The 65996-nt window shown below is 42.8% G+C and overlaps 1 protein-coding gene across 2 annotated transcripts; it reads right to left on the bottom strand.

Moving 5' to 3' along the window:
* Window positions 1-5292: 5292 nt before the first annotated feature.
* Window positions 5293-56896, bottom strand: PKD2 (polycystin 2, transient receptor potential cation channel). 2 transcript variants are annotated; one of them, XM_028491587.2, is made up of 16 exons: window positions 56130-56730; window positions 48353-48466; window positions 38521-38654; window positions 37093-37343; window positions 32682-32906; window positions 29998-30226; window positions 26079-26246; window positions 22871-23052; window positions 21653-21773; window positions 17988-18086; window positions 15186-15307; window positions 14820-14937; window positions 12830-12993; window positions 7888-8035; window positions 7261-7527; window positions 5293-5446 (listed from the first exon to the last, which is right to left on the bottom strand). In XM_028491587.2, the coding sequence occupies exons 1-15, from the start codon at window positions 56728-56730 to the stop codon at window positions 7291-7293; spliced, it is 2913 nt and encodes a 970-aa protein (XP_028347388.1). In that variant the 3' UTR covers window positions 5293-5446; window positions 7261-7290. The 2 variants fall into 2 exon arrangements, with proteins under 2 accessions (XP_028347388.1, XP_023982331.1); XM_024126563.1 differs by having other exon boundaries at window positions 5293-7527; window positions 56130-56896.
* Window positions 56897-65996: the final 9100 nt, after the last annotated feature.

Below are 65996 nucleotides of genomic sequence, written 5' to 3'. Positions count from 1 at the left end.
GCTCCGCGGCATGTGGGATCCTCCCGGACCGGGGCACGAACCCGCGTCCCCTGCATCGGCAGGCGGACTCTCAACCACTGCGCCACCAGGGAAGCCCGGGAAGTGTTTTTAAACTTCTTTTTTTACTGAAGGGTAACATAGGGAAAAGTACAGTTGTGCACAGGAGCCCCCCTCGAGCTCCTTTTCCAATACTGCTTCCTCTCTTCTCTCTGAGTTATTTTTGAAATGCCACTTGTATACTCCCCTCTGTTGCTATTATCAGAACATCACTGCAGCTCACTTTTGTGTTCCTGTGTGTATAGATACATCCTTAATTAAGCCTCCCTCTCCCGTTAATAAACTATTCATTTTGGAATAATTTTAGATTTATTAGAAAAGTTGCAAAAATTATGCAGAAAGTTCCTGTATACCTTTTGCCCAGCTTCCTTTAATGTTAACATTTAATGTAACCTGATGCATGTCAAAACTGAGAAATTGGGACTTCCTTGGCAGTCCAGTGGTTAAGACTCTGCCCTTCCAATGCAGGGGTGTGGGTTCGATCCCTGGTTGAGGAACTAAGATCCCACATGCCATGGGATGTGGCCTAAAAAAAAAACAAAAGTAGAAACTAAGAAGTAGGGACTTCCCTGGTGGCGCAGTGGTTAAGAATCCGCCTGCCAATGCAGGGCACACGGGTTCGAGCCCTGGTCCGGGAACATCTCACATGCCGCGGAGCAACTAACCCCGTGCATCACAACTACTGAGCCTGCGCTCTAGAGCCCACGTGCCACAACTTCTGAGCTCGTGAGCCACAACTACTGAGCTCATGAGCCACAACTACCGAAGCCCGCGCATCTAGAGCCCGTGCTCCGCAACGAGAAGCCACCGCAATGAGAAGCCTGCGCACCGCAACGAAGAGCAGCCCCCGCTCGCCGCAACTAGAGAAAAGCCTGCACGCAGCAACGAAGACTCAACGCAGCCAAAAATAAATATTTTAGAAAATAGTTTTTTTTTTTTTAAAAAGACCATCTGGCATGCTTATGTAAGGAAGGAATAGAGGAAGGAAAGACTTTTTTTTTTCCCCCCCTGTTGACTTAGAATCTCTGAGGAGTGGAACTGGAAATCCAGGTGATTCTTTGGGAAATACTGACTGAGGGTTGTAATAAGGAGTTAAGACCATTTAACGTACATTTGTTATGATTTTATCTTGATCCAATCACTGTGCAACAGTTGTGTTGAAAGCCATCTATTTTGTATCCACCTGAATATCAGAATCACATTTAGAACTAAGTGAGCTCATTAACATCACCGGATCTCAAACCTTTTTTAACCTGCAGAATCATTCTTACAACCCGGCAGCCCCACAGAACAGCAGAACAGCATTTCAGTCATGACGGTTGAAGGCGGTGTTGCTCAGATCCAAGTGAGGATGTGGCCTCTTAGTTTGGCCCCCTTTCTTTGCCAAGCAGTAAAGCTGAGGCGTTGTCTCAGTGATTAAAAGGCTTGGCTGTGTACTGTTTGGAAAATCTCAAGCTGTTCCGTCTTCATTTTGCAGATGAGGAAACTTGAGTTTCAGAGACTGACTAGCCAAATACTCTTGTGACAGGTTATTTCCTTGCTGAGATTTGGAACGTACTGCAGCAGTTCCAGAGCCCCATCTGTGGGAGTCACTTTTGTAAACGTGCAGAAGCCAGGATGGGGACAGTGGCTTCAATATAAGCTAGAAAGTTGTACCTCAAAGAAGTTCAGGATCCGTGAGGTGAATACACGGTCTGTTTTTCTCTACAGTTACTCAGGCAAAAGTTCCCCCACGTGCCCCTTTGTCATTCTCCATTTCCCAGGTCTGTGGACTTGATTAACTTAGTCTGTATCTTTCTTATCCACAAAATAGGGATTCCTCATAGTATCTGCCTCCATCGAGGTGTGAAGATTAAATAAGGTAATGCATGCCATGCACGGAAAGTGGCTAGAAGCGCCTGACTCCTCGGGTGCGCTCCATGCATCTTAGCAATTACTGCTACAGCCCACAGGACGTCACAATGGTTACTGGCATCGTGCTGGTGCCAGGTCACGCGTGACCCCCTTGGCAGGGCCCGCAGTAGTGCGTCCTCCAGGATTGTTCTGTACGTCAAACCAGGGCTTGGTCAACTACGGCCTGTGGGCCAAATCCAGCGCACTGCCTATTTTTTATAAATAAAACTTTATTGGAACGTAGCTATGCTCATGCATATTTGTATTATCTGTGGCTGCTTTTGCACCATGATGGAAAAGTAGTTGCAACAGAGACCATTATGGCCCATAAAGCCTAAAATACTCACTGTCTGGCCTTTTATGGAAAGTTTGCAGAGCCTCGCATTAAACCAAGAGTGCCTGTTCGCAACAGTTAGAACGCACGGGTCCACGTGCCCAGTGACAGTGGCCTCTCTCCGTATCATTCCCATTAACCCATGTGCAGAATTTATGCTTCCTGTCTCTGTAGCTTTAGGCACTGCTGTGCTGGAGTTCCTGAATCCTCAAGAGTGAGGGTACATTTTCACCTGGGAATACAGCAGGGGGTCCACCAAGCCTGAAACTACCAGTACGTCTGCCACTTAGTCACTGTGAGATGCTCTCACACAGGTGGACCAGCAGGCAAAGCAAGCAGGTACTGCCTTGTCCTCTCTGTCGGGAGGGGCTAGACTTCACAGCTACATAATGGGGCAGGGAGTTCACAGAGGGAACTTGGTGTTCCCATGCTAGGTGGTCACAGTAAACAGGCAGTCCGGAAAAGGACTGGGGAGCCAAGGGCTCTGTGCCCTTAGCGATGAAGGTGTGAATCACTTAACAGGCGAGCAACCTAGTACAGCTGCGGTTCCGGCCGAGAATGAGGAACCTCTAAAAAGGATGATAGAGGAGAGAAGTAAGAAGTCTGGGCTTGTGACCAGCGGCAGCAATGAGGACTAGCTAGCTCCACGGCCCCTCCTGTATTGTGTTTTCTAGAGAGTCTTGCTGACCTCCCTCAAAAAGTCCAGAGCGCACTTAATGTGGGCCTGCGTGGATCCGCACGGTGAACGGGGTAGATGGAATCATAGATGGTGCCGGTGCCGTGTCATATCTCCTCTGCACCTCTGTCGGGTCGCGGCTGCCGTGGACGGCTCCACGTGAGCTCAGATCATGTTGACAGCACCCCTCGTCCAGCCTGCACCACAAATCTCTTCACTTTTCTGCACTAGGGCCTTCTCCGAAGCTGAAGGAAACTGCTCAGCCCGCGTGCAAGTGTAGCCTGAAACTGCAGGGGTGTTAACACCCCAGGAGCACCCCTCGACCAGCAGGGATCAGAGCCAGTTGACAAATGCCCCAGGCTTATGTTCTTCAGACAAGGAATTACAGGAGGCATTCCGCAGTGTTCTCAGAGGTGGAGTTGGGCTTCTGTGCCTACAGAGGCAACTGCAATGACACACCCGTATAAGAGCATTTCCTCCTTTCCTGGCTCACTGTTTCCTACTCGTTTCCTAGTATCACCTGAACTCAAGTCCTTGCCTTGGTTTTCTTTTAGAGGATCACAATCTAAAACATATTCCCATTAAGACCAGAAACAAGACAAGCATGTCTACTATTATTGCTAGTCTCTAACGTGGTACTGTCCGTATTTACAAACGAGCTGGTCTTCTACATAGAAAACCCAAAGAATCAATGCAGAATCTATTAGAGGTAGTATAGGAGTTCAACAAGTATGCTATATGTAAGATTAATTTATTAAAAAAGTAGTAATTTTCCTTTATGTCAGCAATAACGAACTAGAAAATATAATGGAAGACAAGATACTGTTCACAGTAGCAATAAAACCATATTAAAGAATGCATCAAATCTTTAAGAAATTTAAAGAAACACAGGGCATTAAGGAAGTTGTGAATAGATGAAGAGTTATGTTTCTGATTTCGTAAAGACGTTAATTCTCCCCAAACTAATCAATAAATTCAATGCAATTCCAATTAAATTTCAGCAGGACTTTTTGCTCTCTTTCCTCCTCCCCTACCCTCATGCCCCGGGACCCATCAAACTTGTTCTGACGTTTATATGGAAAAATAACAGTACACAAAAATAGCCTAGTCAATAAGAAGAGGGCCAAAGAGGAGAACACATATGAAGACCTTAGCACATATGAAGGAGGACATACTACAAAGTCATAGTAAACATTATTGTGCACGAACATTCAGAGATGGGTGTAAGAGGCTAAAGGATTCAAAAATAAGACACATCTATACATGAACCTGAAATATATCAGTGATGCCATGAACTAGTAAAGAAAATGACTTATTTAATAGTACTGATAAAACTGGCTCAACTATATGGAGAAAAATACCTATGGACCTTATGCAAAGTTACTCTTAAGATGTATTCAAAGTGAAAGTAAATTTAATAAATAAAAGTTTGTGACCTTACAAAGGTCTCTTTAAAACCCCCAAAACAATACAGCAAAAAAAAAAAAAAAAAAAATACTGATGGATATTACTATTAATACATGAACACCAAGGAAACATTGACAAAATTACCAGTCTGATGAGAGATCTTAACAGTCCAAAACTGATAAGGGATTAACACTTAAACCACACAAGGAACTTAATCAAATCAACAAAACAGACTATGACCCAGTGGAAAAATAGACAACAGAAACACACCTGTTTCCCGTTAGATCAAAGTATACTATTTTAAAGATTTGAATAGGCAATTTACAAAAAGGAAACCCAAATGTTGAACAACTATATAAGGCAGTGTTCAACCTTATTAGGAATCAGAGAAATGCAAAATAAAATGACACTTTATTTCAAAACCATTCCATTACAAAGATTAGGTAGCTGGATGGTACCAATGCTGGTGAGGGTATGGGTAGAACTGGTACTTTCATGCATGTAGTGAAATTGTAGACTGCTGCCGTTATTCTGGAGGGCAACCTGCCAGTTCTGGGCGAAATTTAATGTTTATATACCTGGGACTCAGCATTCCACCTCTTGTTACGTACCCACTGAGGAACTCATGAAAAGTCAACGGGGGAATCGTGTATGAAGATTTTGAAACAGCAGAAATATTAGAGCCAACCATTCACTGTAGGAATGCATAAGTACAACGCAGTGGCTGTACACCAGGAAACACTGATATAATCATCAGAATAACCTACTAGAGGTACCTACTGCAGAAGAAGTGATGTGTCGATCGTTGTTTTTGAACATAAAAAGATGCCTTTTTCAAAGTCTAAGCCTTTACAATATATTAGTCTCATGATACAAGACAAATTACCCAACTGCTTCTGCTTAAGAAACAGACAACTCTTACATCTGCTATTCAGTCTTTATTAAGAAGTAACGTGCTCAGCATTACACATTAATGAAATTCTTGATTGTTGAGAGACTTGCATATGTAACAACTTCTTAATGATACCAGTATAGTGGGGAAGGTGATAGGGGACGGATGAGGAGGTAATTCTCCATGACTAAAGAAGAAAAAAAATATGTAACTTAGGAGTAAAGAGGAAGAACGCTGCAAAATTTTACAGGTGAAATGAAAAACAGTATGATAATAAGTATCATAAAAAGACTTTCTAGTGACCATAATTGATATATGGCACATGGTCAATACACATGGATACCACATAATGGCTGCACTTCAAATTGAAGTTTGTTTACATGTGACAACATGGTACACATACATAAATACGTACACTCGATATCCCTGGAGTGCAGACTTTAGTACCTAGTAATAGAGAACTTTGTGTAGCATATTCAAAAGAAAGCAAAGATGGAGATGAGCCAGGGGAAATAACTCAAAGAAACCCAATCTGTATCACTTCTGTAGAAGCCAGCTAAAAAAGGCTGGTTTGCTTATGTTCTCTTTGAAGATTGGACTGACATAGTCTACCAGTTAAATAAACAACTATGTGAGTTTAAACTACAGTATTAGAAACAGGCCTCTCTGCTATTCTCCAAGTGAGAGTTAGTTATTCACCGGCACTGCATTCTCTCTTGCTCTCAAAGGTCAGCTCACTCAGTTTTGAAAAATTTGTTGATTTTCAGTTTTTGTTGAGAAACAGGTTTCTTCCCTATAAATTTAGTGAGGGCCTCTCCCAATGAAAAAAAAGAACAAAACAAAACTGCTGCAAACTCAAACTTCAGCTCATACCTTCTGATAATGGTTGAGCTTTCAATAACCAAAACTCCTTTTCATTAAACTGAGCTCCACTTGGGTTACAAATTATAGTTTTGAAATGCGGGCTCAAGAGTATTTGAGTTCTGTGTTCTTAAAATGGTATAAAACTCAAACCTTCGTTTTATAATATTTTATATGAATTTCAAAATTCCTTAATATTTTGTTTAAAATGAACATATTTGCTCAGTTAAAACGTTGCAGTACATCCTAAAAAATTCAGTAAGTTGATCTTCCTAGATTAGTTACAACATTAAATTCAGTTGCAGATAAGCTGAGCCACATGGGGAAAAGACTATACGGATAAATCTTTATACGGAACGAGTTATTAGAAAAAAATCAAATTCAGTGATTTGGCCCCTTCCAATTCTGCTGTGTGATGGTCAGAGATGACATTTTAACCCACAATTGATCTTTAGTGGTTTCATGCAGCTCATTTCAAATGAGAGTGAAAACAGTGTAAAAATTAAGAGAAATGGTTAGTTCCCCAGGCGTTAGATATGATAAAATAACAAAAAAGCGTAGGGTTCAACATTTATCGTAACCATTCATACAAATTCTAGCATAATGACTACATACCCATTCTGTGGTCTGGGGTTCTTTTCTAGCTCACCTTTTAGAAAAGTGTACCCCAGGAAGGTAGCTGAAATAAAAGGCTCCTTTCTTAAAAGAAAGCTCTGTATTAAGCCCATGAGCGAAGCCTCAGTGGAAAGGAATGCCCCTATTTTCCCTTCACACACTCGGCAAAAATGACAATACTGATTTTTGTGATTGGAAATAAAAAACTCAGAAGCCTTTTCACAGTTCTTTTTTAGCTTTAAAAGGCTACTTCATTGTCAACTGAGGAGACTGTTATGGTACCGAGTGGGCGTACCACTCAATATACTTTACAAAGATTTTCTTTTCTGTACTCAATATTTACACCTGGATTTCTTATATGAGAAAAAGAAAAAAACATCTTCTCTGATCCATGGGCAAAGTTTATCTAAAATAAATTAAAGTGCAGAAGAATTAACGACTGGTCACAAAGACCAGCATCATATGGTGGTCAGGGCATATAAATAGTGTACTTGTCACGGCAACTCAGGACAGTCACCTTCTCACCTATTAAGAACACATAGAGTAGCACGTGTCCTACACGTGGATATTGGAGCTCCCGTTTCCACCTCTACCTTCCATTCCTTCTGCAGATTGGGAGGAAGACGGGCGGGGGCTCCTGGGGCGAGGCTGACCGTTTAGTCCCACAGGTGTGCCTAAGCCGTGACTTATTTGGGAAGCTGCATCATCGGATTCCCAGCGTTCCAACTCCTCCCGCACTAATCGTTCCATCTGTTCCCTGTGGATTTCACTGTCACGACCCAGCCTTTCATCCTAATAAAGGAGAGAGAAACCAAGATGGTGAGGCAGAGGGATGCATCCTCTTGTACTTAGAAATTGCCTTAGGAAATCTGGGGACCCAATCATCTGTACTTAGCTAAGGCTGGGGCAGTCACACCAGCCCTCACAGCAATTCTGAGAATCACTGGAGTAATTTTTTTTGCTTAATTCTATAGTCCAGTGAAGGCAGTAGCATCAGTGTGAGGGGTACTGAGAAAGTAACACCCCTGGGTTATCATTTGATCTGCACTGATCTGCAGGTATGGAGAAAAACATCCTCTCAGATTAAGGGTTACAGACTACGACCCTGATATTTTATAGAATCAGGGTGTTTCTGTTCAGACGACCACTGACCTCAGCCACACCATCCAGCAGCCTTCCCAGCACCTCCCTTCTCTTCAGTTTGGCCCGCTCCATGATCTCCAGCTTCACTATCACAGCATCAATCTTGGACACAATGCTGCCGATGGAGTGCTCCATTCGGTCCACCCGTCTCACTAGGCTGCAGGAAACGCAGTTGAGAGGGGCAAAGCCACCTTGTGTTGTTGGCTTTTCGGCCCAGATGGTTTGTCAAATGGAAATGCTAAGTTTTTTTCTTAAACAACATTATAATCTAAAACACGTTCTAAATAGTCTCAAGCTTTAGAGATAAACTCTTATACACTGCTGGTGGGAACGCTAACTGGCACAACCTTTTCGCAAGTCAACGCTGTATCAGAAGTATGCCTGTCAGAAAAAGGTGGGCCTATTCTTCCTTTCAGATATTCCTTTTTTTTTTTTTTTTTTTTTTTTGCGATACGCGGGCCTCTCACTGCTGCGGCCTCTCCCGTTGCGGAGCACAGGCTCCGGACGCGCAGGCTCAGCGGCCATGGCTCACGGGCCCGGCCGCTCCGCGGCATGTGGGATCCTCCCGGACCGGGGCACGAACCCGTGTCCCCTGCATCGGCAGGCGGATTCTCAACCACTGCGCCACCAGGGAAGCCCCAGATATTCCATTTTTTGAAAAGTTTTAAAGGACATAAGTATATGTGTAATTTTTGGCTACAAGGATATTCCCTAGGGTCTGATTAATAGTGGGTCACTGAAAAATGGTTACTTTAAAAATTACTAGAAGATTGCTTAAATATATTATTCTCCATCTATACAATAGAATTCTAAGAAGACACCAGAAATTATATTGTGACAATATTTAATGCAATAGAATGATGTTCACATTCTAATGATGAAATAGAATGATGTCATCTATAATGTAAATAAAGCAGTTAGAAAATAGTATGCTCACTTATGATCCTATTATTTTGAATAAACAAAATGTTATATAAATACTTTAAAAACATTTAATAGGAGACAAAACTTCTGGAATGCTGGCATGAGAGCCCTGGAGGCCCTCTCCCCATCGAAACAACCATAACATGTGAGAATTATTCTTTTTTTTTAATTTCTGGAAATTTTCTTAAGGGCATACAAGAAATGAAGAAGCTTTAATTTAAGAAAATCCACTAAAGCAGCTGCACAGCACAGGGGATCTGCTCGGTGCTCTGTGACCACCTAGAGGGGTGGGACAGGGAGGGTGGAAGGGAGACGTGAGAGGGAGGGGATATGGGGATATATGTATACATATAGCTGACTCACTTTGTTATACAGCAGAAACTAACACACCATTGTAAAGCAATTATACGCCAATAAATATGTTAAAAAAAAAAAAGAAAATCCACTAAATTTTAGTAAGAAGAATAAGAGTGAGTGATATTTGAGCCACAATCTGCCCTCTTTCTCTCTTGCTCCCTAGATCAGTGTGACAGAGCTCCACTAGGGGTGGGTGCAGCAAAGAACACCCACCCCTATCCCGTAAGCTCCTAGTGGAGGGCTACACTATCTCCCAGGGAGGGGCAGGCTGCCAGTATTTCTCATCCCTATGCCTCCGCCTCCAAATCCACAATGCAGAGGCTCTAATCCAGGCGAGAGTGGATGAGAGGTAGAAGGCTCTTTTCTTCCACTCAACTTCCAATTGGAGGGTGGATTTTCCATGCTGGGAGAGGTGAGCTGAGAACGCCAAAGGCTTCCATCCCAGCCCAGTGCCTTATTCATGAAGCAGGGGTGTCACTGTGAGAGAGATGGGCCAGCCACTAGCTCTGAAGCAGTGGCACAGAAGTTTTGCCTAGGAGGAGAATCAGGCCATAGGACAGAGCTCCAAAGCTTCCCCAAGTGAACTTGCTTTAATTTGGAACAAACTGTGGGTAAATTCAAGCCTAAGAGTGCTCTTGAAAACAATGGAGACTGTGGTGATAAGCAGTTAAGAGGAGGCTGGTCACTTCATGAGATCATCAAGTTAAACTGTTTACCGGCAAGTTTACCAGGGAAAGAGATAGCTAAGAAGACGGCTAAAGACTGGCTTCAAAACCTACCCCTGCAAAGGGACCTGAATTTCACTGGATCACACTGTGAAGAAATTTGTATCCCAAGACATTATTGAAAACAATAGGCCAATCAGCCAACAATTAGCAGAACTGAAGAGGTAGACGTAATATCAACAGAGGCAGAAGGCTTAACAGAGAGAAAAGGAAAAAGGAAAAGACAATGCAAGGGAAAGACAATGCAAGCCCTGCTAAAACCTGTCTTCCCAGGATGCCTGTGTGCATGGTCAGGGTGTGACCTCTAAGAAGTGACATCAGCAGCTTCACAATGTGGGGGAAATAGACGTCACTAAAAAACAAACACACAAATGACAACAAAAACAAGCTCCGGGGGGAAGGGGAATTTATACATATATACAATATTATTGAACATCTCCACGTTTCAAAACAAACAAACAAAATTACGAGTCACAAAGAAAAAGGAAAATGTGACCCATACACAGGAAAAAAAAGCAGGCAAAAGAAACTGCCTTTGAGAAGGCCCAGATACAGACAGGCTCAGTAGACAAAGAAGTCAAAGTAGCTATTCTAAATATATTCAAAGAACTAAATGAAATCATGCATAAAGAAAAATAAAGGACAGTATGATGGTGTTGCCTCATCAGATAGAGAATATCAATAAAGGGAGAGAGATTGTTAAAAAGAACCCAATAGAAATTCTGGAGTTGAAAACAATAAGAAATGAAATGAAAAATTCACTAGAGGGTCTCAAGACTACATATGAGGCAGCAGAAGAAAAACCAGCAAACTTGAAGACAGATGGGCAGAAACTATGCAATCTAAAGAACAGAGAGAAAAAAGAATGAAGAAAAATGAACAGAGCCTAAGAGAAACATGGGATATCATTAAGACCCCAACTACACATAATGGGAGTCCCAGAAGAAAAGGAGAGAGAGAAAGGAGCAGAAAAACATTTGAAGACATAATGGTTGAAAACTTCCTATATTTGATGAACATATTATGCATCCAAGAAGTTTAATAAACTCCAAGTAGGATAACTGCAAAGAGATCCACACTCAGATATATAGTAAAAATACTGAAATCTTGAAAACAGCAAGAGAAAAATGACTCGTCACATACGAGGGAACCTCAGTAAGACTAAAATCTGTCTTCTCGTTAGAAACAATGGGGGCCAGAAGGTAATGAAGGTGAAATAAAAATATTCCCAGATAAAGAAAAACTGAGAGAATTCATGCTAGCAGGCCTGCCTTAGAAAAGATACTAAAGGAAGTTCTTCGGGCTAAAAGCAAGTGATTCCAGATAGTAATTAGAATCCACATAAAAAAACAAAGAGCACTGGTAACGGTAATTATTTAACTATAAAGGGCAGTATAAATGCATGTTTCTTCTTTTTTCTCTTAACTCATTTAAAAAGCAATTGTAGAAGACAATATGTACATACTTATATTATTGGGTCTATAATATATAAAAATGTAATAGTATATTTGATAATAACAGGACAAATGAGGTAGGTAAGAGCAAAGTTGCATTGGAATACAGAAATGATATCAGATAGTAACTTGAATCCACAGGAACGAATGAAGAGAACCAGGAATGGTAAGTAAGAAGGTTAATACAACAAACTTTATATACTTATCTCTTGTTTCTTGTCTCAGCTCCTTTAAGAGACATAAAATTATATAAAGTGATAATTATAAGAATGTAATGTTGGGTTTGTAATACACATGGGTAAATGTGTATAATAATGGCACAAAAAGGGAGAGGAGTTGATAGTTACATAGAAATGATATTCCTATATCTCATTGGATTAATTAACTTAGTATAAATATGAAGTAGATTCTGATAAGTTGATTTGTATATGTTAAGTCCTAGAGGAGCCACTAAGAAAATAACTAAAAAATATTGTGAAAAAAATCATTAAAGGAATCAAAATGTTACACCAGAAAATATTCACTTTATGTAAAAGAAAGCAGCAAAGAAGGAAAAGAGGAAAAAGACCTATAGAAAACAAAAAATATAATGGCAAAACTAAATCCAACTATAGCAATGATAACATTAAATATAAATGGAGTAAACATCTAATTAAAAGGCAGAGATTGTCAGACTGGATTAAAAAGACCAGATCCAACTATATGCTGTGTAAAGGAGACACACTTTAGATTCAAAGATACAAACAGGTTGAAAGTAAAAGGATGGAAAAAGATATATCAGGCAAAGAGCAACCATAAGAAAGTTGGAGTTGCTACAGTAATGTCAGACAAAAAAGACTTTAAAACAAAAAAATTTACTAGAGATAAAGTAGGACATTTTAAAATGAAAACAGGGTCAATCAATTAGGAAGATACACCAATTATAAACACATACGCACCTAACAACAGAATTCAAAATATACAAAGTAAAACCTCACAGAAATGAAGTCGACAATTTAATAATAACAGTTGGGGAATTTAATACCCCACTTTCAAAAAGTGGATAAAACTAGGCAGAACAACAAGGAAATAAAAGAACTGAGTAACATGAAAACCAAGTAGACCTAAAAAACATCTATAGAATATTCCACTCAACAACAACAGAACATACCTCAAATGCACATGGAACATTCTCCAGGATATACCATATGCTAGGCCATAAAAACATAATAAAATAAACACATGCAAATGGAGACACAAACACCAAAATGTTAACTGACATTTTTGGTTGCTGGGAATATGAGAGATTTTAATATTTTCTTTTGTTTTTCTTTATTTGCTAATTTTCCTATACTGAACATATTACTTTATAAAAAGAAAAACACCAATAAAAGTTATAAAAAAGAACTGATGATTAGTAATGGAAAAGACAAATTGAGAGAGGTGGGAGGAACTACTTAGTGTCATTTTGATTCTTGTCAACTCAAATCCTGCCAATTCCTTTATACTTACACTTGAAACTCTTCGTAAGAAACCCCACTGGAGATGCTCCCCCTCCTTCTGGAGCTATGCCCACTGTCTTCATCATCATCCTCCTCAGAGTCATCCAGGCTTCGAGGGAAACTTCGGCTGCTCATGGGGCGTGGTAAAGAGCTGTGATCCAAGTCCAGGTCCTCCTGAGGGCAAATGGGAAATGGGTGTGTGCCATTTACCCAGGATTTCTGTGAGGTTAACACCAGACTGTGATTCTCATACTTTTCCATTTTAGATTGGCAAATTTTCAAAACAGATTTTAATGACCAGCAGGAAGTTGCTAACTTTTTGTTTGGACAAGAAAGAACAGGAAAAATAGAGCAAAGCAAAGAAAAAATTAAATGAAGAAATACATTATCATCTTTTCATAAAAGTTAACACATGTAATAGCCACAAAGTAAGGAAGGATACGATCTTAGAATAAGAATTTTATTAAATACAGCCATGTGAAAATATTACTCATTGTCTTCTTGTTCATATTCACTGTGACTGAAGTTTTTCACCTACTGGCACTGTTTGGTGGAGCAGCATTTAGAAGTCACTGTTCTGTACTGGCTCCTCATAGGAAACTAACTTTTTTGTGTGACATTAATTTGTATTCTTTGTACCTCAATTACCATGGTTTTTTTTTTTTTTTTTTTTGGTTTGTTTAACCATTTATTTATTTATTTAATAAATGTATTTATTTTTATTTATTTATTTTTGGTGCATTGGGTCTTTGTTGCTATGCACGGGGCTTTCTCTAGCTGCAGCGAGCGGGGGTACTCTCTGTTGCGGTGCACGGGCTTCTCATTGCAGTGGCTTCTCTTGTTGTGGAGCACAGGCTCTAGGTGCGCAGGCTTCAGTAGTTGTGGTACGCGGGCTCAGCAGTTGTGGCTCATGGGCTCTAGAGCGCAGGCTCAGTAGTTGTGGCACACGGGCTTAGTTGCTCCGCGGCATGTGGGATCTTCCCGGACCAGGGCTTGAACCCGAGTCCCCTGCATTGGCAGGCGGATTCTTAACCACTACACCACCAGGGAAGCCCTTAACCATTTATTTTTAAAGTTAAAGCTTTAAATTATTTTTTCTGATTATAAAAGCTCATGTAAGTTTATTTTAACAGTTTTATATTAAGTATTCAAATGGAAGGCAGCTGTTAGTTTTATTATAAATGATAATTTAAAGAACAACTAATTAATTTTCTCTCTCCTGAGAAATCTTTTTTTCCCATTCTCATGGACATTGTGAAGTATATAACTACTCAGGTTTCCCCTCAAGGGGCTTACTAGAAAGCTTAGAGCTGAATTTGTTGCTCAGTCTTATTACGCATATGTATTTCTGTGGAATGCATTTTTTTTAAGTTTCATTCACATTCAGTTTTATATCTCAGTTTTGTTTTGCTTCACTCTTCTTTTTTTTTACACTTATGCTAACATTGCATTTTTTTTTTTTTTTTTTTTTTTTTTTTTTTTTTTTTTGCAGTTCGCAGGCCTCTCACTGTTGTGGCCCCTCCCGTCGCGGAGCACAGGCTCCGGACGCGCAGGCTCAGCGGCCACGGCTCACGGGCCCAGCCGCCCCGCGGCACGTGGGATCCTCCCGGACCGGGGCACGAACCCGCGTCCCCTGCATCGGCAGGCGGACTCTCAACCACTGCGCCACCAGGGAAGCCCTAACATTGCATTTTAATATATATATTTTTAAACTTTTTATTTTCTATTGGAGTCGAGCCAATTAACAATGTTGTGACAGTTTCAGGTGCACAGCAAAGCAACTCAGCCATACATATACATGTATCCATTCTCCCCCAAACTCCCATCCTTTTTGGAGTAAGCCGGGTACTACTACATCAATTGAGAGAGAGAGAGAGAGAGAGAGAGAGAAGGAAAGAGAGAAGACACACACACACATGCTCTCAGTAACCCACTGCTTAGTAAGGAGTTTGAAACATGGTAGGTACTGAATCAACCATGTTCTCCTAGACTAGACCCACCCGCTCTTTTTCCAGGTCGTCTCTCATCTGCTGGTGCTCAAGTTCAGTCAGTTCTTGGTCTCCATCCTGGTCATACTTTGTGAATATTGCCTCAATCTCTGCATCAGTATGGCCCTTCCTGCAATTAGTGAGAGGTTACAGATAAACTCATTCACGTACATGGTCCAGCCCAAACACAGAGACATCCACATGCAGGAGGAAAGGAGAAACTGCTGAGTCAGGGCCAGTCCTCCTCTTACAATACATTCCAGAAAGACACCCACCTCTGAAAAAGAAGTGTCTTCATGAGCACTTGGGTCAGCTTATCACCAAGAATTTATCTTTACATAAGGACTTTCCCAGGGCCACAGAAACTGTGATTCTTACCCTTTGAGATCTTGTCGAAGTTCATCAAAGTTTAACTTGCCTCCCCCTTGCCGCAGACTCTCTGAAATGTCATCCACGGTATTTTTCCTCAGTTTTAGTTTGACCAAGGCTTTATGGTAGCCCTGTTGGAAAGAAAAGACTTGATTTAGTTTATCCTCCTTTTGCATTTGCTCTGCCTTCCAATTACAGTGGTAACTACTGTAAACCCAGTGACCAGAACAGTGCCTGATGGAAGCGGGCCACAAAACAAGTATGTGTTGGATGAATGACGGATGCATCCCGAGTTGTCCGCGAAGCTCTTGTGGGAGAGTTATATGGGAAGGGTCAGGGTCTTTCCATAAATCAAGAACTAGGGGCCTTTTGGTTTGTATTCACGTTTAGGTTATAGGAATGAAAACCACTATGTTCCACAGCTGTCTGTCTCAGAATATGCAGGAATGTGCAACAGTTCTTAAGAAAACTAAGAAACCTGAGTCACGGACTAATTATTTTCTATATTATCTCACAGTTGGTAATTTCCTTACATATGTCACGTGTGTAAAAAAATTTCGGTGACATGGAGATGAGGATCTTTCACTAATACACTGCAGGCAGACCCTGCTATGCATGGCAGCGCGGGGCTGTGCAAACCACCGTGCAACTGTGTGAAGCGATGCAAATGATCAATAGGAAAGACTATGATTGTTCTGTGACCTTTAAAACTTCTGTCAAAACGTTAAAAACTCCCTTGGTGTTGGTTATAAATTTTACGGAAATTTAAAAAATACTGAAATGAATATTTTAGTATGTTGACATTTTAAACAGTAGAAACATCGAAAATTAAAGTTTTACTTCTTCGTTAAAAAACTTATCCAGAGCAGTCTGAACGGTGCTTGCATTCTTCTTGTTGTTGTGTAACTTACAATATACAGTGAGCATCTTTTCTACGTCTTGATGAGTTATCATAATCCTTTCTTAACCTGTATCAGCTTCCAACATTTTATCCCTTGCGCTCTCAAAGTTGTGAAATACCTCCAAGAGTTCCTTTAATGTGAAATGTGTTGCCAGTGTGATTTCCTCTGAGACATCTGCATCCTACTCATCACAGTCAAATTCCCTCATCTATTTATGTTGGGGAATTTGCCTTCGCCGAGTCCTTCTGGCTGCCGTCTAGCTCTCGAACGGTGGCGGTGTCAACACTCCCATGGCCAGCTACGTATGTCTTCTGTGAACCCATTACGTTTGTTTTTAATTTCACTTCCAGTGTTATCATTCCTTGTTTCTTTCCTATACTTTCTTCTTTGCTGGCCTATTCTCTATTTTAATTATGCATATTTGTAAAATGTCACATGGTTTTATCACTGGGAGATAAGGACACAACACAACTACAAGTTTTGTATGTAAACTGAATAGCAGATGCTCAGTGACCACCCTCGACTTTGAAAGCAGTGACATTCATTGTTAGTCACTGATTAGGATATGCACATCTGTTATTTACGTAATGATCCGTAGAGCTAGTAGTGAGGTTTGTCCTTCGTGTCCTCACTCACAGTTAATATACTGTAATGACTGAGATGTACTGTGATCATTGAAAGTGAAGTTTGTCACAGACCTACTAGAGCATGGACTTGAGGACATGGGGAGGGGGAAGGGTCAGCTGGGACGAAGTGAGAGAGTGGCAGGGACATCTATGCACTACCACATGTAAAATAGATAGCTAGCATTGTAAAACAGTTATACTCCAATAAAGATGTTAAAAAAAAAAAAAAAAGAAAGTGAAGTTTGTACTCTATGCTATTACTTACAGTCAGTATACTGTAATAACTGAAATTTGAACTATGTTGAGAGGCTCGGATTACTTAATTGAAATCACTGATATTGTGCACACCAGAACCAAAGTACGAAGTGAGGACTGCTTGTATTACCCCAGGGATTTGCTAGAATGTAACCAACTATTGTGCAAAATTCAGGGTAACACAAATGTTAGGTCCTGTCCAAGGAACTTTGTTTTACAAAGCGGAAGTTCTCTGTTTCAACATGATTCACGGACAACACTGTCCTGTGGTTTGAACCAAACGAAAAAATATTATGGTTAAGGAGCCACTGTACGTTAGCTGAATGATGACAGGGAACAAGCTGTGTGTTTCAGATGTAGTTATTTGTTGTTGCTTAAGTCTTACATTTCAAATCAAGCATAGAAGTCACATCAGGAAGAACAAAGCTGCCCAGCTTTCCTGTCCTGCCCTTCCATTTAACAATTGAACACTTCCTGAGAAGGTGCGTAAGTGAAAGTTCTCAGGCCCTTAGGTCGTGGCCTTGCTCCAAGGACTTTTTCCTTTGACTATTTTAAAACTTCCCTGGAAGGTCAGGGTAAAGAGCGAACAACAAAATATCTGCCTCTAAAACTTCTTTCCTTTTTTTTTTTTTTAAATCGTAATTAAGATAAACGAAGGAAAAATGTCTTTATCTAATCTTCCCTTCCCATTTATTCTGAACTCTGGATCTGAAAGTGAGAGCCGACTAGAGGGGATATCAAAATAAATAAAGGGGATGAACCCAGCAGCTCAGCTCTTAAGAGGCAAAAGAGATTATTGAGAATTTAATTCTAGGGCACTAAAGGATTCCCAGAATTTAAGTTCAAGCCAGCATTATATCCATCTCTATCTCCAATGTAAGAACATTTAAATTATTCCTGGAACATAGCAATCTACACTTTTATTTTAAGTGGTGTCAATGGATCAATGTCGATTTGGCAATCTGGCTGAAACAATGTTCATTTTATATAGAAAATAAAACGATTCTGAGAATTAGGGCTTGTCATACCTTTCTGACAAGATCTGAGAGTTCCATTTCAGCTTTCTGCTGGGCCAAATCAGATTTAACTTCAGAGTAAGTATCATTGATGATGGCCAAAAACATATTCTGTTTGTAAATGAAAGGAAGGTAGAGATTAAAGAAGAAACCTAAATATATTAACATCAATCTAAAATTTGACATGTCTTTTTTTTTTTAAACAATTTGAGTATTTTATGAAGTCATCAATTAATAGCTTTGCTACCAAATTCTTTGGGAAAATTAGTTTTTCCATCGTCATGGCAAGGGAAAATGCAATATAAGGGCTTCCCTGGTGGCGCAGTGGCTGGGAGTCTGCCTGCCGATGCAGGGGATATGGGTTCGTGCCCCGGTCCGGGAGGATCCCACGTGCCATGGAGCGGCTAGGCCCGTGAGCCATGGCCACTGAGCCTGCGCGTCCGGAGCCTGTGCTCCGCAACGGGAGAGGCCACAACAGTGACAGGCCTGCGTACCACAAAAAAAAAAAAAAGAAAATGCAATATATATTCTTACTTTATTCTTACTTACAAAACCATACACTGATATATTTTGCAAAAAGAGACAATAATGAAATAGAACAAAACATTAATGTATTTACCTATGAATGGTGGGATTATTTTATTATTTTTGCTTATCTATGTTCTCTATATTTTTTCATCTGACATAAATTATTAGAGACGCAGAACTCTAAATAGCTCCTCAAATTTCAACAGTCAACACAGACAAGTGGAATTCTATGCTTATTCCAAATATTGTTATAATAGTTGAGATTCCAGAACATATTTTAAGGAGATAAAAAGACCTCTGCAAACAGAAACATGGTAGGCCTAGTAGAAAGAGAGTCAAGAAAAGCTTAGTGGGACTTCCCTGGCGGTCCAGTGGTTAAGACTTTGCCTTCCAATACAGGGGGTGCGGGTTCGACCCCTGGTTGGGGAGCTAAGATCCCACATGCCTTGTGGCCGAAAAACCGAAACAGAAGCAATATTGTAACAAATTCAATAAAGACTTTAAAAAAAAAGAAAAGCTTAGTGCTAAAGACAGAGACTTTGGAGTCAAGCAAACTTGAGTTTCTGTCTTGGCACTGCAAGACTATACTGTGTAACTCTTCTACTCCTAATTTGAAAATTTGTTTGTTTTTACATTTAAAATGGGAGAAATAGTACCTCCCCTACAGATGTGTTGTAAGGATTAATGAGTTCATCTATGTACAGTGCTTAGGACAGGGCCTAACGGATGGCAAGTGCTACATAGTTTATAGCTATTATTATTATTCAGCGGTGGTTCGTTTGTTTTCCTGACTTGTCCCTTCCCCACTATGATGGGTTGTATTTCTAACAGCTATTTCCAACGGGTTTTCTCAAAGCACCACACCCACTGATCAGGCCCCTCTTTAACATGCTCTTCCATTGTTTTTCCTTTTTAGCATGTAGCTATGGTTTGTGACTGTACAGTTGTGTACTACGTCTGTTCTCCCCACAAGTCTGCGGAATCTCCGTGAGGGGAGGGCTGGTATCTATTTTCCTTACCACTTGCATCTCCAGTACCCAGCACGTTGCCTGGAATACAGTGGCTCAGTAAGTATTTATTGAATGACTGATGAACGAACAAATGAGAGCGCTGTTATTTTAATGAGCTACTAAATCTCTATGAATTAAGGAGGAATACCATTTAAGATTCTGTAGCAGAAACGAGAACAGAATATAAAATACACGTAAGTTCCTGGCTTAATGCTTGATTCTAAGGGCAGACAGTTGCGGTCAGTGGACCATCTCCCACCTTCGCCCATCCAACACAGGCATCTAATGTTTTATTTCTGTTTCCAAATTATGGTTAGCTAATGCCTGCAAGTGTCTTGGTTGAAATGGATTAAAGTGTGTGTCCTCTGAAGAGATTTCAAAAAATGGAAAGTGACTGAGAATGGCTCTCGAAGGTGTGGGGAGAGGAAGTTCACCTCCTCTCCATCCTGTCTCACAAGCTTCACTTAACTGTGGGGTGGACTTTGGTCCTTCCCTGTTGATGGCAGGGCTTTTGCTTCCTGACTCAGCCGAGCCTCCGCACGCCACTGTGGCTTTTTAAGTGGCGGCAAATACATTTAACACCCAGCAGTCATTTCAGAACAGTGGCCAGCCCTGCACTTGGCTTGCCATTAAAAAAAAAAAAAAAAAAAAAAAAATCTGTATTGACAGTAGCCTCCCCTCTCTCTGGAGGGTACAGGGAGAACAGTTCCTTTTTTGTGCAGTGGTACAAATAAATATTTCAGTATAAAGACAAAAACTAAGAGCTTTTCCTGTTCTAGTGATTGATCTGATAAAATGACTGAATAATGTAGGTGCACTGCCTACTAGAGGACGACATCCAAACAAGCCCACATTTGAGCATTTCCAATTGCCACCATCACGTCCCTCACTTGGCAGACTGACGTACAAAGAACACTTAGGTGGCCTGAAATTTTTATTCTCTTAGTAGAGATTCAGGGATTCAGCTGCTCCAGAATTCAAAGTACTACCAATGTTAGAGAGTAACAAAGGCTTACTCTTCCCTCTATTTTTTTCTTTACTATATAACAGGAAAGAGAAACTTTTAAGGCTTAAGTTTAAAACTAATAATGATACATGCATACAGCAAGATATACATGGATTTGCATGCTATTCCTGACTCTTTCAGTACCATTAAAGTACATCTAATTCTCAATCAGTAAATACATATACTTAAGCACTAAATACCTGGACCAACTCTGGAGCTCTTACAACTGAATTAATGAACTTTATACAAAGGATCTTTAGAAAATCGATTAAAGATGGAAACAAAGTTTTTTTTCTCAAAATGGTTAAGATTTTATTTTCTTAAGGAAAATCTCAAGTGTTAGTGTTTAAATGAAAAATACCCATGCCTAGGTTAAGCTAACTTAATTTAATACTTTCTTAGTGGAGTGGACAAATAAATGTCTAAATGTTAACATGAAGAAAAAAATGCCTTTTAAAAAATCTTAATTAATTTAAGACCAAAATGTTAAAAATGTGCATCTGTACCAAATCAAAAGAATAAAAGAATTATTTTTGAAAATAATACTTAAAGCCATTTCCATTCATTGTGAGATTTAGTTTTAAATTAAAATTTGAATATTTTTTGTAGGCAGTCTCTAGATATATTAAATATGAGTAAGTTAAAACCACCTATCTTGATCTTGAGAAGCAATAATTCACTCAAATGTTACTCCTGACACCCTGCCTCTGGCTTGCTTTGTCAGTTTCTATTTTTTAAAAAGAAAAGAAGAAGAGAAATGAAAAGTCACTCAAGCAAGTGACCACGAAAGTGCTGACATTCGTGTTAAAAAAAAAGCATGTAAGCATATTCTACTTCTTAAAGGGCAAAGCACTATTTTAGGTAACTATAAATTTGCACTTGATCTCCTTCTTTTTTTGCATTGAGCACATATATAAATGAAAGATCATGGAAAAAATATTTGGCGAAGACGTAAAACTGTGAATGAATGAGAAGTAAAATAAAATATGTTTCCTAATATCTACGTTTTTTCTACTTCCTGAGTCTTTAAAAAATTGATAGGGAATAAAGTGTGAGAGAAAAGAAGAGACGATGATTTATGATGGTGCTATAGGAAGTTTAAACCACCTCAGTATAAACAAAAGTGTACATACCAAAAGAATGAAGAACATAAAGAACACAAATGTAGTGAAATAAATTGGTCCCAAAACTCGATTAGCTTCCTCAATCTCTGCGAAGTTGACATCACCCAAAATGATACGGAATTGAGTGAAGCTATGAAAACAAAACAAAGCACAACACCACAATACGAAAACAAAGAATGTCCAGCATTCTTTTGACATAACATTTCTTAAAAGATGATTTCATACTTTTGGACCTTTTGTTTTTAATCAGTGTGGAAAGCTGCCAAATAGCAGAAAACTGTCAACCCCTTTGGAAAACTCTTGTTACTTATATGAGCAACTAAAGCCTTCTAGAATCAAAATAATACGCTTTCATGCTAAATATGTTATTTCCATTTGGTAAAACGACTTAATAAAGCAACAGGCTCTAAGAAATTAAAACATAATCTGGGTAAAATACGATAACTCTAAACCTTCACAATGGTCACCCTGAGTCTAAATTTAAAATCTCGTAAGAGAAAAAGATTTTTGAAGGATAGTCAAAATTGTACATGTATGAAGATGCACTACTTCAATGCACTTAAAGTGGGGTTGAGAATTGCTGCATGTTGCCCGATGCTGGGTCTTAATCAGTACCGTTGTTTCCATTCCTGACTTTCATCAAACAGCAACATTAATTAGGGGTCCGCGTGCAGAAAGCCCCATTAACTTCCATTATCATGATCATCTTTTTTCCTAACTAACTCCTTTCTAAGTGACACGGAAGTCTGAAACGGTTTTTCATATCCTATTTGAGAACTTTGGAAAAAGGCTGAAAATTCCTGTATTGGTTTGAGCTTCTCCTAGAATATCAGAAATACCCTTTTTTTCCTAGAAAATAGGCTGAAGTTTGAAGTTTATGGCAACATTATTTAATAGGAATAAAAGTATAGGCAAAGGTCTCTTAAATGCTACCATCTGCATTTGGTGCTAAGAAGCCCTCAGTCTTTGGAACAGAGTTGGCTTACTGTAGCTGTTCTTCTGTATCTACTATATTCTACTTTCGGGCTCTGTCTTAAACACTAGCATTTCAGAAGGTATCGTCATCTTTGCATTGATGGGTCAATGTTTCTGGGAAAGAGAATTAATTCATACTTTAAACAACGACTTTTAAGTACTTGGTAGCTACGTAGCCGCCATGAAGAGTTCTTCACCCTTGGGAAGGCGGTCCTATGGTTAAATTTTCTTCTTAATTTCATATATACTCACATACACTCTTGGAAAGTACTGAAGTCGTCAACCTGAGTGCCGAAGACGAGGTGTGCCAGCTGAGCGTATGCTAAGAAAATAACGAAGAACATCACTGCAAAGCCAGAGAGGTCTTTGGCGCACCGAGACATGGTTGTGGAGAGCTGACTCATGGTCCTGTTAAAGTTGATGAATTTGAAGAGCTGCAAAAGAGAGGGGAGATGATATACGAAGATGAATGAGTAAACAAACTGGGCTATATACCTATGATGGATCATTTGTTTGTTTGTTTGTTTTTGCGGTGCGCGGGCCTCTCACTGCCGTGGCCCCTCCCGTCGCGGAGCGCAGGGTCCGGACGCGCAGGCCCAGCGGCCGTGGCTCACGGGCCCAGCCGCTCCGCGGCACGTGGGATCCTCCCGGACCGGGGCGCGAACCCGCGTCCCCTGCGTCGGCGGGCGGGCTCTCAACCACTGCGCCCCCAGGGACGCCCCACATGATGGATCAGTATTCAGCCCTATAAAGGAAGGAAACTTTGATTCATGCTACAACACGAATGAAACTTGAAAGCACTGTGCTAAGTGAAATAAGCCAGACACGAAAAGACAAATATTGCATGATTCCACTTATGTGAGGCACCTAGAGTAGGGAGATTCACAGAGACAGAAGGAGAATAGAAGTTACCAGGAGCTGCAGGGAGGGGGAAATGGAGAGTTAGTGCTGAATGTTTAAAAAAGTTGCAGCTGAGATGATGAAAAAGTTCTAGAAATGCACAGTGGTGGTGGTTGCACAACACTGTGAGAAGGTACTTAATGCCACTGAGTTGTACACTTAAAAGTAGTTAAAATGGAAAATTTTGTTATGTATATTTTACAACAAAAAGAAAGAGAGGACAAAAATGACTTGCTTTTTTTCAAATCCAGCCACTTATATCTTCTCATTTACAGTGAAAACAAGTTTAATTATAATTAAAATGACCATTGATATTTTTCCCCTAGAAAGATTAAAACGAAGGAGAAAAGACCCCACAAATGAAAACTAGCTAGATAAATGACAAGGACCTACTGTGTAGCACAGGGAACTATACTCAACATCTTGTAATAACCTATAATGGAAAAGGATCTGAAAAAGAATATATGTATGTACATATGGATGTAACTGAATCACTTTACTGTACACCTGAAACTAACACAACATTGCAAATTAACTGTACTTCAATAAAAACAAAAAGAGTTAACATAAAAAAAAACACTAGTTAAGGGACTTCCCTGGCGGTCCAGTGGTTAAGACTTCACCTTCCAACAGAGGGGGTGTGGGTTCGATCCCTGGTCGGGGAGCTAAGATCCCACATGCCTGGTGGCCAAAAAAACCAAAACATAAAACAGAAGCGGGGCTTCCCTGGTGGCGCAGCGGTTGAGAGTCCGCCCACCGATGCGGGGGACGCGGGTTCGTGCCCCGGTCCGGGAGGATCCCACGTGCCGCGGAGCGGCTGGGCCCGTGAGCCATGGCCGCTGAGCCTGCGCTCCGCAACGGGAGGGGCCACGGCAGTGAGAGGGCTGCGTACCTCAAAAAAAAAAAACAAAACAAAACAGAAGCAATATTGTAACAAATTCAACAAAGACTTTAAAATTGGTCCATATCAAAAAAAAAAAATCTTGAAAAAGAAAACACTAGTTAAAAAAACCTCCAGAAAATACTTATTGTATATTAACAGTCATTTATTGTGCCTCAGCTACGTGCCAGGCACTGGCCAGGGCCTGGAGTGAGGGTTTGCACCGGGCTCTATCCGACCGCACAGCCACATGGCGCAGTTGTGTAGACAAGGCACGGAGGATGCTGCCCAGGGTCGGCAGCTCGAGCCCAGAGGCAGGACAAACCGCACGGCTCTAGCTAGGAGTCTCGGTGGAAGGAAGTGGGGAGATCCGTTAGCAGTTGAGTTCCAATCTCTGCCTTAACGAGCTGAATGGTTCACAAGGTCTTGGGGGCGAGATATTTACAGGCGAAGCACTAAATAAGACGAACACCCTGAGGCACACACTGAAAGGAAATCTCTAGAATTTTACTTAAAGACCTCTTATAAAGCGCTTCTGCTCACAACAAAATGTTTCTGACAGTTGTTGTAATCACATTACTTGACACAATTCCTAGTAGTATTTCTATGAGATCTTGATTATCGTTCTGGTTTGTGATAAAGGTGTGGTACGTTAGTGATGGTCTCTCTTGAACGAACATGTAACTGAATAAATAGCACGAGAGATACAGGACGAGGTCTAAGCCCTCTGATAAATCTCAGGCCTTCCAGATGTGAAAAACGATTCAGGAAAATAAGTAACTGTTGGAAAGTACCTTCTAGAACGGTGCTCTTCAATAGAATTTTCTCTGATGATGGAAATGCTCTGTATTTCCACTCTCTAATACAGTAGCCACTAGCCACATACAGACACTGAACACTTAAAACGTGGCCAGAGTGACTGAGGAACTGAATGTTTAACGGCATGTCATTTTAATGAATTTAATGTAAAATCTCAATAGTTACTCGTGGCTAATTGCTACATCTGGATGGCACAGTCACAGGACTTAAGTGGCGACAGGCTGGCAGTTGCCCTCAAAAACAATGCAATTTCCTGGATCTGCAGAACTGAGGCTCATCGTATACGAAGTGAGCTGAGCTTTCACGCACAAGGAAATGCACAAGATGCCTTGGGAGAGGAAGGAAATGAGTCGCGAAGGTACTACTCGGAGGGGCTGTCTGTCCCAATCTCAATTCCAGGTAAAGCTTCTCTGGCTCCCCCCGGAAAGGAGGTGACCCTTCCAGAGAACATTTCCAGTGAAGGACCTCTCCCTTTCCTTTCCCCACCCTTCCCCTCCTTTCTCTTAGCTCCTTTTCCTTCACCTGGTCACCCCACTTACGGTGAAACTTGAACCTGTCTCTGGGTTAGCAGAGCCAGGGGCTGTGACAGGCCCAGGTGACACACGAAGGTCTCTCAATGCATTTGTTAAATGAAACCTCCAAAGACAGGTCTGCCAAGAGTGCAGGTAGCAGGCAAACAGTGAGATGAACGGTCACATGAGTCCTGCTGGCTGACTTTACTTGTAAACATGGAGCAGCTTTGGCTGGCTGCTTAAACTTGGCCACAGAAACGAATTCAAGTCCTTCAACATTTCGTGTGACTCACGTTAATAAAAAGACGAAAACAATATTAAAAATCTGAACCTGAAATTTATAAATTACCTTAATCCAGACAAAAAATACTATGACAGCAGCTATGTTGTTGAACTGTATTTGCCAGTATGCCAGATTCTCGAAGTTGGGGAAAGCATTTTGATCTTCTAGAAGCTGTAGGAGCACCTCCACATTTGATGTTCTGTGTATGTTAATTCCTGCAGCTACCACGGACAGCTGGAAGACAAAAGATTTATGTACTATTGCAGTGTTCTAGAAATATATAACTTACCTTTAAATGTCTAGTTTATTCTCCTTCACAAATGTATTGATTCTGGGGCTCACCATTCTACTCACCCCACAGCACCCATAAATTAAGTCACTCACACGGAGGGCAGGTGTCGAGCACTGCCGTAGAAAAGTAAAACGATGTATTGCTCGCACCTCCTTAGTTAGGGATAGAAATCCAGTGAAGGCGCGCGCGCACGCGCCCGAGAGACGTCACTTTAGTCCAAAAGGAAACTCGGTTTTTTTCTGCCACCTTCATTTAAATCACTTTCCACCCTTCTGCTTTCTCAGGCCTCATCTCGCTCTGTTTTGATTTGTGGGGCTTCTTTTTTTTTTTTTCATTTTCTAGCCATCTATTCTTTCCTTTATTCAACAAACACATGGTGGATATCTGTGTACACAGCACCGTGCGAAGGCTCAAGAGGAACAAATACAAGTAAAAAGTACAAACCTTGTCCTTGAGAAACTTATACTCTGGTTCAAGAGCATCTAAACACCCAAAGACAAATAGTACAAAAACCTTCCAGGAAGCTGGCATCACACAACATAGGGGAAGGGTGAAACAAGACACGCTCAAGGGAGCGCTCGTGACAGGAAAGAACGAGCTTGGTCTTAGATGGCATGCACGGAGGGCACAGAGGGCTCGAGAATGCTCGCCGTGGGAATATGTGAGCCAAGGGTTCCTCCGCTCGTTTGCTGCTGTCCTTTAACTCATGACCGTACAACTCTTCACGTCTGCTTTGGTTCTGGCCTATAAAAATCCGAGGGGAAGGCTGGGCCCGCCTTGCACGCGTCACCACCGGATGCGTGCAAAGTGCTGGCGGTGAGCCATAACCACCGGGCCCCCACGTGGACCCCAAATCCACGGCAGGCGGGCTGTGGCAGGTGCCGCGACCTCTGCTGTCCATCTCGCTCTTCTCACGGATGACGGCCAAGGACCACCCCATCAGCCCTTCTTGAGATGGCTGTCCGGTGATTATCAGAGTCAGGACCTGCCTGTCTGCCAGCCACAGCTGAAAAAGCCAACCTCACCACCTTCCTTGTCTTCCCTGTGAAGGGTTCCCAGACTTAGTCTAGTATTTTTGCACTGGTGGTAGGAATACTTCCTTTGAGCTCTCTGGAGTACCCTGATAAGCGTTTTTCTGCATGGACTTCACTGAGAAAAAAGGGCTGACTGACTGAATCTAAAAATAACCCTTTACCAACTCTCACTAGGTACCCTTGGTTTTTGCTCTGCCCAGGGCAGATGTTTATAAAAATACGGAATATGTGGTCATTTCTACAATGCCACAGAAATACACTCAATTTCCTGAGCCTCTTCCTTCAAAACAGAGAATGAGAGAGAAGAAGAGAGGAGAGAGGTTTGGTGGGCATTTGGGTCGTTACGTGGCTCTGAGTTTGCTTTGAGAGTCTCATCTCTTATCTACAAAAGAACTTTCTTTCTTTGGCAGAAGCTTCACGGAAAGCGTGCCCTATTTCTAAAGGGTCAGAGGAGGTTTCGGAGGAGAAAGAGGATTCCGTAGCCGTTCCTTTGCTCTCGCGGAAGCACGCTGCCTGAACTTCCGTCTTGTCAGCACTAAGAGTGAACAAGAATAACAGCACAGGGAAGCACGTTTTCAAAGAAACGCTTGCAAAATTCTGCAGCTGCTGAGCCAAGAAACTGGCCTCAATTTCCATGATGTCATCAGCTATTTTTCCAGTGGTCTCCAAGGTGGGTACGAGGTAATTCACTGCGGTGTGAGATGAAAACGTTAACACTTCTAGGCAGGTGATAAGAAAGTGTTAGAATCCTATTTGTATTTATTTTTATCCAAATATTTCAAATTCTGTGCTGCGTATGTTTTTACAAACGTACTTATGACACCACCACACACACCCACTTTATAAATAAAAATACGCTAGGGTGTGTCGTCAAAGTTTTCACTGATATGTGTACATAATCAAAAAGTTGAACGCTGCTGACTAGTCCTTTGCTCACCTTGAAGGTATTTGGTTAAAAAAAATAAAAAAAAAAAAAGAAAACATTAATTAGCATAATATCACACCCACTTTTTTTTTTACCATTATTCTCCATGACAGAAACATAAATGTATCCATGTAAACTAAAAAAGCAGAGTTTGCATCCTTAGGGCTCCAAATAGTAATTGTTTTCTGGAATGATTTTCAGTGTATATGAACTACCCTCTGCCATCATGCAGTTCAGAAATATTCTGAAAAATTATTTCCCGTATCACCGCCTTTCCTGCCTCCTTAAGTACGGAAATCCTTTTGTAATTCTGTTCATTATTAATATGTTGGGAGTCTGGGAAACAAGAGTTTAGCTACAGGAATTCTGGGATGTTCCACAGCCATCGTGAAAGAAGGGGTGCACTTCTAACTGCATCAGGACCAGATGGGTTCCATGCTGGATTCTATAGGAATGTGTATTTTATGTACAAGTTATTTCTGAAGTACACACGTATGTGGCGTGAGGGCGGTGGCAGCGTGGCTGAGAGGGTTACTGTGAGGACTAAATGAACTGCCGTGGAGGAAAAGCACGTGGAACCGTGCCTATAGCACAGACAGCTTCTGAAGTGTTGGCAATTATTGCTATTACTGCGCCTGTTAATACCATTATTGCCACGCAACACACACATATAGCTTGTTTGTGTCTTAAGTATCCTTTTACTTACATCTGAATAACATTTTTTCTATATTTAATAGCATATTAAAGTACATTAAGTAGCATACTTTCTATATTTTACCAATTAACTCTAGTGATGATTTGATGATGACTTGATGTAAATGCTTCACAAAGCCAAATGACGTTCTGGTTGGGGAGGGGCAATATTGGCTAAGAAGTAGGGTAACAGAAGAGAGGATGCTAACGCATCACTTACTGAGATTTCAGAGGGGCAGCTCTGTCATTGCACAGTGGAAAGGACGGACTTTTAGGCATATTAACCGTTAGGCGTGTTGTTATATGCGCTCTAACGGGTAACAGACTAGCAGAAGATCATGTGATACTGCTGAAGGGAGAAACGCTTGCAAAAATACCTCTTACACTAAGGCCTCTGGAAGGAAGTGATTAAGATGATGCTGAAGAGAAACCGTCTCGAACAAGTGTGGGAATTTGTAACAGAGTCACGGGCCGGCAAGGGCTCCACAAGGGGTCACGGTCTTAACTCAGTCATAACTCTGCCTTATGGTTTCTTGCACCTCCTACAGAAAACGCCGAAGGCCGTCATTTACATTTTGTACACCGTGGACTATTTGCAGGACGTTTGAAACTGCAGGGAGGTTTCCTCTGCCACCTCCACGATTTCCTGGATGTTTCTTTATGCCGTAACTTTACACATGTGCAGAAAGATATAAACTGATTTTTGTTGTAGGTGAGGGAAAGTATCATTACCAAAGCAGAATAAGCAGAATTGTTTTCTCCCCACACCTCATACGGCATACGCCAAAGCCAAATACGAATTACCAACCCGTTCTTGTTATTGGCGCGGCCGAGTGAGAGCTACTGTAAACGCCTCTCCACTTCCATATGCAGAAGGCTCACTCGTGCAAAACGAGAAAGTTAGTGGCAGTGAGGTTGATATTACAGAGGAGAACCTTTAGATTCTCCTTCAGGAGATCAAGACCCACAACCCCGAGGGGAGCAAAGACTCTGCCACATTTCTGTAACGGAGCAGGGGACTTGGTGCTGTCTCAAACCTACCACAATGATCACAACATCCAGACAATTCCAGAAACTCCCGAAATAGTGCAGCTTGTGAATGCGGATCTCCAGTATCTCTTCCACCACATAGTAAAGGATAAAGAAACAAAAGATAATCTCACAGGCTGCCAGGAAGAAATCGAAGGTTGTGGCATATCGGATCAGCTTTACAGGCTGAAACCGCCAAGACGGGATCGCACCGCCTGTCGCTGGGAATTCGACCAATAACCTGCGTTGCAACAAGAACAGTTAAAACAATTAACAACATCCGCAATAACAACAACACACGGGCGCAGCCAGGGACAAACATCATCTTGTTCTGTCCCTGCTCCAGAGGTAATAAAACGGAGCCCACAGGTCACTCCAGACGAGCGGCAAAATGTTTTTTTATCACAGCCAGTAACTCCATCCTTGTAGAATTTTGTGTCACAAAAAGAGCAAGACTTCCCAAGGCCCCCCAGACCGAAGAGGTTATTCCTCCTCCGTCTCCCATTTACTCTTCTGGTATTTAGACCACTCAAAATGCTATACACTTATTTTTAAATGTAGAAGTTAATCAACAAACAAGACTTTATAGGACTCTGATTAAATGCAAGCCCTTCAACTGGGTAATGAAGAACATAAGAAATATATGTCATCAATCAAAACACGCATGGCCTGGCTAAGAAGCAGGATGTCTCTTTCATATACATTTAAAGATAGGGAGTGAGTTTCCCATTCATGCATTGGGTGACACCTAACCAGCATCAAATAATTTGCCTACGGGGACCATTTTGCTATCGGGACTTCTCAGAGCCGTACAGTGAGTTGGAGCTCAGTAAATGTCTGGCTGTCTGCAACACTGACACACGCTTTTACATTCACAGGGACGGCACTGATCTTTCGTGCTTTATAATAACTGAAGTGAAGATGCTTCTTGCCAAATTGCCCTTTGCAGGTGTCACACTGAGAAGGTTAAACGATTCACTTAATGGTACAATTTCCCTTCCCGCTAGAAACAGACTCTCTAGATCCTTAACTTTAAGACTTTTAAAAGATCTCCAGTCAGCGATTAGGTGCAACCAGCTCTCCCGTTACAGGATGGACAGGACAGGTGGCCACTCCTGGAACCTAAGTATCTAGGGCTCAAACATGCGCAATGATCAAGTATAGGCAGGGACGATAGCAAATTAGAATTGGTCAAAGAAGTGTGGAACATTCTCCTTCCCCGGCACTATCAACCTCCCGTTTTCTTCCTATGCAATATGCTGGAGCGTAGGGGTGAGAACCAGACTCGGGAGAGCAATATACTGAAACAAAGAGCCTTGTGGCAGCCGCAGTGTGAGCTCTCAAGGGCAGGAAGTGGCCTCTGTGTGCTGACTCCTCTCTCTCTGCCTGCCCTGGTCCTGCGTCGTCAACCACTCCAGAAACTGAGACAACAATGTAGAGAAATGAAGCAACTGCCTTGGCAATATTCACTCGTAAAGTATGGGGAGGAAGTGGAAGACACACTCACTTACACCTTCTATAAATAGCTATTTCCTTAAATGTCAGTCATGAGTTGCCTGCCTGCGTCCTCTTTCTGTGCTCACTGCATTCATTAGCAGAAGTTCGACAATAATTGCAGTAGATTTTCATTCATTTTTAGTAATAACTATTACTTGATTTAACGTGATATTGTTTTCTGCAAAAGTTATTACATGTAAAGACTGGGAAAGTCCAATTGGCTATGTAAAGCACAGTTGAGTTTAGCCTCCGAAATAATCACAAAATAAGGCCCTTATGAGAAGTTAGCCTTCTCATTTGGTGGGTAAAAATATACGTGCAAGTAATTCATGTCGGTGACGTCTGGAAGTCGCTGCCATATTCACCAGGAGGATTAAAGCAGGTGAATTCTGGATCCCCCTTGCCTTGTTCTACATTTTTTACAGCACATATTACCTTCTAACATGCTATTTAAGTAATCTGTTTCCTTTGCTTATTGTTTATCATCGAATATCTCCTCTTGGTTGAATGTGAGCTCTACGAGGGCAGAGATCTTTACTCTGTTCACTGATGCATCCCGAGAGCCTTGAGCAGTGCCTGGCACACATTAAGTGTCCAATAAACGTCTGCTGAATGAATGAATGAACAAGAGGTCCCAGACAAGCCAGTGGGGTCTTTGTCAGTTTCCTCACTGTCACCAGAATGGTCATGATGACAACATCACAGGATCTGCAGAAGGAACTCTGGGTGCCTCTGGTAATTCCTGAGTGCGAGCAGGTACCGGGGCACCCTACCGAACACAGGCATAGCCCGACTTCCGTGCTTGTGTTCTAACCGCACGCGCGTCGTCTGAGAATGGGAAACTCAGGGGACTGAGTCAAGACGCGACGCCTGGGGGCCTTGGCAGCAGAGCATGGAGCACGGATCATCCTCGTGATGGGAAAGGATAGATGTTAGCAAAACACAGTGCTTTATCTGGGAAGGTTCCAGCCGTGGGACGAACTTGGACCAGACTTAAGGTTCTTCCTAACTCATAATATCCCCGGATATTATATCCCCTACCCCAGTAAGCTTTTGGTTTTCACCCCTCCTTGCGGTCAGCTCTGATCCCTGAAACTCTCATTTAGCCAACGGCAGGCAATGATTTTCTGGGCTGACCGCAGGCTCGGACGCGCATGTAAATACACAGACGTGGGAGCGTGAGTGCTCTCTGTACACACCTGATCACACAGAACAGGTTGACGTTGGCATTGTACACGGAAAAGTCAATAAAAGTTGCCCGGCTTCCTCGGTCCAGCCAGACATTTTTCTTGAGGTTAGCAACCTGAGCCGCGGTTTCCTCTCTCGTTCTTGACAAATCCAGGTAATAGCCAGCTCCACTATAAGTTGCAATCATTCCCCAGTGGCTACTCCCATTCAAGTCTTTTTCACTTGTGTAGATCCAACTAATTCAAAGACAAAACAAACAGGTAAAATCAGCGGAACACGCGGGGCAATTACAAAGACAACTGGCTCCTGGTAAGACGTAACAAATGACTGAAGTCTCACCAAGCTGGGTGGTATGCACGCCACGGTGCTCTGCGTTCTCTTACATCATTCTCATGTGGCTGTTATGCCCATTTTAGGAACAAGGGCCCTGAGGCTTAGAGAGGTCAACTCAGTCTCAAAGCTTTTGAAGGCAGAGTCAGGAACCCACCCCAGGACAGCCTGCCTTCAGAGGCCTGTGCTAGTAGCCCTCAGTTTATATGGCTGCCTTTCAGGGTGACTTACTTAGGAACTGGCTGACTCGAGGCCCCCCAAGAACTGCAGCCAAAAGAGGTACAAGTTCATCAAGTGCCACCGTCAGCAACTCAACTAGATAAGCCTCCACACAGCATGTGGGAGTTTAATCCACAAACATTTACAGGGCTCTCAGGAACCAGATGCTTCTTTGGTATTAATGAGGATAGAAAGATGAACTAAGATCCTTTCTGTCCCAAATTTATAACAAGTGGGGAGAGAAAAGTTGCAATTAAACACCGAAAATACAAGGTAGGTGATGAGAAGAACCAAAACGGAATCATAGGAAAATTGCCCGGGCCAGTCAGAGGGAAGCTAGCCTTCGCCGGAGGGTCAGCGATGATGGCAAAGGTGGACCAGAGGAGGCTTTGGAAGAAGCCGCGCTGAACCCAGGCTGTGAAAGGAAAGCAGGATTCAGACCTAGGCAGGAGGACGGGGAGGGTGTTTTTAAGCCTGAGCCAGGCGGGGCCACAGAAGCACAAGGCATCCACCCGTAGTTCGGTTTGGCTCCCATATGATGGAGGAGAGAAGGCGGGAAGGTAGACTCTGGTCAGACGGTGAGGGGCGGGCACGGAGGGGTCACCGAAGGGAAGGTTTCTGGGAGGCGCAGAACGGGGTTACTCTGCTGGCTGCGGGGAAGCCTGGACTGGTGAGGAACAGAGAGAGGGCGCGCGTGTGGGAAAGAGTTAACACCGCGGGTCTGAGACCGCCTTCCCTTAAAGAGGCCAGGTTGGACTCGGCTGGCGCCTGGAATTTCAGTGATAAACGGCTCCCCACACTGATATAAAACTTCCTCTGACCAGAAAGAGTGGTTCACCGTGCCCAGGCTTCTGTACAAACAGCGTGGCTTATGCCCACGCCTGCTTCCCTTCTGGGAGTCTGGGATTTGGGGATGTGCTGGGCAGCGCCTGCCGATGTAACCAGCACCCAGTAACACACGGGGGGCACCGAGTCTCTGCTGAGCTTCTCGGACAGACAATGCTCGCTACGTGTTGTCACAACTCGTGACTGGAGGAAGACGCACGTCCTGTGTGGCTCCCCTGGGAGAGGCCCTTTACAACCTGGCACCTGGTTCCCTCCGGACTTTGCCCCGTGAGCCTGTCCCTTTCGCTGCTTTTGCGTATTTCCTTTCACTGTAGTAAAGCTCAGCCATGAATATATGCTGAACCCTGGGAGCCCTGCCAGAGAATCGCTGAACTCAGTGAGGCTGGTCCCAGGGACCCCGACACAGCTGAGTCAGCTGCCCTTGCAAGAACCAAGAGGTGATGAGGCCTGAACTAGAGCAGTGAGGTGGGAAGGACAAGGGAGGGCCGAGTCAGGGCCACGGAGGTGACTGTCAACAGAGCCCGGCACTGATTTGGAAGTCGGGGCAAGGGAGAGGGGACTTCTGAAAAAAGACTCGAGTCTCTTTTTGGGTAATGCAAAGATGGTGGTGCCGTGAACAGGAGGAAGAACAGATCCGACAAGAAAGTGATGAGTTCCGGGACTTCCCTGCTGGTCCCGGGGCTAAGACTCTGCGCTCCCAATGCAGGGGGCCCGGGTTCGATCCCTGGTCAGGGAACTAGATCCCACATGCCTCAACTAAGGGTTCGCATGCCGCAACTAAAGATCCCACACGTGGCAACGAAGATCACGCGTGCTGCAACTAAGACCCGTTGCAGCAAAAAAAAAAAAAAGACTCCGCGCTCCCAATGCAGGGGGCACGGGTTCGATCCCTGGTTGGGGAACTAAGATCCCGCATGCCGCACGGCGTGGCCAAAAATAAGTAAATAAATAAATGATAAAAAGTGATGAGTTCAGTTTGGGGCATACTGAATTATCGGAGCTGGTGGGACATACGGGTAGCATACACACTCATCTTCTATCACTAGAATGTAAGCTCTGCCAGGACAGGGGATTTACTTCTGTTTTGTTTACTGCTGCTTTGTCACTCCAACCAGCACCAAGAGCATTTCCAGAAAGGGGAGACCTCACTGGGAACATGCCTGGCACATGATAACGCACAGTGTATCTGTTGAAGACACGATGACTCATCAAATAGAGATGACAGTGGGAGCCACCTGAATGTCAAGGGAAAGAGCATAAAGAAAGAAAACATAGAGGCCTGAATGTAGAACCTGGCAATAAGAGATAAGAAGGGGGTTGCAGAATTAAGAGAATCCAATTTCAGTGTGACTCACCAAAGCCAAAAGAACAAGCCTGCAACACGGCCGAATCCTGCAGAGGGGCTGATGGATGAAGGCAGGAAATCGATCAGTGAATCAGCAAACTGAACAAACCCACGGGGAGCTTCCAAGAGAGATGTCAAAAGCAAGGGCTTAAGCTTTAAGGGGTGAATCACTGGTAAGGAAAAGGAGGCGGCAAGTGAAAACTATTCTTTCAAGAAGTTTGGAGTTGAACGGAAGGAGAAATGGGAGTAACTCAGCCTCTGGCAGGACCAGGGATGGTTTCAATACACACAAGAAGGAACCCTTCAGTAGCCCACCCTGCAGTGAAAATCACTTATAAGCGTCTTGGATGTTCCAGGCACTGTTCAAAGCTTTGGAAATACAGCAGTGAACAAAACAGAGTCGCTGCCCTCAAGAAGCTTGAATTCTGCTGGGGAGCTGAGAGCGGCAAGCAGCCACTCCAGCAACGTAATTAATATGGAAGAAGCAACGCGGCGTCACAAAAGAAACATGGGTTTTGGAGTCAGGCTGGTTCCATTTACTAGCGGTGATGTTTTTTCATCTATAAAATGGAGCTGATACCTATTTCAGAGTTGTTCTGTGAAAAGTAGATGAGATAATGCATGAATTCACTTCTTAGACAGCATCTAGCATGGAATAGAGGCTGCATGAATCTCTCTTACCAATGGCATGAGATAAAATATTAGACAAGGTACCATAGTTTAAGTGCAAGCTTATGCTTTGCAGGAACTGGAAAAAGGAGCATCAGTGAGCAAAATCGTTATCACAACCTGGAAAAAATGTCTTTTGAGATTCAGCCTCTTTACTCTAAATCTTCGGATGTTTAGTAAGTTTGTTCCTTATGGGTCCAGGTACTAAAGAGGGTGTGAACTGGACGACAGACAAAGAATCTGGTTATGGAAAAGGTGTTCGTCCTCACTGTGTATTAACTCATCTGGATTCTGGTGTCTCAGTTCTCAAGAAAGGGATCTAGATGAACTGAAAGAATTAGCTTAGTGAAACTTGGAAGACAATTCTACCCACAGTGACTCACCCGGGGCCCGTGCCCCAAGATGTCCACCCTGGGACAACCTGAGAACTCTTCTCACTTTTTATAATAATTCTAGAAAGAAGGACTGTCCTCCCTTAATACACAGGATGTTTTAAGTACGGTTAACAAAGAGTACCCAAAATCCCTGCAAACACGCCCAAGGCAGACACGTACTCAAAATCAAAAACACACACTTGAGAAGGACAGGCTTTAAACCAGACAGAATAACTGCCTCACGAGCTTATGATACACTTTAAGTAATTGTAGTGTGAACACAAATTTATATCTAAGAGCTAATAAAAAAGAATTTCTGTACCAAAAAACTTCCTAGTAACAACCTAGTGAACCACGTTACTGGATTTATAAAAATAGGATCCAGGCACCTTAAAAGAAACCTCTGAAGGTGAGAAGGTAGCTTCTTTCCTGCGGGTATATGGTCAGCAGTTTAGCCTTCTGGAAAATAAGTATGCAGAAGCTGAAAGGGGGTTAAAAAGTAAAGAAAACTTGAGAAACCAAAGTTTGGCCACGGCCTTAAATACAAGCATTGACGGCATCTTCTCCTTGGTGAAGGGGTTAGAGAACGAATGAATGAATGTCCGTGACAGCCCAGGGCCCTGAGCCACAGACACTTACGCGGTTCCATTTCTCGGACCGAATGGAGCCCTGTCTTCACTGCTGACAGAGTAGACATCATAGCACTCTTTAATCTCATCCCTCAAGTCCAGGGGGATGGAACAGGATCCATTTCTGACTCTGAGCTGCCGTAGACGTGGTACCCCTAAGAGCAGGTTCTCGTAGTAGATGAAGCTTCGGTCGTCACCTTCAGTTCTGTTGCTGGGTTGCATCTTCCAGTAGAGCCCATCCAACAAAGCGCCTTCTGCAAACTGAAAGCAAAGGCAACGTTTTTGAAAAACTCTAAGCTCAGAGGCTGCCTTGCTCCTTCCTGGAATGTTTGTGTGACCAACAGTTTGGCAACTCTGTGAACAGGGTAGAGTGACAAGGGTGGGTTCTGTTGTCAGAGAGACTGGATCTTGCTCCAGTCTTGCTCCGTCACTTCCTTGCTAGCTGTGAGGCCTCGAGCATCTGTAATATCTATCGTTTGTATGGTGGCTACACCTGGCACAGAATGGGCACTTCATACATGGCGACTCTTGATTTTTCCTCTAGGACTAAAGGCTGGGGAGAGGGTGCAGTTTGCAGTGAATCCATAACCATGATCAATCCCACTTTCCCTTATTAAAGCAGCATCCCACATCATCATGGTTCACAATCATTGGAGAGGAAAAGATGATAGTTTTGAAAACCAGTCTGCTCTCTGTTGGATCTTTTAATTGTCTGGATTATTTTGTCAGAGGGTGAAGGAACTCTCTGACTTCTCACCCCCCTCCTCCCCCCCATTTTTAGAGTATGGCATTCATTATCACCGAACTGTGTATATGTGAGAAGTCTCTCATTAGTTTGCCTATAGGAAAGACAGACCCAGCCATTTCTCAGTGTCTTATCCTTATCAGACAATCAATAGAGATGGAGTGATTTGCCCCCTTGAGGTGGAAAAGATTCATATTATACAAGTGTGGGTTTGGATGTCAAGTATTTTTAGGCATTACTTGGTATATTTAGGTTCTTGTGATCCAGTTCCTCTATCTTTAAAATCAATAGCTCTGACCCCAGGGTTTACTAAGAATTTTAGAAAGTATTTCCCCAGAAGGAAGGAATCATTTCCTTTCCAATTTCCCTCCCCATTTTCTTAGATTCTGAACACATCTTCCAGATCAGTTTAATATTTTTCCTACGGTATCCCTCAATGCTTATCCTCTAGCACTAATGTTGGAATTTGTGACAATTTGGGGAGGGCTGGGTTGAATTTTACATTAGAGATCTTTGAAAGAACGTGCCTGCCTCGTATCAGACACTGTTCTGGGGTGCATTCCAACACCAGCAAAGAGACAAAAACAAAAAACGAAGCAAGACAACACAATCCAATTCTGCCCTCGTGGGCCTGAACTGAATTTATGAAGCCAAACGAACAATTTTCAATAACAAGAGGTCATTTGCAAATACCTTCCAGAAGTCTTCCATTGAAGAAAGAGTTTTAAAGTTAGTTTTCTCCGTTTTGGACACCGGGGTGTCCAGGAAGAGCTGGGACATGATCCGGGTATAGTAGTACACGCTGGAGCTCATCATCCCGTAGGTCACTGGAAGACAGAAAGAGCCAAATGAACTCTGCCAGGGACCCTGCACACGCGCTCGCCCGATCCCGGCGGACGGGCAGATAGCCCTCCCGCCTCCCTCCCGGCATCGCTGTTCCAGGATCCCTCCCCAGCTCTCTGGCTTACACAAGAAATGAATTAACATTGGCTTCCACTGGCTTACCGCTGAGCACCGGATGAAGACCAGGCGCCCCCTCCTTGACACTGGGGACCCCCAAGACGCCCCTGGCCCCCACCTCTCACCACCTCCCGGAGCAGCCTCGGCAGACGCCTCGCCGGGCTCCACATCCTCCGGCTGTGCGCCTGCTGCCGTCTCTCCCGACGACGGCGTGCGCAGCCCCCTCTCGTTTTGTCCCCACATCAACTCGCCATTCTCGTCTGCCCTGCTCTGTACCCTGAGGCTGACCCCTGCAGACCGACTGGACGCCCCTGCCTTCCGGGTTCCGGGGCATTCAGCCAACAGGAGGCCAAACAGGGGATCTGGGGCCCGAGGTGAGAGAGAGAGCTGGGTTTGTTCTCGCCCCCCACTCCCTCACTGCCTGGGTGCAGTCTGCTGGAGACCCTCTAACGGCGGCCACCGCTGCTGCGGGCATCTCTTCTCCCCCAGCCACACCGGGTTCACACCACGCCATTCCCTGCCCTTGTCCCTGCAGGCCCGGAGGTGGGAACCTTCCCCAAGAGCCTCGTGTCCCCGCGTTGGCTCCTATAACCCTGCGCCACGCCTCTGTAACGGTCCTTTCGTTGAACCCCCATAATTGCCGCTGTGAGCCTCCCGTCTCTTCCCTTCTGGGATGCTGGCTAACAGACGCATCTGCCTCCCCGCCGCCTATCAGCGCTTGCGGGGCACTCTCAAGACGCAAGCCATACCCCTGACGTGAAGACGAGCTGATCTCACCAGCCCATTCTGAATGGTCCTGGAGAAAGGTGGGGAGATCATGTACAGGCTCAGCAGGTCACAGGAGGTCAGGCTTTGAGTCTGGGTCATGCCTCTTACTTGCTGTATGAGCTGTACAAGTTGCTCAGACTTTCTAAGCTTTAGTTGCCTCTTCTGTAAGGAATAATTAGCTATCTCATGGGAGTTTTTGGTGCTTACAAAAAAAAATAACTAAATGGGACGTCCCTGGTGGTTCCAGTGGTTAAGAATCCGCCTTCCAACGCAGGGGATGCAGGTTCGAACCCCGGCCGGGGAACTAAGATCCCACATGCCGCGGGGCAACGAAGCCCGCACGCTGCGACTACTGAGCCCGCGTGCTCCGGAACCTGTGCGCCACAACTAGAGAGCCCGCGTGCCGCAGAGTAGAGCCCACACACCGCAACAAAGACCCAGCACAGCCAAAATTTAAAAATAAATAAATAAATAAGGGAAAGAAGAGGCAGAAGAGCATTTCTTAAAAAAAAACAAATTCAAAATTATCCAATACAGTGGTTGACACTTAAATGTCCAAAAATGGCGGTTCTTCCTCCTTAACCAGATGGCTACAACGTATCTATTAAAAATTTCAGCACTTTAACGAGTGCTGTCTTATGCTGAACTCTGATGATTGCGGTATCATACGCGTTGATACCTACAATTAGATGACAAAACACTTCAAGAGGAAGGAAATACGTCCTTTTATGCTTCTTTTGACCACAGAGGTTTTATAGGTCTTTTGACCACGGTTCTCACACCCAGCAAGCAATGAATACTTAGCTGATTCTGTAATAATCTTCAGGCAGCATAAAATGCATTTTAAAACCTCATATTAAGTGATTTGGGGATTACATCTTTTCTTCACCTAGTCCCCTTCCCTTCCCAAGCATCACAGAGAATTAAGATTAAAAGAGGGGAGTGGATAACAGCGATCCAGACACAAGTGCGTCTGCCGAGTCCATCTCGAGCAGCCAGTCAGCGAAGCAATACACACACACGACCACACGGCTCGTGTGCTGCATCTCGAGGGGAAGGGCCCTCTTTCAGTCCTCACAGTTAGGTTCCATCACCTGCCATCCTATGACCCACTAATTAGGACAAGAACGCTCCTCTTCCAGTGCTACGTGACCTGGCACCTCTTCAAACTGCATTGGACTGGAGTTCAGGGTTTGGACTTTTAATCCATTGATGGGACAAGGTGTTGGACATGGAGATGAGCAAGATGTGACCTCTGTCCTCAAGAAGAGGAGCCCATGGTGTTCCCCAGGGGAAGCACTGCCTACCAGCTCCCACAGAGGGGTGGACAAGGTACGATGTGTTCTGCAAAGGCCTTCTTCAGATCCAAAGCTGATACCATGCTAAAGAGGAGTCGTGAAGGCTCCCCAAAGCCGACTAAATGATTATTATATTGATTTTTGGAATTAATTTGAAATTAGAATTTTCTTTGGATTGGCTGGTTAACGTAGATCACTCTTAAATTTTTTTACCTGTGGGGTTTTTTTGGTTGTTGAAAAAGAATTATGACAAATTATTTAAATTTTTTGATTTATAAATATGCAATATGTATGTATGTTAGCCACTGATTTTAAAATGCATCTCCTTTATTGTCCTGTACTTTTAATACTGATTGCTTTTGAAATTCTCAGGACCTGTATGGAATTTAATAGCTTCACTGAAAAGGGAAGGGATACATCCTCTTGGCTATGCAGTGCCACCTGCTGGACATCCAGAGAAACACCGCCACCTAGTGGGGAAGGGGATGATGATTCTAACACCTTCAATCAGCTAACGTTAACTCCGTCCCTCCCTCGAGCCCGGCAGCGGGCTGGTCCAAGGGATATCTTCAAGTGACGGCTCCACACACGCCAGGGGTCAGCGGCATCATGAGTCCAGCTAGGCTGTAGCTAAAGGACCCCCCGGGATTTGAAATCAGAACGATTTGGGTTTGAGTTTAAGATTTCCTTCACCCTTAAGTCCGACGCCTCTGTGTTCATAATTGTGGCTCTCAGTATCTTGGGATCTTGGACAAGTATTTAATTTTTCTGAGCTTGAGTTTCATTATCTAGAAAATGGGAATAATAACATCTAAGGCTTTTGCGCAGTTCACTGGGAGAAATGTATGTGAACACAGATTTTGCATACTGTTAAATGCAATAGAAATGTTAAGACTGTTGTATCTTTTCTCCTTCCAGTTCCTGATGGGCAAAGCCCACTTGGAAGGTAACATACACTCTTTAAATGAACTGAATTGTAAAGAAAAAAGTTACATCATGAAATAACCATAAACGAGGATCAGAAAGGAGAGGAAAATATTTTAAAAATATAAGGTAAAAGGCACATATATCCTATGTGCATACATCTTTTTCGGCTATTTAGTCCTTGTCTTAACTCTCAGATTCGATTTTCTATGAAATAAACCAGAATAAAAAAACATTATCACAGCATCACCAACTAATCAGCATGTAAACTAACTAAAGCTGTCTTAAAACATGGTCTCATTTAAAAATAGGCTATAGACACCATTTTATTCTTAATATGGATGAAAACATATAGGCTTAAATACTAAAAACTATATAAAGGGGACTGCACTGTATAAACTCCAGATCAGTGGAATAAAAAACAAAGAAAGGGCTTCCCTGGTGGCGCAGTGGTTGCGCGTCCGCCTGCCGATGCAGGGGAACCGGGTTCGCGCCCCGGTCCGGGAGGATCCCACGTGCCGCGGAGCGGCTGGGCCCGTGAGCCGTGGCCGCTGAGCCTGCGCGTCCGGAGCCTGTGCTCCGCAACGGGAGAGGCCACAACAGAGGGAGGCCCGCATACCGCAAAAAAAAAAAAAAAAAAAAAAAAACAAAGAAAAATTTCCAATGTAACAAAAAGAAAAAGAGATGAAAAATAACAAGAAAGTGTAAAAGAGAGGAAAAAATAAGATGGCAGAAATTTGACAAAAGCATGAAATGTACAGAGCTTAAACTTACTAGATGACAAAGTCTTAAATATTGGTTAAAAAATTTAAAAATGTACCTTTAGAATTTTTATGAGACCCATTCAAAATGAAGTTAAAAATAAAGGAATGAGAAGATACATATTAGATATACAAAAGGTGTTAAGTGGTACTGCAATAATCTGACAAAGGAGATTATAAGGTGAGTACTGAGTTAAAGAAAAAGATTATCTTTTATTGATAAATGATACTTTACACAATGATATAACTATAATGAACTTTTATGTATTGAATAACAATATCAAGATATATAGAGCAACGTCTTCTAGTAACAGAAGGAGAATTACCAAAACCACAATAGCAGTTAGAAACAAATTTATACCTCTCAATCTTTGACAGAGAAAGAAGATAAAAATGACCTCGGGATAGTAGGGGTTTTATAATAGAATATACGACTTAATGTATTATATATATATCAAACTTTATACTGTATCAAAAGAGATCACCCACATTCTTTTTCAAATATCCATGGAAGATGTAAGAACATTAATCATATTCTGGGCCGCAAAGACAACACCAGTAAATCCCTAAAATTAAAAATCAACCAGGCAGGTGTCCTTATAAGGAGATGGCCATGTGAAGAAAGAGGGACACAGGGAGAACGCCCAGTGAAGATGCAGGATTGGAATGATACCGCTACAGGCCAAGGATACCAAAGATTGCAGGTAAACTACCACAAGTGAGGAAGAGGCAAGGAAGGACGCCCTACCCATCTCAGAGGGAGCACGGCCCTGCAGGCACCTTGATTTCAGACTTCTATCCTCCAGAACTGTGAGAGAAGAAATTTTTGCTGTTTAAAGCCAAAAAAACAAAACAAACAAAAACCTCCAAAACAAACAACCCCCTCCCAAAAAGGGCCCCGAAACTAACCATAGTTTTTCAACCACAAATGCAGAAAATTATTTTAAAAGGATGAACAAAGATAGATAAAACTGAACCATTTAGAAATTAAATTTTTTTTTTCTGTTAGTAACTCTTGGGCCAGCCAAAGAGGAAATCAAAACTGCAGCACAAATAGAAATATACCAGATGTAAAGACAGTAGGACCAAGGTGCCTTGGTCCCAGTATTCTAGGTCATCTGTCACAGGGTGACGCCATCACGTTGAACAGGAACCCTGACTGCTCTGCGAGCTCTGTGTTGCACGGTATCCTCACGGGGACACGGTGGAGATAAAAGAGGAACAGATATCTGAAGGGATTCTACGAACTAAAAGGTGCTATATCAAGGCACAGTGCTCTTCAGAAAGCAAAGAAAGTTGAGGCTTGCATTGTTTCGGTTGTCATATTAGGCAAAGTTCTGTTTGTGAACGAAAAGAAGTACAAGTGAACACGAGAGAAAGTGAAAATGGGCCGAGTCGCCGACATTTGGGGAGAACATCTATGTGCCGCCTCTGAGACGTGCCTACCAGCAACCCTCGCTGCCCCCCTCCCCTGCCCCTGCACTGAGGGAGACGAGCGCGTGAACGCGTCGGACGATCCAGCGTGAGGGGCACACACTATGGGAGGGGGCTGGTTGGTAAAGGCCTCTCCGTAGATCTGGCTCTTGAGCTGACCTTGAAGGATGAGGAGGAACGAGACAGACTGACAGGAAAGGGACAGCATAGTCCAAGGCCTTTTTGAGTCTCGTAGGTAGTTTGATGCGGTTGAAGTACCAGATATTCACAGGTCGGAAGAAGTAAGCAAAGATCATACAGTGAAAGACTCTAGTCTATCATGTAAAGACTTCAAACTTTATCTCGAAGGTGAGGTGATGATAGCATGTTCGATGAAAAGAGTGACCTGATTTAATCCGGTTTCAGAGACAGCAGTCCGGAGCCAGTGCCTGGGAGTCCTAAAGTCCAGACATTGGGTCCCATCCAGTCTGTGCTCCAATGGCACCCAGAGCAGTCATCTTAAAATTTAAATAAACCTTACCACCCCCTACTTAATACACTGGCTTCCCCCTACCAAAGCCTACCGGACCTGTAGGGTCTGACCCCTGACCTTATCTGATAGCACTCCCTCCAATCACTATCTTCACTCAGCTTCTGGAATGTTCTGAGCTCTTTCCTGCCCCAGAACATTCACTCACACAGTCCCCTCTTCAACTGACTGGCTCCCACTCTTGCTTCAGGCCTCAGAGAGGCCTTCTCTGTCGGGGAATCCTCTTCCCCAGCTGTCTTCTTTCTCATCACTTACCACAGCTAAGGCCAGGGCTATATATGTTCTTCATTAAATTACTAAACAGTCCATTGCATCAATAAATGAACAATCCAGGAGAGAGACAATAAAGGTTAAAAAGAGGGACAACAGCAATCTACGAAAGAAGACAGATCTGAGAGGCACTACAGAAGAAGAAGTACGTGGAATGACCCCACGAGAAGAGTGAGAGAAAGCATCTAGGATGATGCCCAGGTTTGGGGAGAGGCATTCATGGGGGTGATGTTAATAGTGACCCAGGTAGAGAACGTGAGCAAAGCATGTTTGGATGGACAGGATGAGTCCAGGCTGAGGAACGTGAAGGAAGCCCCTGAGATGCACTGGTGGAGAGGTCCAGTAAAAGCTGGCACAAGATCTGTGGTCCGTGAGAGGTCCAGAGGAACCTGGCAGCGCCAGCGTACAGGACCAGCTGAGGCTGCAGGAAGGATCCCTTGAAGAGAAAGCCGAACACCCAGTCACAGAGAATCCTCTGTCTAAACACATTTCAGAAAGAAAAAAATGAAGAAAGTGAATAGAGGAAAGGAGGAATACGGGAAGAGAGGGAGTCACAGAGCCAAAGAGGGAAGTCTGTAGAATGCCAAATGCCTCATTTGGGACCAAAGGAGAGAGAAAGGCTAAAAGGAGCCCATAAAATTTGGCCAATTAAGATGTCCCTGGTGACCTGGGTGAGGGCCTTTCAGGAGGCTGAGTGAGGCTGCAGAATAAACCAGAAAGGTGAATTAAAGTTATTAACACTCCCAAACATTGTAATGCAGTTTTGGTTAAAATTCAAAGGTAAGTAACAGGTTGTGATGGGAATCTTTGAGGGACAGAGGTTGTCGACACAAGTGCTTTTGTGAATGCCTCTGCCTGTATCAAGTAGCGTCATTTTTTTAAAAAACAAGAGAGAAGAGCATGTAATATTTACAGAGAAGTTACCACGAAGAAATAAAGAGAAAGCACGTGGAGTAAAGGCCATGCTTAAAGTAGTATTTATATATGAATATACATTTCTTGTTATTGTAGTTTTTTGTCCAGTACTGAAAAGGACAGAGAGCTTTCCAGCCATAGTTGGTCTTTAGCAGTTACTTCCCACGGACTGTAGCCTGTGAACTTAAGACTGCACATGTCTGTGTGGGAAGCTCTGTGGGGAGATGAATGTTTGTCACCAGAAAAGGAATTCGCTCCCCCAGTGTGATTAACCCACTGCCTTTGACTTCACTGACCTGGTTATCAACAATTAACCTGCATGGATTCCCTTGCAAATTAAGAAAACTATCTCTATGCTATCATCCTTGCAAGATTTTTACAGGTAAAATAAAATATTAATTTCTTTTTTATTGACATATGATTGACATACAACATGGTGTCAGTTTAAGGTGTACAAAGTGTGGATTTGATACTACTCATTTCTCTTTTTAGAATACAAGGCAACGTCTCCTTCCGGAGATAAAGAAATGGAGATTCATAGGTTTCTTCTTAAAAGAGCTCTTCCTGTCCTAGGACATACCATGCTGCATTATGATTATGTTGTTGCTTTCTCCATTTTCATAACTTCTTTGGATACTAGTGAGTTTAAGGTTAAAGACTTTCCCACACTAATCGACTGTATTTTCTACTCTGTGAAATGTGTTATACTTTCTATTCTGTAAAATATTTCCTGAAGTCTTAGTGTTTTTCTCAGTGATTTGTGGGTTCCAAATGTGTTAAAATATTAATTTTTTGTCGTATTTCTTGTAAGTATGCTTTACAATTGTTTCCTGCCTTTTAATTTTGTCTGTTTCTTTGACACATAGAAATATTACATTTCTATGAAGTTGACTGAACTTTTTGTGTGTGATTTCTATTATTATGTGTAGGCATAGAAGATCTGAGCAATTTTATAGAATGAGTAGAGAGAGCAGAAAAAAAAGAAGTGGCAACTATATTTTTATCATAGATTCACCGAAGACTTTCCTTTGTCTTTCACAAAGATCTACTATAATACGATTTATTCCTTTCTTTAACTTCAGCATCTAACTCACACAAAGAAATACCATTACTATTTATAGCAGTAACCCATATATAAGTAAGTACTTTAAAGATAAATTCATAGCAACCTTAGGTTTTAAGTAGGAATAAATTCTAAATTGCAGGGAAAGTGGGATTACTTAGTTTCCACGGTATTCCTGTCCTCTTGGTTAAGCAGACTGATTTTAAGGCCACAGGGACTAGAACCAACACTGATAAGATGGAAAATACGCTTTTTTAAGAAAAATTATTTACTTTTACTTTTGGCCGCGTTGGGTCTTCGTTGCTGCGCGCGGGCTTTCTCTAGTTGTGGCGAGCGGGGGCCACTCTTCGTTGTGCTGTGCGGGCGTCTCATTATCCAAGTTCCCACTTGGATAGTCAAATTCTCAGAAAATGTGAGAAGAAGTCATGCCCTGTTTGAGGCTCATTAAGAGCTGACTAGTATTAGTAAAAACCAGTATGGGGATATTAAATACATCAATATTCAATTTCTTGCCATTACAAATATCAAAAGTTTAAACGTTTCCTTAATCTTTTATGTTCAACTTACACATCTTCTTATAAATCTAGTAAACGAAGAACATTTTTAAAGGAAGCTTTTAGCACTTAGTCAATTAAATTCAAGGTGGTCAGTTTTCATGTAATAAGAATGGCATTATTAAAGTATTGATTAAATCATGACTCTCTCCATGTACAAAGAAGGGAACTCTTTCCAAGGTTGGTGTTGGTTTTTAAGCATTTCTACGTGTACACTGTCCGAACAAACTCCTTTCCCTGAGGAATATGCTAAGAGGTCCTGGTGGTCATAAATCTGCTTCCTGTCTGTTCTCATAAAGGGTTTTAGAGAGGACACGACAGAACTCCATCAACCAATAATATCCTTTGATTCAGAGGATAAGTCCATTGCCCGGGACCTTCTGGACTTTGAGGCAAACGGTTTCTAAGACTTGTTTCTGGCTAAGGCATCCCTTCCCTCCCAGACAATGCGGGAATGTATTGAAAGAAGACAGGAAAAAGAAAACAGAAAGAGATGAGTCTGCGGTAAGTTTCCTAAAGAGTAAAACTCTACGATTATTGAAGATTCGGAAGAAATGATTAGTTAGAATGAAGGCATCCACACAACACATCCGAATCCAAAAAAAGGGGACTTTTAAATACAAATAGACATAAAAGCAATATTAGGTGGCATTATTTGTATTTTCTGAAAGTTAAACTTGGAAAATAATTCCTGTGTACACTTTACATTAATTGATGTAATAATAGTGATGCTGTAATTATTGTTAAGAATCTAATACAAAAATCCTTTTACTTGGTTACTTGGTGTCTGGCAGGTCGCCCTGTGCATCTCGTAGTGAAAACGGTCACAACTGACAGCAAAGTGGCCAATCAAATAATGCCGAATTCTGATCAATGTTTACCGGATGAGAGAGGAGAGCTTTACCACATTGTAAATCGGAATTGATAACAGAGAAGAGAACTTCTGAATTAACCGTTACTGGTGCATCTACAATTCCTCTTAATCAGGATTTTGACAGGTCAAATACTTTCAACACATTTCCTCTAGTGGAAGAAAATGTTCTACTTACAGATGCACAAAACTATGAGAAAAAGGAGATATGTGGCCAGTTCCCGTAAAACACTTTTAAGGTATTTCTCTCGGTCCGTGCTGCTTTCCGCCATGAGTCTTGTTCCCCAGAGACCTTTAAAATAGTAATAAAAGATGTCATTTTATTTTAAACAAATCTCATGAATGGCAAAAGGAAAAACACATAAAAAACAGTATACCTTTAAGGGAGATTCGCCCGGATTTTTTTTTAGCATGCTCTAAAGGCAACCGAGAAATGGTTTTAGCAGGAGTACCTTTCATTTAGGAATACATCAGCCTCTACCATTCCCCCCAGATGTGCAAAACACAAGGCAATGATCTGATCATTGTCTATAAACTCCCAACCTCATTAGAAAATATCTTAGTAAAAATTCAGAAAGAGAAGAGGAAATTTAGGTTTAATAATTATGCACGCACAACAGTCCTTCGTATATGCGGGAGGAATTACCGTGTTAACTAAGCTAATTATCCGCGTTAGTACATGATGTGACACTGCAAACGATACTTTTTAGGTCACCCCTGATGAAAAGAGGTCCTGGTTGGAGCACCATTTCCTTATGGAAACATCTATCAAGCTTCTAACACACTGGTGTAAAATCTCTGCTCTGTACCCATTTTTGCCTTTTAAGAAATTCAGTGCTGACCGATTACACTAAACATGCTTAGCCGAACGGTTTTAAAAAATGCCAATGAACGTATGATTTTTAAATGAAAAGCGACAAACTCATCCGCCTTCTCTCTCTCTTTGGAGAAAGGGTAAAAAAGGAGCAACCGTGCTCCATATTTTAGCAGATGGAAAAAGCGTTGGGCCGGCTGAGCGAAGATGACCTAAGCCGTGGTGAGCTGCCTGGAGAGAGATCCCACAGTTGTGGACGCAGCCAGCAGACAGACAGGGTGGCCGTCCAAACCCCCGCCAGTGAGCAGTGTGGTCAAGTCACACTGCTGGTTACTTGGAAGAGCCTTCGTGTTTTCCAAAAAAGACAAACCTCTCAATTCTTTCTGTTAGATTAGGTCAGCTGTTAATGGCAAATGGCCTCACACTTCTATCCCACAGACTTTAACCCCTTCCATCACAGAAACGCACAGAGCCACTGATGCCACAATCCAGCCACACAGAGAACAAGGGGAAAATGGTATATGGTCTTGCACTTGGAAGAAATGACTTCATTGCTAGTGTTTATGTACTTTTTAAGTCTTACAAACATACATTAGTTCTACTCCTAAATTGGGGTATTTCATTTCCTTTTCTTCTTTTCTCTCAAATTTATTTTAGGAAAAACCAGCATCTGCCCTCAAAGACACTGGGTTACGCGTCCTAGGTTTCACCGCGCCGGAAGGGGAGCAGCACTTATGACCAGGTTTGCTTCTACCCACACCTGGTGGCTGTCAGGGGATTACTCTCTGAAGAAATGCACCAAGCAGAAGGTCTGCTCGCTGAAACTCCATCATCGTAAAGAATTATTACGAACTTCAGATGACATGGAAAATTACAGCTCAGAATAACACAGAGGCAGCCAAATATTAGGCTCAGTAGCCCTGGACAAAACCACACCATTTCTCTGGGCGTATCTCTTTTGGAGGCCAGGCCTAAAATATACACATAAGTGGAAACTGCTAGTCCCTTGACCATCCGGGAGAGACTGCTGCCTCGTCTCACTGGGTCAGTGATTTCACTCTTTCCCATGGTTTATAAACAATTATGCAATAAGGAAAAATCATGGTTCTTAATATTTGCAAATGGTTTTGCTTGACCTATAAACAGAAAACACCAAACTCCTATCGAATTTTCTTCAGGCTAAATTTGCAATGGTCTATGGCAATTTAATTCTAGCCCTTGAATGAAACATTTCAAATGAAAAGAAACCAGCCCTTTTATTTATATTTTATGTGAGTATATTTCCATGCATTTACTCTTTTCTAAATTTCTCTAGCTACCTCCTCAAATACTTATTGCTTGACAAATGTCATCCAGTTTCCCCACTGGGTGTGTGTGGAGTAGGGTCAGTCTTAGGATACAGGGATCCCTTCACATCCTGAAGGGTAAGAAATGCTGCATCCACAAATGGAAGAAACAGCTGTCCTGTAGCCCACTACTTCCCACGTGTAGTTACCATCAGGGATGATAGAATAAGAATGGTGAAGGGTAGCGTTCAGGTCCAGAATGGGAGCATTCTTCAAAAACAACTGTTGTCTTTCCCGGCCACCATCCCAGCTGCGGAGGGAGGACCTCCAGGCACTCACGTTCAGTAGGTAACGTGCCTCCATAGGTTAGCAGAACACGATAGGAGGGGACACGGGACAATATGCAATTTCCTTCCTGTGTAAGAAGGTGCTTAGTCAATGCCAGAGCCCAGAGTCAGAGCACATCACCTCAACGATAAGTGTTACTTATTAATATGCATATGGGAGAACTCTGAGATGGGTAATCCAAAACACCAAAAAGGTCTCCAACGTAAATAAGTGACTTTGGAAAAAATGCCATTTTGCAACTCTTTTATCCAAATGCTTCCAAACCCTTTTTACTTTGCAATATATAAAAAAAAAAAAATCACAAAGAGAGAACGATATAACGAACTCCCGTGTATCCCTCACCCAGCTTCAACAGTTATCAACTCAACACCAACCTTGATTCATGGAAACCCTCACCCACTCGTCAATTATTTTGAAGCTAATTCCAGCGACTGTATCATTTCACCTGTTAATATCTCAGTTCCATGGTAAAAACAATTCAGTGTGGCTCTTTTGCCTCCCATTAACCCTGTCCCATCTGAAACACATTAACCCACTAGGACTCACTGATCGTGACAAGGTGCAGCGTGGAGGTCTGGAATCCAAGCTGTGTTCAAGTGAAGGGTCAGCCACTTAGGAGCTGTGAGACCTTACCTAACGCCATGAGCCTCCACTTCCTCATTGGGAAATGAGGTGAGAGTATCTCTCTGTGGGATTGTTCTGGGAATTAGAAATATTACGGTTACAGCAATAGAGTGGCGGGAAGAGGCCCTTTTATGGCTTCAGAAACAGGTCCAAATCTGAAATGTCCTACTTCTGACGCCTAGCTGGTCCAGATTTGAGAATGGCGTGGAGACCCGAATCCATATGGACTTTGAAGTCATTGTGAATAGCCTGACCAAATTCTCATTGCACTCACATCATAAAAGAATCCTGTTTTTGTGCTTAGACACATGTGGGCCTTGCTTAGCAAGATAAATACAATCCTTCTTCATAGTGATTTGAATTGCAGGGACACCGTCAGAAAGGGAAGTGACTTTTTACTATTGGTCCGTTTTCTACAGAATAGTCAGTTGCTACCTTATGATACTGACGCTTGAATCTCAAATTTCTTAGGCAGCCCCCTCCTGAGATGCAGACAGGTATGTGCCACAGCTAATGGCCAGATCTACCTGCATATTCCACAGATAACTCACACTCACATGCCCCAAACTGAGATTTCTCTTTTTTTCCTTTCTCTAGAAACCTATTTGCCCTGTGTGGGTTAATGGTACCAACCCAGAAGCATGGGTTTCATCCTAGAATAGGCCCTTTCATAACCCTCACATGGAGTTGGTCCACAATCTTGATGGTTTCTCTCTTTCAGCTAGCGTTCTTCCATCCCAGCTCACGATCACTGAGGATTGTCAGGGCAACTGACACTTTATCACCTTTGTCACTTTATCCTGACCTATTCTCCCAGCATTTGGCGCTATGCACCTCACCCCATTCTCTACATTCTTGCTAGAAGCATCTTCAGATTGGCAGGATATCATAGCAGCCTCCTGCTTGAAGCCCTCACTGACTCTGCCTACAGGAAAAAGAACCAATGAGCTACAAGCCTGCTTGGTCTTACTTCTCTATTTTTCCCTCCTCCAGTTGCCCCCTGAATCCTTCAAAACATAACTCTAGATTCACTTCTTCTAACCTCCCCAGGTAGAGGTGGTCCCCTCTTCTTTGGGTCCCTCCCACAACTGGGACCTGGCGCGGCAATGATTTACTTACACTTCTCACCCCCCTACTGAACTCTAAACTCCTTGGGAGTTTGGATCTTGTATTATTCATCTCTGTATGTATCCCTAGTACCTACCACAAGGGAGATGCTCAATAAATGTTTGTTGACTGCACAACTTCGGTTACTAGCATAGCCTTATCACACCCCACAGAGTAGCAACCCTCCCTCAGAAAAAATCCCCATGCAATGAAGATACAAAATCTCATTTGTTCACAATTATAGTGCAAATAAAAAGGGAAAAGGAAGCAATTACGGAGGGTTGGATTAAAAATAAAGGGAAAGTCATAATAGCCAAAAGGTAGAAACAACCCCAGTGTTCATCAACGGATGAACGGATAAACAAAATGTGGTATATACATACAAGGGAATACTATGCAGTCATCAAAAATGAATGAAGTTCAGATACATGCTACAACACGGATAAACCTCGAAAACGTTACACGAAGTGAAATAAGCTGCCAGATATGAAAGGACAAATACTGAGTGATCCCACTAAGATGAGGTACCCAGTATAGGAAAATTCATAGTCAGAAAGCGGAAGAGAGGCAGGGGGTGCGGGGAAGAGGAGGGGAACTGCGAGTTATTGTTTAATGGGCAGACCTTCTATTTGGGATGATAAAAAAGCTCTGGATATGGACAGTGATGATACAATATAGTGAATGGAAGAGGAGGTATCTATTTGTTACAGCAGCTTAGCCCACCCTGACCAATATAGCTAGTTCTTGATGCTTTCTCCAGGGAAACAAACAAAAAACCAACCAAGCATATATGTCTGAAACAACAAACAGAAAGTGACTTTAGTAAACGGATACATCCATAAAACACATTCAACTTTGGAAATTCAGAAGATATGATAACTCATGTAGAGTCTCAAATTTTATCTCTGAATTAATAAGCGTTTGCTAAGAAAAATGTAAACAAGATCGTCGGGTTGGGGACACCTCTTAGTTTGGAGCAGTCTTTCAATCTTCCAGCCATCCTTTGCTGCTTTGGGTGCAGGCCTTCATCACCCCTTCGCGGGCTGCCTCCTGCTTCCCTGTCCCCTTCTGCAAGCTCTCCTGCCCAGCACACTGCTTGACTCATTTTCCCTTTCAACGTGCTCTGCTCCTGTTCAAAATTTGTCAACTGCTTCCTAATATTTAGGGGTAAATTCTTAATTCCTTAATTTCTCAGACACAATGCTTCCCATAATCAGGCCTCAAACATTTCTTCATTGCTATCTTACTCCTGCTAAGAGGATAGATCTATTTCGTGTCCAAGGAGAGAAATGACCATTTGCTGTCCAGCTCAGATTCATGTCATTTAACCACAACACAGGGCACGCTGAGGCTAGAAGGGGCCTTGAAGAGTAGGTTCAACTCTCCCATTTTATAAACGAGGAACAGAGGCCAGGAAGTCTGAGTGGGTTACACAGAGTCACAAAGGTTGGAGACCTCCAAGGAAGCTCCTGACCACTCCATATTTGAGTAATTGCTCCTACCTTCAGAAATTCCAAGTCACTCTCTCTTCTGACCCTGGGTACTACTTATACAATGTATATAAGATTTTTGTCATCAGTATCCCAAGAGGGGAAGAAAAAAAAAAAAAAGCACAACTCATTCATGGTTATTCATTTCACTTTTCTGGGTTTCTGTCCATAGGAAAATGGTGATGTGCTATTTTAGGTTTTGTTTTGTTTTTTTTCTTTTTTTGGTAGCACCTAGTATAGTCACTAATTATTTAACAAATGTCACTTAATCAGTGACAAGAATATCAATTATATTTCTTCATAAAAGAAATAAGATACAATTTATTCGAAATTTTTCTGTAAAAAAGATTTTCATGATTCTATTCTCCTACTAATTAGACCATCGATAAGGTTTGAGTAGAAGTTTTACTGTTACCTTAGTCACTGTAAATTTTCTGAAACTTTTCTTTAAAAGAGATAAACTTATACATACACTCATATATTTCATTTCATTATATTCCATTATTGAGTTTATTCAAAGAACATTAAGTGTTATCAAATACTTAAGCTGAATTAACAGGATCATAACTTTCCATTATTTATTAACTTAAAAGAAACTCCTCTCATTTCAGTGAATACTTTAAAAAGCACAATTAAAACAATTTAACCTGGGGCTTCCCTGGTGGCGCAGTGGTTGCGCGTCCGCCTGCCGATGCAGGGGAACCGGGTTCGCGCCCCGGTCTGGGAGGATCCCACATGCCGCGGAGCGGCTGGGCCTGCGCGTCCGGAGCCTGTGCCCCGCAACGGGAGAGGCCGCAGTAGAGGGAAGCCCGCATACCACACACACAAAAAAAAACAATTTAACCACCTTAAAAAAGTATGAGAGTTTTTTGCTAATCTACTCACACAGGTTATTCAAAAAGGATCTTTCGGTCGCCTCCATGCTCTGAATCAAATTAACTAGCATCATCACTGTGTAAGAGTACCAAAAGGTACACTTTTAGAATCTATGATTTAATTTCTATTTATGAAGCACTCACAACATGGCAGAGACTTGCTACACGTTTTACCTTTCATCTCATTTAATCCTCCCAAGTCAAGACCTAAGTATTATGATTATCTCTTTAAAAAAAAAATCAAAAACTGGGGATCAGAGAGGTCAGGCAATTTGCTCGAGGTCATGTAGCCAATATGTGGTAGAACTGGGGTTCGGGTATAGGCCTGACTGGGTGTTAATCACGTTGCTGTAAAAACACCTGGAGAGCTTTTTGTGCAAGATTTTCAAAACTGACAGGAAGAGAAGGGAAGGGAAATTTTCAAAAGAACTGAGAATAGAAAACTCTTAAAAGTAGAGGTTAAAGTCACTTGGATAGCAAGAGCCAATGCAACTCTTTTCCAAAGACGCCTCTGACAAAACTTTGCAAAAACAGGATCCCATTTGCTCTTGGAAAATTTGTGTCCTCTTAATAGGCACTGGCAATTTTGAAAATTCCTTTCCTGCCTTTTGGAGAGCTGGGTGCACCGAACTCTGACACATTTCCACACAGCTGGTATCTGATGACCTCACTGTCTCGTTGGAATTTCAAAGAACATTAACTTAGTTATTTAAAAACATACTTTCAAGTTTTTTAAACAACATTAGCATTTACTTTGCAACCGTTTTAGAAAAATACCTAGACTTAGAAATGGTCGAATAACTGTTTTCCTAGACATTTTATTCTATTCGTGGTGTTCTTAACAGCTCCCTCTCCCCCAAACAACCAGACACCGCCAAAACAACATCAATGACTATCCAATGACACTCCTTCCACAACTAGGACACTGTACTGCGTACCCATTCCGGAAAGGGATAAGGGGCAATAGGGCATCCAGGACAGTGAAAGACCATGGGTACTAGCACAGAAGTTTCGTTTTCATTTAGTGAAATTCGCAAATATGCAGTTGCAACCACCATTAGTTGCCTTAGAATATTTTTTTTCCCTACAAGGAAAAAAAAAAAAATCTCCAGATGTACCCCTTCGCTCTAATACGGCTTTCACTTATTTCCAAAGGTAAACATAAGCTGACACATCTTTTAGAAGAAGGAGGTAGCCAATAAATTTGCACCAACAAGGGCGCGGTGGAATTCCGTGCTGGGTACCGGAAATAGAACGGAATTAGCAAAGGTGCGGAAGACGCTTCCTAGGGAGGCGGGGACGCAAAGGGAACGCGAGCGGGAGCCCCGGAGAGCTGCCCTCTGCGGGCGATGGCTCCGGCGGCGCCCGCACTTCTGGTTTGTGCATCAGTTGCCGAGGGTCGCGCTCTTACCTCGCAGCCCGCGAACCAGCCTCTCGGCCCAGGCCACTCGGGGCAGCTGCCCGTCCAGGGGGAGGTGGCGATGAAGCGGGTCCCCGCCGCCGGCCGGGCTGGGGCTCGGCGGGCCCTGGTCCTCTCGCTGGCGCCGCCTCCCGTTCGGAGGGCCCGCGCCGTGGTAGCCCCCCAGCCCCCGGCCCCGGGCGCCCACAGAGCTCACGGCCGAGGAGGCGACCGACCTCCGGCTGCCCGGGCGCCACTCTACGTCCATCTCCACCACCATTCCCCCTTCTTCTCCCTCCACCTCCTCTTCCTCCTCCTCCTCCTCGGCCTCGAAGCCCGGGTTGTCGCGGCTCCACGCCTGCCGCGAGCACGACGAGAGCGGAGGAGATGGGGAGGCCGAGGCTCCGGCCGGGGGGTCCCGCGCGGCCGCCTGCCGGATGCGCTCCATCTCGATCTCCAGGCCCCTCTGCTCGCGGAGGCCGCCCGGGCCGGCGAGGCCGGCGCCCGCGGCCCGCCCGCCCGCCATCAGCCGGCCCGGGCCCGCCGCTCGGGGCGCCGGCGTCCGCTTCGCGTCCCCGGGCTGCTGCGGCTGCACGCGGCTCGAGTTCACCATCGCGGTCACTGGCGCCCGGCGCGCCGTCGCCCCGTGCCGCGCTCGGCGCTGTCCGCCGCAGGAGCCATGTTCCTTTCTTCCCGGGGCCCGCCGCCTCCTGCTCTCCGCCCCCGAGCTCCCCAGAGTCCCGCGTCCCTCGCCCGCCCCCTCGGCCCGCCTCCCCCCGCCTCGCCTCGCCTCGCCCAGCGGCCGCCGCGGCGCGCTGCAGGGGGAGGCGCGAGGCAGCCGCCCCCGCGGCCGGCGCGCCGGGCGAGCGGCGCCTGGGCCCGTGTCCCGAGCGCAGCCGGAGCCCGGGCGCCCCCATTCCGTTCGGGTGGAAGGGCTTCCGGAGCTGGCACTGCCTGCGCCACCCTGAGAGGGTGCTTGGGTCCCTGCTAGCCGCCAGCCACTTTTGCCTCGGTTGACCGCGGTGCAGGGAGAGAGGGAAACCCCTTTATGCGACGGCGTGAACAAGCGAGATCCAGCCCGAGCCGGTCTGCAGCAGGGGCAAACATCCTTCCTCCGTTTGAAAACTACCAGCAAACTCCTCACAGAGTCCTAGCGCTGACTTCCTTGGCCTTTGGCGCGCTCACCCCCCGCCCCAATCCTGCTGCTTTTTGGAGGGTTTCCTGACTCTCTGGTTGGCTCCTCTGTCCACGCGTTGCGGGGACCCCGAGGATTCGGCCGCGGGGCTCTTGGATCGCTGATGCTCCGCAGAGCTCGAGCGCCCCCTTCCCACCCCCTCCCCGTCTGTGAGTCAGGGAATCCCGCCTCAGGCTCCAGGTCCTGAGCTTTATTCCCGCTCGCTCTGCGGAGCACGTCCAGCTCGACGCTCTGCAGTTGTCTCAAACTTCGCCCAGCCCGAGGGAAGTTTGTTATCTTTTCCCTTCTTCTTTTAAGCCTGCTTCACCTCCTGTATCCCCAGGTGAGATCTGAGGCATGCTCCGTCCCCAAAGTACACTTCTTCATGATAACCTCATCCGTCTGCTCTTCGCCTCCAGCACCTCATTTCCCCCAAGTTGTGTTACTTTTGCCCCACAAAGGTCTCTCTGATTAGGACCTCTGTTATTCACTCCCCTTGTCAATGATTTAGTCCAGGGCCCTTACGGCTTGTTTTATTCTGCATTGGAACAGTGGATCTGTCAACTCCACCATCCTTCTTCACTTCTGGGTACCCGCTGTTTCCAAATTGTGTTCGGAACCAAACCTGCTTATGTCACATTGATGCTTAGACACCGTGGAGGCTTCGGACAGCTTAAAGGGTAAAATTTAATTTCTGTAGTTTGGCTTGGTAAATTTTCATAATCTGCTCCTACATTTTTTTTGCTAGGGCTGTCGTAACAAAGTACCACAGACTGGGTGTCTCAAACGACAGACGTTTATTTTCTCACAGTTCTAGAGGCTGGAAGTCTAAGGTCAAGGTGTTGGCAGGGTTGGTTTCTTCTGAGGTCTCCCTCCTTGGCTTGTAGGTGGCCGTCTTCTCCCTGTGTCTTCACGTGGTCGTCCTTCTGTATGTGTCTATGCCTCAATTTCTCCTTCTTCTGAGGACACCAGTCAGATTGGATTAGGGCCCACTCTGATGATGGCATTTTAACTTAATTACCTTTTAAAAGACCCAGTCTCCAAATACAGTCACATTCTGAGGTACTCTGATTGGAGGGGTTAGGGTTAGACTTCAACATGTGAATCTCTGAGGGGGACACAGTTCAGCCCATTACAGCTCCCAGTCTGCTTTTCCAGCATGGTTTCCCACCTGTGCAGCACCCTTTGCTGTTTCCCTGTGCCCTCATTAGCATGCTGCTCGTATTTAGGTAATCACGCCACCTATCACCTAATCCTGTAGTTTATCTGTTCAGGGATCTGTGTCCTTCACTTAACTGTGAGCTTCTTAAGGGCAGGGCTGATGCAGTCCATCAAGTCTCCTTCCGAAGACATTTCCTGCACACTGAATTAGGAGCTGGCATGTAGAGCACAGTATGACACAGCCCCTGCCTTCAAGAGCAGACAGACAAATAAACTGGAAATAACTGTCCTGGGTAAGGGCTGTGATGCCTGTCGTCTGAGGAGCCTGTACAGATGCCGGTGCCCCCAACAGAGCACTGCCAGATTGCATCTTCCAAGGATTCCCAGCAGACACCTGGCCAGAGGCAAGCCAGGCCTGAGAAAAAAAGAGCAGAATCTCAGCCAAAGTGTTCTGCTGGAGAATAGGTCTAGTTTAGTTTTGGTTTTTTTTGTGGTGCGCGGGCCTCTCACTGCTGTGGCCTCTCCCGTTGCGGAGCGCAGGCTCCGGACGCGCAGGCTCAGAGGCCACGGCTCACGGGCCCAGCCGTTCCGCGGCACGTGGGATCTTCCCGGACCGGGGCACGAACCCGCGTCCCCCGCATCGGCAGGCGGACTCTCAACCACTGCGCCACCAGGGAAGCCCTAGTTTAGTATTTTAAAAACATGATTCTCAACATCAGTGTGGCACTTGTTAAAAATACACATTCCACGTCCCCACTGCAACCTTATGGATTCAGAAACTGCAGGATTTCAGGCCTGAAATTCTGAATCTTCTCTGAGGATTCTGGAGCATCCTAAGTTTGAGAAGCACCAGTATGTTCCAAATGGATGTGGCTTCCTGAAACATTTCCCTCGTATTCCTGGTGCTTCATTGTCACCAGTGGTGCCATCTCCTGCAATCCCAGGCCTAGAGGAAACTTCAGTGGTCTTTGAGTCAGACTAACTCGTAGTCTTGTGCCTACACTGTGCTACTTCTGAACCCTGGTTCAGTTCCTGCTCTGCCACTTTCTGGCTGTGTGACCTTGGGCAAGTGGCTTTACCTCGTGCCGGAAGATGGAAATAATAATAGCGTTCACCTCACAGGGTTCTTGTGACGATTAGGTGAGTTAATACATGTAAGGCATGGGAACACTGCCTGGCACATGGTAACTGCTCAAGTGTTAGCATTATGAGCTCTTATAGCTTACTTAGGATAAGTATTTTCATCTATTATAATTGCATATTTGGAAGTCTTTGTCCTAACCAGACTATGAGCTTCTTGAGGATGGACACTCCATGACCAAGACAGAGGATTCCATAACAAATACTTATTGAGCACCTAGTAGGAGCCAGGCGCAACGCCAGGACAGAGGGCAAGCAGTGACACTAGTGAAAAGCCCCGCCATTAAAGAGCTTGCTTTCCCCGCGGATTGCTTGGGGAAATGAATGAATCTAGTCAAGTACAGTCATTCTAAGGCACACAGCTAGACCTCTGGCTATGACAGGGGTTCCTAATTCTTCACGTAGAGGTCTTTTTAACTTTTGCATACCACCACTTCTCCTCCGGGCTCCAAGGGCCCTTGGAATAGCTTATGCCCTCTTGAAGCTATCATGTTCCCTGCTCAGAATGCTGTTTTTAGTTTTGCGATATCTGTCTCCCAAGGATATTTTGATTTTTCAGAGTTCGAGGTTTAGAAGACAATAGATTTCTGCTTATTCATTTCTTGTTTGTTCTTCCTGTTTTCTGCTAGCAGGCCTAGAGTCCAGAGACATAAGGAGGAGACTGAATGGAAAAACAATAATATCAAGGAATAATAAACAAATTAATTCAAGTGCTATCTATGTATTCAGTTCAAATTCTGTGCATTTACTATACATGGTAAATAACATTATTATTTTAGTCAGAATATACAAAACAAAATACTATTTGGACACATCCTTCAGGGAGTTATAATCTCAAGGGAGAGATACACACACTGAGTCTAAATAACAATAGATGGGAGAATATAATTTAGTGTCAAGTCAGTAGTGAAGGTTTTCAGCATGGGAGGGGTTGAGAGGAGAGACGGCCCATGCTCAGGCTGGCGTGGGAAGTGCAGGCAGGCAGGCCAGATCATGGAAGGCCTCAGATGCACCGTTAGTACAGACTTTATTCTGTAATTAATGATAATAACATGCCCCCTTTCTGTAGTGTCAATTATTTAAAACAAAATCTGAAATAGTCTTTCTAAGACTATACCCCGTCCCTCAAAGAATGCAGATTGATTGAAAATGTGTCTGCACATACATAGTTCAGATTTAGATGTGTGCTTGCCTGAAACTCAAATCACAAATCATTGAAAGAAATATGCTTTTTAAAAATGCGCAGCAATATTTGCGTAATATGACTTGGATAGTATTTGATCCACAGCGTCTTAAAATCCTACATTGCAGGAGTTTCTCTACTAATTTCAGTCTTTTTCTTCATAAACCCTTCCCCAGCTGTCCGATATATTTCCTGCTCAAATATTTATTCATTCTTTCTGGCTTACCAATATTCTCTTTCCTGCTTTTACCTTGACTTTTTTTTGCCCCTTCAGAGCTCCTAGCTTTTGCTCAAGCAGGCCCTGAGGTTGTAAATTTCTCTCCCTTCCCACAGAATTCTTTCCTTTAGTACCCATCGTAAAACTCTACTTCTCATAGGAAGTTATCCCTCATTAAATAAGTGAGATACACAAACTCATATTTTTCTTCATCTGGTTGCTACATCCTTTTGCCATATTACAAGTTTCAGTAATCTATAGGGCCTGAAATACTGTGTGGGATAGATAATATAGCTTGGATACTATGTGGTTTTGTTTCATCTGTGTGGTCGATTCTTCTGGGGACACACTTACAAAACCTCACCTATTAGTACCACTGAGGACACTCAGAGAAGTCATTTAAAAGGCAACTTTAAGAACAGTCTAGCCTAATTTAATACTTGGCATTCTCTACACCTCTGACTTCTGTACTATTAGAATTGCCTGTTTGTTTCCTGTTTTGCTTTTATTTTCCAGTTTGAGCTGATGAAGCAGACGCAAGCTGAAGTACCCATTGGTCCCACAGATTCCACCTTCAAAAGGAAATCCAAAAGCAGCCTCTGGTATGTGTGGTGTTGCCTAGCAACCCACCCAAACAAACACGTTTCTCTCTCAATTTTTTTCTCAGCCCTTAGTTATTCAAGAACATTGTAAAATAAGTTTTTAATCACTTGACATCTGAAAGCGGAAGAAAATTTGGTGCTTGGGGCTTTATAAGGACTGCCAACCATGCTAAAATGTTTACTTTATTTCTCACTTTACTGCTCTAATAATGCAAGGCTGGAATTTGTGGTATTCTTCTAAATGTCTGGAGTTTGGTTTGGATATGTCCCTGCCTCTGCGGGGGGAGCCATCGTTGGTTGGCACTGTGATTTTTGATGATCTAATCTCTCTCAGTTTTCTTCTCTGAATAATATGGTTAAATACCAACCTTACAAATTCCTGCAGAATTTTCGTTGAAGGCGTAATGAGGGAATATTAATGAATTCCTCAAACACATATAGAATATCCACTAGACGCCAGGTACCATGTGGAATTCTGGCAAGGCAAAGATAAGACATGACTCCTAGCTTCAAGGGGATCAAGTCTTATATGTCAACAATGCCACTTACACTGGAAATTAATATAATATTGTAAATTAACAAGACCGCAATAAAAAACAAAAACAAAAAAGGGTGCCTGGAAACATTTTTACATCACTCCCAAGCTCTCTTCTACATTGAAAAGACTTATGAATCTTTCTAGACTCAGGCATCATTTCCTCTTGGAAACTTCCTTAGCCACAAATCTGGCCCCCCTGCTTGAATTTTTTTCTTTTTTTTTTTTTTAACTTTTTATTATATATTGGAGTATAGTCGATTAACAACGTTGTGTTAGTTTCAGGTGTACAGCAAAGTGATTCAGTTATACCTATACATGTATCTATTCTTTTTCAAATTCCTTTCCCATTTAGGTTGTTAGATAATATTGAGCAGAGTTCCCTGTTCCATACAATAGGTCTTTGTTGGTTATCCATTTTAAATATCTCCCTGCTTGAATTTACTTGCCCTCTACCTTGCAAACCTTTATCGCAACATTTACCACCTTATATTGAAAATGTCTGTTAACATAGTCTTCCTGAGTAGGACTGTATGCTCCTGGAGAGCGGAGACCCTGCCTCATTTAGTTTGTAGCTTAGCAGCCCAGCCGCCATTTCCCTTTCTTATTATAACGGTAATCACATTTTCTCGGGAAACAACCCTCTCCGTTCTGAGTCCCTCAGTGCCTCAGATGCGGCTGACACCACCGCTAAGCTCCCAAGTGGTGGGTGTGGGTCTCAGGCTTGGCCAACCGGAGTATCATGTTCCCTTGACACCTGTGAATGGTATTTAAGAACAGGCATGGGAGCTGGTTCTATCCAATGGAAATCAGAACAGAATTTTTTTTTTTTTTTGAATTCTTGGAAGAGAAAAGCTTTTCTTCCCACCAGATTTGGAGTTGTAAGGATGTAAGTCTAGACAAGTTGGCAGCCAAAATGTTTATGCTAGAGGAATAATGGAAGCCAACAATATATATACATGAAAATATGTATAATGTGAAGACTGGAAGAATACCAGAATGGAATTAGTGATAATGTTTGGGTGGCCATGCTATTCAAGAACATTGTAAAATACATTTTTATAATTTGCCATATTCTCGCTTTGTCAGATGCAGATATATGTCTTTATCCACATTCAAAAGAATTTTGAATAATATAGGGCCAAGAATAGAGCTCTTTGGAATATTGTGTGAGGCTTTTCTCTTTACCAACTCAAACTTATTCATTATTACCATTTGGGTGTAGTTATTCAAAAATTTTGAATACAACTCTACTTTCACTAGCCCAGATTTCCAAAAGGATGTCAGAATTTTTTCCAAAGCCTTTTGGTGCCAACATGGATGATGCTTACAGCTTTCCCAGATCTACCAGACTTTACAGAATGTCTGCTTTATAACCATCTAGCATAATCTTAGATATGATTAGGGTGCAAAAGGAGTTGTCTTTGCCTTCAAGGCCCTTATAATTAGATTGCAAATACAAGCTATACACAGATAAAGCAATTACCCAGCGAGTGCTGTATGACACTCATCTGGGAAGGTTTTTATTGTTGTTGTTTTTGTTGTTATTGTTTTGGAGTCTAGCTCCTAGGTGAGTCCTAGGAGATGGAGAATATGACCATGTTCTGATGACATCATTTGAGCCCCTGAAACCAGCACTAATTGAAGTGAGATCTAACCCTGGACTTCGATAGCCAAGAATTTCTTTTTTGATTAATTTATTTTAAGTTTGGGTTTCTGTCTCTTGCAACTGGAATAGTACTAACTAATAGATTTGAACAGAAGTGGATCATACAGACTGGTACGAGTTGTGTCAATGATATGCATAAGATGCTATATGAACACACAATTGGACCCTCTCGCCTGAGCTAAGTGGGCTAAATAGGGCATATAGGGTGGCTAGTAGGCTAACCCACTGTGCAAGTGTGAGGAGATTAGAGATTTGGAGGGGTGCCGAACCATACTTTTCTTTCTTAGTGTCTTTGACATCTTTACTATAAATACCTTTACCTAATACCAAAGGACCTTTTAAAGATGTCTTTTCATTCTTATAGTATTTTTTAATAGCATAAGTTCATAATTTTGATAATGTCCAATTTGTGAATTTTTTTCTATGGATTGTACATTTGGTATCATATTATTTAAGAAATCTTTGCTTCACTTAAGGCCATGAACATTTTCTCCCATATTTTCTTCTAGAAGTTTTATAATTTCAGGTTTTACATTTCAGCACATAATCCATTTAAAGATAACTTTTGTTTATGGTGTGAGGTATGAATAGAGGGTTGTTGTTGTTGTTTTTGCATATGGATATCCAATTGTTGCAGCACTATTAGTTGAAAAGACTATCCTTTCTCTACCGAATCACCATTGTACCATTACTGAGAATCAATTGACCGTATATGAGTGTTTATTTCTAGATGATCTGTTCTGTTCCTTTGATCTATGTGCTTAACCTTTTAGTAATACCTTCCTGCTTTGGTTACAGTAGCTTCCCTCACTCTTCCTCACAGGCTATATAAGAGCTTTTAAATTTGTAAATTTTAATGGTTTAATTGTATGGAATGACTCTTTCTGGTTTCAGTCCCTACTTTGGTATGACCCATAAAGGGCTGGTGCTCATCAGTTGATCATAGAGCATTAGTGAGCTATGTTGAGTTTCTGTCTGAATGATATTTTGAAATTACTTACAAATGTAAATTTTAATGTCAATCATCAATTCTTTAAATGAATCAAGCAATTATTTTATTAATTCATCAATTTTTTTTCAGTAGCCTTTGACTCTTCTTCTGAAAGGTAAGGACATTAGCAAATGTATACTCTCCACCAACAAACACTTTTTAAAATTAACAATAACTTTGATGTAGCCAAAGTCTGTAAACTTTCATTTTTCCCTAAAATAATAAAGATAATATTTATTTTATACATTTAAGTGTATTCAGTACTCATTACCAGTACTTTTAAAATATGAGTTCCCTTTCCTTGAGTTCCTTCTCTCGACTTAGTTTTTTGGGATAGATTTTTTATCAAGCAGTTCTTTTTTTGTTGTTTTTTCTGTTTGTTTGTTTTAAGGCGGACGCATTAAAGCCTCATTGTTCCCAGAATATGTACAAAATTGAGAATGCCTTTCTGTTGCCATAAACATAAAACAAATGGGCTGGGCACAATATTTTTGGCTCAATTTTTTTTTTCTTGTTTTCAGGATTCTGGAAACATTTCTCCACCTTCCTCTGTCATTAAATGTTGCTGTGGAGAAGTAGGAGGTCTGATTAAACCCACATTTTTTTTTTCTCTCAGCCTTAGCAGGTGACTTGATTTTTCTGTCCGAAAGTTACCTGTTTAGTGAGTTTTTTAAAGAGTACACATTTGGGTCGATCATTCTGCATAATTGTTTTTCTGGGAAATACTGTACAGGTTTAATCAGTAAATTAAAATTTTCATTTATTTTAGGAAAGCTTTCTACTTTTATAATTTTGAAATATTCTGCTTCATTTGTTTTGTTCCCTTAATCCAAGGATACCAATAATGCATATGTTGGAACTACTGTTTAATTTCTGTATTATCCTCTTTCTAATGGTTTCTGTCATTTTCTGATTTTGTTTTTAACAGGATTTTTACAAATCATGTCCCCCATATTACTGTACTTTTCATATTTTTGTAGTTTTAAATGTGGCTTTCATTTCCCTAATTATTTATTTTAAATCCTTAATTCCTTTCATGAATTATGCCAGCTCACTTTTCATTTCCACATGGTCATATATTTTATTTGATCTTTTTCATTCTTTTTTTTAAAGTTAAAACTATTTTTAAAGCATTTCTGTTCCTGGCCCTGATGGAGCAACAGAAACATATTTACCCACTTACCTTAAACAAATAAGAAACTAGTCA

The sequence above is a fragment of the Physeter macrocephalus genome, chromosome 7 (assembly GCF_002837175.3).
Source record: "Physeter macrocephalus isolate SW-GA chromosome 7, ASM283717v5, whole genome shotgun sequence".
NCBI classification, from domain to species: Eukaryota; Metazoa; Chordata; class Mammalia; order Artiodactyla; family Physeteridae; genus Physeter; species Physeter macrocephalus.
The sequence above is the reverse complement of the archived record's forward strand: the minus strand, read 5'-3'. Positions and strand labels throughout refer to the sequence as shown.

What these genes read in the sequence shown, in the direction of transcription:
- PKD2 (XM_024126563.1), bottom strand. Translation starts at nt 56,730, where the DNA reads ATGGTGAACTCGAGCCGCGTGCAGCCGCAGCAGCCCGGGGACGCGAAG. An exon ending in AACCTGTTCTGTGTGATCAG is followed by an intron (nt 30,227 to 32,681) that starts GTGTGTACAGAG and finishes GTTGCAACGCAG; the next exon opens with GTTATTGGTCGAATTCCCAG. An exon ending in TGGATGTTGTGATCATTGTG is followed by an intron (nt 26,247 to 29,997) that starts GTAGGTTTGAGA and finishes TTTGTCTTCCAG; the next exon opens with CTGTCCGTGGTAGCTGCAGG.